At 40.5% G+C, this 70,332-nt stretch overlaps 7 protein-coding genes across 7 annotated transcripts; 2 read left to right on the forward strand and 5 right to left on the reverse strand.

The window, feature by feature from the left end:
• Positions 1-2,218: 2,218 nt before the first annotated feature.
• Positions 2,219-2,676, forward strand: LOC134438642 (retinal cone rhodopsin-sensitive cGMP 3',5'-cyclic phosphodiesterase subunit gamma-like). The gene is made up of 3 exons (XM_063188254.1): positions 2,219-2,313; positions 2,423-2,460; positions 2,600-2,676. The coding sequence occupies exons 1-3, from the start codon at positions 2,219-2,221 to the stop codon at positions 2,674-2,676; spliced, it is 210 nt and encodes a 69-aa protein (XP_063044324.1).
• A 1,815-nt stretch (positions 2,677-4,491) lies between these two features.
• On the forward strand, positions 4,492-20,600 carry LOC134438426 (pre-mRNA 3'-end-processing factor FIP1-like). The gene is made up of 27 exons (XM_063188001.1): positions 4,492-4,733; positions 4,872-4,926; positions 5,066-5,126; positions 5,465-5,484; positions 5,589-5,653; positions 7,944-8,057; positions 8,740-8,864; positions 9,474-9,586; positions 10,359-10,410; positions 10,885-11,062; positions 11,272-11,329; positions 11,429-11,486; positions 11,668-11,768; positions 11,885-11,943; positions 12,556-12,598; positions 12,706-12,763; positions 13,245-13,330; positions 13,420-13,484; positions 13,737-13,859; positions 16,626-16,756; positions 16,973-17,076; positions 17,932-17,988; positions 18,284-18,342; positions 18,615-18,807; positions 19,523-19,581; positions 19,775-19,913; positions 20,381-20,600. Exons 1-27 carry the CDS (start codon positions 4,685-4,687, stop codon positions 20,460-20,462), a joined length of 2,307 nt encoding a protein of 768 aa, XP_063044071.1. The 5' UTR covers positions 4,492-4,684; the 3' UTR covers positions 20,463-20,600.
• Positions 20,601-23,043: 2,443 nt separating this feature from the next.
• LOC134438443 (guanylyl cyclase-activating protein 2-like) lies at positions 23,044-26,590 on the reverse strand. Its single transcript, XM_063188018.1, has 4 exons — positions 26,393-26,590; positions 26,085-26,234; positions 24,850-24,946; positions 23,044-23,236 (listed from the first exon to the last, which is right to left on the reverse strand). Exons 1-4 carry the CDS (start codon positions 26,588-26,590, stop codon positions 23,109-23,111), a joined length of 573 nt encoding a protein of 190 aa, XP_063044088.1. The 3' UTR covers positions 23,044-23,108.
• Positions 26,591-29,729: 3,139 nt separating this feature from the next.
• On the reverse strand, positions 29,730-38,623 carry LOC134438643 (retinal cone rhodopsin-sensitive cGMP 3',5'-cyclic phosphodiesterase subunit gamma-like). Its single transcript, XM_063188255.1, has 4 exons — positions 38,588-38,623; positions 30,421-30,575; positions 30,194-30,231; positions 29,730-30,064 (listed from the first exon to the last, which is right to left on the reverse strand). The coding sequence occupies exons 1-4, from the start codon at positions 38,621-38,623 to the stop codon at positions 29,988-29,990; spliced, it is 306 nt and encodes a 101-aa protein (XP_063044325.1). The 3' UTR covers positions 29,730-29,987.
• A 948-nt stretch (positions 38,624-39,571) lies between these two features.
• Positions 39,572-40,011, reverse strand: LOC134438644 (retinal cone rhodopsin-sensitive cGMP 3',5'-cyclic phosphodiesterase subunit gamma-like). The gene is made up of 3 exons (XM_063188256.1): positions 39,917-40,011; positions 39,778-39,815; positions 39,572-39,648 (listed from the first exon to the last, which is right to left on the reverse strand). The coding sequence occupies exons 1-3, from the start codon at positions 40,009-40,011 to the stop codon at positions 39,572-39,574; spliced, it is 210 nt and encodes a 69-aa protein (XP_063044326.1).
• Positions 40,012-53,632: 13,621 nt separating this feature from the next.
• LOC134439233 (guanylyl cyclase-activating protein 2-like) lies at positions 53,633-54,695 on the reverse strand. The gene is made up of 4 exons (XM_063189130.1): positions 54,483-54,695; positions 54,186-54,335; positions 53,982-54,090; positions 53,633-53,826 (listed from the first exon to the last, which is right to left on the reverse strand). The coding sequence occupies exons 1-4, from the start codon at positions 54,684-54,686 to the stop codon at positions 53,663-53,665; spliced, it is 627 nt and encodes a 208-aa protein (XP_063045200.1). The 5' UTR covers positions 54,687-54,695; the 3' UTR covers positions 53,633-53,662.
• Positions 54,696-59,090: 4,395 nt separating this feature from the next.
• On the reverse strand, positions 59,091-60,871 carry LOC134439231 (guanylyl cyclase-activating protein 2-like). Its single transcript, XM_063189129.1, has 4 exons — positions 60,509-60,871; positions 59,990-60,139; positions 59,725-59,830; positions 59,091-59,218 (listed from the first exon to the last, which is right to left on the reverse strand). Exons 1-4 carry the CDS (start codon positions 60,704-60,706, stop codon positions 59,091-59,093), a joined length of 582 nt encoding a protein of 193 aa, XP_063045199.1. The 5' UTR covers positions 60,707-60,871.
• Between the last annotated feature and the right edge of the window lie 9,461 nt (positions 60,872-70,332).

Consider the following 70,332-nt stretch of genomic DNA (forward strand, 5'->3'; position numbering starts at 1 on the left):
TTTTTCATTTTTCAATTTTACAATATTTTGGTCAGCACCCTTAAAAGGAAGAGAAAAGCTGTTGGGTGACGCCTGCTCCAACCCTTATGATCATATCACATCCGAATATCTCCCTGGACAAAGCTTTTTGCAGATATACATGCATACATTGATGAACTTTGGTTATATGTGTCACAAACTCATGGAAGAGGTTTCCTACCTTTGATTGATAAATACTTATACCAAATGCAAGAGAAAACCGGAGGCACAAACCTGATGGCAAAGTCAAATCAAGTCAAGTCAAGTTTACTTACAGTAGCACACTTCTCACAAGTGCAATTCAATGTGCTTCACATAAAAAAGAATAAAAGTAAGAAAGAATTTAAAAAAACTTAAAACATCAAGGTAAAAACATTAAATAATTCGAATAAAAAGATCAAAACATACCATCAATGGCATACCATTGATGAGACATGACCTGTTGTGAGCTGAGTTTGGAAGCTGTCAACATGTCAAACGTGTAAACAACCATAAAAAGAACTGCGTCTATAATGGGAGTGTTTAGTTCACCAGTTACCAGTCTAGTCTGGCCTACATGTCCTGAAACAGACCCTCTCACAGACACGTACAGCACAAAGAGCACAGGTGACCTTACCTTACCCTCGAGTAATCTCAACCCACTGAGCTAAGTACCAGACAAGCCCACTAACACAAAAATACATACGGTACTGCACAGCCAATCAGTGAAGACTGGTCTCATCAACGTCTTGTTATACTGAAATCTCACCCCACGGTCACCCATCTCTAAGCAGTTATCTTATGACTGTGAGCTTATAGTCTTAGGGTATATAAGGAGGCAACGGAAGCACAACAAGACACCTGCGACTAAACAGACCACCTTTGCTTCAAGAGCAGCCCAACCTTTGAGCAGCAGGTAAGAAACTATTTTGTCTTTTGGGACAGTGCAGTAGGTAAGACAGAATCACTAAGAGAGACATTTCTTTCTCATATTGAGTGACTTTACATATAGTAGGCCTATAGAATGATTTTAGGGAATTTATACTGTACAGTTACATAGGCTATGTTAACAATTTGCAAAACAGCAGAACAATTGAACAACTATCTTGGAGGACATGCTCAAATTAGACATGAGGTAGAACACTTTGAGTGTAGAACACAATGGTGTTATTTATTATTAATGGCACTATTTTGTTTTTACATGAAAATTATGATCAATCATTCTGGATCATTTGTAAAGAATTGATCAATCTATCAACCAATCAATCAAGTGTATAACCCAAAGTTTATGCAGTAAAAAGGTGTTCATTAATGTTTTCATCAAAGCTGCTGAAAGTGTGGTTACTGTTGGTATCGCACTTCTAGAAACAGAGCGATAACAAGATGTATCAGATTTGACTGGTCCGGGTGGCTATAATGATTACTGGAGATATGACCAGAAGGAGTTTTGTAACAACTAAGATCAGAGATTTTAAGGCTAAAACTGACTTCAGTTGGATTAAAATGATTGGATGATCTCCACACCTAAATCCTGGGTTATTACAATAAAGCACAGATTATGACCTGGGATTATGTTAGTCACCCTTATGCAACTAGGCTACCTACCATATGAGCAATGCCTATGGCTGACGCTGAGGTGTTTCTCTTGCTTCCTATATAGTCAATGTATGGCGAGTAGGCACGTGCAGTGGGCTGAACCTCTCGGTAAGCAGAACCAACCTAAATTGCCCTTCAGTAGAGTTAATATCTGAAGCAAGAATTATGTTACAGTTACATAAATTGTTTCAGATCGACCATATTCTCAGAATATTACCAGTATTAATTTCTCCTCTTGGCATTTAATTAATATTTTATATTATTAATTTGTTTTCCCATCAATTAATTGCTCTGCTCATCCTGATTTCTTTAACCTACTGCACGTGCCTGGTAGGGAATGATGAGGGAAACCAGGAGTAAAATATATATTTTATATATATATATATATATATATATATATATATATACAGTATATTGCATTGACATTAGCTGTTTGATAGTGGCATGCCTTTAAACAGAACACTTAGCTTTCCTGAAAGACCCTCATCCTTCCTTCCTAATGGCACTGTGCTCCAGAAGGCTTTAGTATTACATTCACTTCATTCCTAACCACTTATTGTTAACAAGTGTCACTGTCCAATCGAAGTGAAACTTAATGTATTCTTCTTTTTCAATTCTGACAGAAATGAATGCAGACGGCGGCAAGGCTGCTCCCCCCAAATTCAAGCAGAAGGAGGGCAGGGCGTTCAAGAGCAAGGCCCCCAAGCCTGGCCAGAAGGGGTGAGACAGACACTCTCTACAGAACTGACACCCAAACAGTAATATGTGCATTTCTACACTACCTAATGTACACTGTTATACAATATACTAAACTCTTTCGTTTTGACAGATTTGACAATGATGTGCCCGGAATGGAAGGTCTTGGAGGTCAGCTTGAATTTTGAATTTCTTTGAATGTTTCAGTTTCACTGAGTGGAAATGTCACCAAATACCACATTTAGGTTCAGCATTTAGAATGTGCTCATCCCTGTCTGTTCTCTTCTGTCTCTCTCCCTTTCCTTCTCAGACTCAGCCCTTGTCTGTCCGTGGGAGGCGTTTGGAGACGCGGACCTGAGTGAACTGGCGCAGTTTGGACTTGTTTAGATGGCAGCTTGACGTCTCTTCATCGTTGCTTTTCATGCGGTGTTCCGAGTCAATTACTGATATCTCAACTCACTTCCATGTAATATACAGCATTCATTGCATTGCACATGAATTATTAATAAGGAAAACCACATGAAAAGCAACTCGCCTGAAAAAAGATGTTTGATTTCTGTATATCTGACTTCTTACCTCTCTACAGTAGCCCCAATTTGTGTAAAAATGTTGCCCATTGTACCATTTTGTGGGTTGCTCTCAGACTATATATGGCTTGGATGTCAAAAAAGATGTTTTATTTTTGTATGTCTGACAACTTACCTCTCTACAGTAGCCCCAATTTGTGCAAAAATGTTGCCCATTGTACCATTTTGTGGGTTGCTCTCAGACTGTATATGGCTTGGATGCCAAAAAAGATGTTTATTTCTGTATGTCTGACTTCTTACCTATGTACAGTAGCCCCAAATTCTGTAAAAATGTTGCACATTGTACCAATTTGTGGGTTACTCCCAGACTATATGTGGTTTGAATGTCAAAAAAGATGTTTATTTCTGTATGTCTGACTTCTTACCTATGTACAGTAGCCCCAATTTCTGTAAAAATGTTGCACATTGTACCAATTTGTGGGTTACTCCCAGACTATATGTGGTTTGAATGTCAAAAACCTACCTCATTTTTCTGTCAGTAACAGCTGGATTGAGATGAATTTATGAGTGAGTGTTGACTTGAGTGAAATGTAGGCCTATGCTCAGTGAACTTCACTTTCTTCAAAGGCAAAACCACAAAATATGTATGAATGTTTGTGATGAAAGCATGAAGAGACAACATATTTAGCACTGTGAGAGAAAAAAAAACATTAGAGGGAAAATAACAAGAGGAGGTTAGCAAATTGTCATGGACCATAACTTTCAGAGCTGTGGAAATGTTTATTTATTTCTCAAGAGGTTTTATTTTTCTATGTTAATCGCCACTAAACTGGTTTCAGAATAAACACCATATGTCATCTGCTTGTGGGATTGATTTTCTTACTTATGAAGGCCTACAGTGTACAGTGAAGGATTGATCAACATATGATTTGTTTTTAGTCCTTGGCTCGATGGCGAGCATCATGAAGCAGCATCATGCAAACCTGAAATATTATTGGGAGTAAGATTTGCATTAAATAAGTAAAATATTCAAGGAAAAACAAAACAAACAAACAAACAACAGTACAATCATTCATTCTGATACTTAGAAGTTATTATTTATTATTTTGAATGTGCTGTGGTTGAAAAACGCAGTTAGCAGCCATTACATTTCTATATTTGTATTTATATTGAATTATATCATAGGCTAAATAGGGGGTGTTTATATTTAGACTACATGATATATCATTGTTATATTTATAACATTATCAGCCTGTTTTTAATATTTATATTTATGCAGACCTGCAGTAGCCTATGTGTCTGTATTTATATAGAATATGTTCCTAAGCCACAATATTCCTTTCACCATCAGCTGAATAGCTGACAGAAGGTGATGTAGGCCTACTGCCATCTGCTGGAAAGTGACAACAACAGCGGACCAACTTTACTATTCTCAAGGTTGTCGAGGTGCGTGTGTCAACAGTTTACTTTTAGGCTACATATCTTTTCAGGCTAGTCTGAATAATAATGGACTAGTGAGGAAAAAACATTTTATTTGTAGGCTCTACATAAATATTGGTGAATGCTCCTCCTTCTGGTGACCTTGCAAATCGAAAGCGTGTCTCGCGCAGTTATCAATCAGTAGAGGTGACGTAATTTTCCATTAGAGCTACCAATTAAACCAAACAACCCGGAAGTTTTTTTTTTCACTTTAACTTGAGGTGTCCACTCCGTGTAGACCAAAGTGTAGACTAAATAATTCTGTAATGGGACTTACGTGGTAGATTGATAGGCTGTGGGAACATTATTCTACCTTGGCATCGGTGTTATGGAGAGCTGAAAAGGTTGGGACTTGGTAGGTGGTGCAAACTCAGGCGGTGGTTACAGCAATGGCCGAGGCCGTAGGTGACGACAATTTGGAATGGCTGCTTTACGGAGGTTTGTGGTTTTACCCTGGGGACAATCTTGGGGGGCTATCTTCTACTGTTGGGGATATTTCATTCGAGAACATTTGACGACGTTCAAAATGCAAGTGCTAACAAATGATGAACATTTCTTTACTGCTATTGTGATTAGATGAAACTGATAAGCAAGACAGTGAAGAGGAAGTCAAAATGGCAACTGTCTTCAGGTGGGTCAGTTTCAATAAAGCCTACAATGTCTCATTTGTATTGGTTATTTTCATGAGACACATTATTTATTGTAGTGGATGTTTGGGGTGGAAAATATTAGATGTATTTTGAAGCAGGGTTATGCATTTTGTCTCACAGTTGTCCTCCTCTCCCTGCCACTGTGACTGTGGAGACCATTGGAAGTGCAGAGGACAGCCAGGTAGGTTAATCCGGCTTTGATTTTCTACCTGTAATAGTAGTGTTATATTTGTGTAAAATTGTTGTTATTGCTGTTCAGACTGTCGGATGTCTCCATAACAAGTGGTTACCCAGATGTGAAAAACACAGTTGGTCACTTTTTTGGTTCTGACATCTGGGTCACCAGTAGAAAGAAACCAGATATTCTGTGAAACCGGTGTTCTACAACACAATGCAGTATTTAGCTGATAGGCTATGTTTTGACATTGAGGTACTACAGTATGCTGTGGTAACATTTTCATAATCCTGGTTTTAATGTTGATTATCCATTGCCCTCGTTTTACCATCGGTCACATTTAGGCTCCAAGCCCGCAGCACATGTAAGTATTTCATTTTCTTGCCATATGAGCTCATACACCGTTCAGTGTTGTTATCCCTTGCACTGTCATGCTGTACTTTTACATTTAATGTTTTATCTTTGAAGTGCTACTGGATCCTCACCTGTTAACCTCAACATGGATTTTTCAAGTCATAGAAATTATGAGGCGGGTATGTTGTTTCATTTCAGTGCCTTGCAATGCCTGTAGGCCTATAGACCTATTGGTGCCTTCTCTAGAACAAGACATACAGTCCCAGGAAAAAGTTTGTACACCCTTTGAAATTTCTTACATTTTTGTCAAAATTGATCATAAAACATGGTCGGATCTTCCCGGAAATCTCAAGAGGGAACAATCAGAGTCTGCTTTAATTAATTCCACCCAAACATTTACATGTTATCATATTTTTATTGGTCATAAGGCCATAATATTCACAGGAGAGCAGGGCATAAGTAAGTACACCCTTGCATTAAGTAGGTTTTAACCCTCAGTTAGTTGCAATATCATCAACCAGACTTGTCCTGTAGTTGCAGATCAGATTAACAAAACAATTTGTTTGTATCTTGTCTCCCTCTTCTTTAGATAACTGCCTCTCGTCAGCAAGGTTTGTGGGATGTCTGGAGTGCATAGCTTTCTTGACTTCATGCCATTTAATCTCAATTGTTTTTTGTCAGGGCTTTGACTGGGCTATTTCAGAATGTGTATTTCATTATTATGAAGCCATTCATAATGATTTGCTTCTAAAGTATGGGTTGTTGTCACATTGCAGGACCCATACTCTTGTGTGCTTCAACTGTGTGACAGACTACCTCACGTTTTTTCTGTAAAATATCACAATAAACTTGAGTTCATTGTTCCACTGATAATAGCAAACTGTCAAGAGCCTGAGGCAGCAAGGTAGCCGCATATAATGATGCTCCCGCCACCATACTCAGAAGAGGAGATGTAACCAAGAATAGCTAAAAATGGGATTCATTCTGCCAATCTAAAATTAATGGAGTTTCTGTCCAAAAAAATATTGCTGCACCTTTGAGGTTTGCAAAAAAGCATTTATATGCTTCATAGAATTACTGCAAAATATTCTGTAGACCAACGCTGAAACCAAAGTTGAATTGTTCAGGGGAACACACAATGTCATGTTTGGAGGAGAACTGGAGAACCACACCTTCCCCAAAACATCATCTCCGCCTTTGAGTATGGTGGCGGGAGCATCATTATATGCGGCTACCTTGCTGCCTCAGGCCCTTTTGAGTTTGCTATCATCAGTGGAACAATGAACTCAGAAGTTTATCGAGATATTTTACAGAAAAAAGTGAGGTAGTTTGTCACACAGTTGAAACACACAAGAGGATGGGTGCTGAAATGTGACAACAACCCATACTTTAGAAGCCAATCGACTTTAGAATGGCTTCATAATAATGAAATACACATTCTGGAATAGCCCAGTCAAAGGCCTGACAAAAACAATTGAGATTACATGGCATGAAGTCAAGAAAGCTATGCACTCCAGACATCCCACAAACCTTGCTGACGAGAGGCAGTTTTCTAAAGAAGAAGGAGACCAGATATATCCAGATTGTTTTGTTAATCTGATCTGCAACTACAGGAAACATCTGGTTGAGGTTATTGTGACTAACTTAGGGTTAAAACCTATTGAATGCAAGGGTGTACTTACTTATGCCTTGCTGTCCTGTGAATGTTTACATCTTATGGCCAATGAAAATATGAAAACTTGTAAATGTTTGGGTTGAATTAGCTAAAGCAGACTCTTGTTGTTTCTTCTTGTGATTTCCGGGAAGATCAGACCATGTTTTATGACCAATTTTGACAGACGGGTAAGAAATTTCAAAGGGTGTACAAACTTTTTCCTGGGACTGTAGATCACCGTCACTTTCAGTATTTTCAGTTTAGATCAATTCACCGTTCATGTAGCAGTATATCCTCCATGGTCCTGTATCTCACTATCTGGTGTAGGGCTGTAATGATACACTCAACTAACGATTTGGTTCGTATCACGATTTTTGACCTACGGTTCGATACACCCCACGATTTCTGAAATGTATCTCCACTGAAGTTGGGAAACACTATCACATCAAATCACAAGGTTGTTTTCTGGACTAATGGGTAATAAAACTTTGAAAGGGCTTATCACGATACTGCCTCCTTGTATCACGATACAGTATTGTGACTCTGTGTATCACGATTTCTCGGTTCGATACAATATCGTTACAGCCCTAATCTGGTGTGTCAATGGCAAGGACTTAATTTGAAGTAATGAAGGAGGATAACCGGAGCAGCTCAGATGTGCATGTTGACATTTTGTTCTGTTCAGTCTTAAGAATAATTTTCTTATAAAATCAGTCACCAATTATCCGAAAACATTATGCAGTTGCATTAGCTGATTCATGAGCAATAATGTCCAAAGCTGGACTGTGTGTGTGTGATAACTCTCTGGTCCACAGTTACCCAGGCCAAGATGAGGCGTGTGGACTTGAATGCCCTCGGCAGTATTAACGGTGTGTCAGTGCTGGAGGTCGACATGGAGTCCTTTGAGCAGAAGCCCTGGAGAAACCCAGGTCAGAGAGAGAGAGTTTAAATACATGCATGGATAATACAACTGTTTCATTAGCATGCGTGTAGAGCTACTGGGTAAAGAAGCATGCAGTGAAATTGGTCAGCCTGGCCCTGGACAAATGGGACTGGAGTGTGAGACATTGCATACACATTGCTGCTATCTTTACTTGGTCCAGTGGATGGTTTGGGCCTGGTAGGCCTATTGCAATGATTCTGTCTGTCTTTCCATATGTCTATATGTCTGTATGTCTTGGGTTGGCTGGGGGTGGGGCCAAACACGCATCATACACATGTAGTATTGGGCAGGGGGCCAGGGGTGCATTTCTCGAAACCATAGCAGCTAACTATGTCAGCTACTTTTGCTTTTTGCAATGCAATTTCCCATTGGCAACTACCCAAGTTGCTAAGTGGCTAACAACTACGCTTTCGAGAAATGCACCCCTGGTTTGCATTTTTTTGATGGCTCTTCTTCATACCTTTATTATCCTGAATTCAGGACCAAGTGTTATTTACCCAATGTTTACTGTTGCTGATGAAGTTTTTCAATGTTGCTTGTTGTCTGCTGATGCTGTGGCGCTCAAGCTTTGGGTGCTGTGATATCTTGCAGTGACTGAAATAGGCAGGAAATGGAATAGAAGAGGTTGTGTGTTTGTTTTAAGTATTTGATTTCTGACCCACATCTAGGCACTGACCTGTCGGACTTCTTCAACTTTGGCCTCAATGAGGCCACTTGGAAGCTCTATTGTGCTGAGCAACAGAGGCGTCCAATGGGGATGACCAACGCCTCATCCAATATCAGCAGACTTATGGTAAGTCTTGAAGCAAGGGGCCAGAGAGGACATCCCATAATTAAATAAATGATGTTGGCACACTGCCGATGGCTGTAATGCACAGAGAGGAGTCAAAACGACCTTGATGAAGCCGAAAGCCAAAATGATGGTGAAATAAAACATTGCTTAGAGTGTGGGACATCGTTTTTTTCTTTATTACAGTTAAGTGATTCTGCAACTAGAAGCAAAATCTATAGCGGGGGCGATGGCCTCTTAAAAATATATACATTGTTTTGAGTAGCAAGAATGACTGTCTTCTCTTTATGGAGAACAGACTGATTGCAGACATTACACCAAATTGTGGCACTCGTATGATAAATTTAGCTTTGGGTGTGAGTAAACAAAATGTTGAAGAATGGATTGAGGGCTGAAACGTGTTTACTGACATGGAGGTGTACTCGTAAATAATATAAATAATACTTTAAGAATCTAGAGTGCATTTTTTCCTTCCCTATTTATGAGTTGGACACAACTGGGCACAACTGGAACAGTGACGCACTGCACCATTCGTAAAGACCATGAAGAGAGACCGTACCTGATGTGTGAACTGTGAAATGTGTACTACACTAATGCCACTGTTGCTTTCAGCTTAAGCGGAAGGAAAATCCTTTAAAAGATGTCATCAACATTACTCCCCTCAAAGCCAAGACAGAGATCAGTGCCACCACCAACTCTCCCAAACCTGAAATAAATCCAGCCAGGTATGGAACACTGTTTGAACAAAAGACTGTGTAAAACCCATGTGTTAGAGGTGGGAGTTTCGGTTGTTTGGACCCAACCTCAATCAAAGGGGACATGGATACTATTCCAAGAACATGGTTAAGTGATAAACCTGGCTAAGTTAGCCTACAGGAAGTGATGAATAATAGATAGTCTACAGGTGTCATTTTGCTAAGATGATGAGTATTCCAGGCTCTTGTGTTAGGTGATTTACTACCACCTCAAGTTAAATTTAACCTGGTTTACTATTTAGTAGGGCTGTAATGATGCACTCAACTAACGATTCGGTTCGTATCACGATTTTTGACCTACGGTTCGATACACCCCACGATTTCTGAAATGTATCTCCACTGAAGTTGGGAAACACTATCACATCAAATCACAAGGTTGTTTTCTGGACTAATGGGTAATACAACTTTGAAAGGGCTTATCACGATACTGCCTCCTTGTATCACGATACAGTATTGTGACTCTGTGTATCACGATTTCTCGGTTCGATACTAAATAATGTGATTGAAAAAAAAAGCTGTAGTCTCAGATGCTTTCAGCCTGTCTAATTTAGAGATGATATATTTCATGGCCACGCGTTTTTCAAATGGTGTGTTCTAATCTGAATCTAATTGATTAATAAAATGTGTTTCTATGTGTTAGTGTTTTCAGGTCTACAGTTTTTGAATTTAGTTTGAATGTTCAGTGGGATCAAATTTTGAATATTGTATCATTTGTTCTCTTTTTGGCCATTTGACCTCTTAGGAAATCAACCACCATTGATGTAATTGGGCCACAGACTGCAAGTGTCACTCAGGTGTGTTCAAAACAATTACATGCAATCCATCCATTGGTTTACAATTTTCTATGACATGAGTTGCCCATGAAGAGCATGACTTGCCCATGGGCAGTCATGGGTAAGCGGTTAGTTAGGGCTTCAGACTTGTAGCCCAAAGGTTGCCAGTTCGACTGCTGACCTGCCAGGTTGGTGGGGGGAGTAATTAATCATTGCTCTCCCCCACCCTCCTCCATGACTGGAGCACCCTGAGCATGGTACCGTGCCGTGGCACTGCTCTCTTGAGGCACCATTGGAGGCTGCTCCCTTGCACAGGTGAGGCATGAATGCAATTTCATTGTGTGCAGTGTGCACTTGAGTGCTGTGTCACAATGACGATGGGAGTTGAAGTTTCCCCGCCGGACTTTCACTTTTCACTTCACTTGTATGTTGTTTTGACTCTTACCACCATTGCATTGATTTACTGTACTAGAATGACTTCCTGCTCTTCCACAGGTTATCTCTGTGCCCAGGCCACCTGACTCTAAGCCTTCACCTGCCAAGTTGCCAAGAGACCAGGATCTTTACACTCCACCTGCCCCATTGTTGCCATTAGACCGAGGTCCGTACATCCCACCTACCCCATTCTTGCCTCCACTGTGCAGGACTGTCTCCCCACCAAAGGCACCAACATGTAAGCCCGGTCATCTCAAGCTAGCAACTGTAAGGAGCCACCTTGACAAAATGTCTCCAAAATGATTGCATTGGTCCAATAACTCATATTTCTGAATTTGCTTATGGTAATTGTGTAAAATTGGTGAACTGTATTTGTATGATAGCTGATAGTATAATAGTATGATGTGTTGCCTGTACACATAAAATTAATGTTTCTCCTGTGTACAGGTGACGGTGAAACGCAAGACAGTGGAAAGGAAGTAGCCAAGTTGACAGCAGCTGTGAGGTGTTTTAATTGTAGAATTCACTCAGTTTTGTACACATTATTTTACTAAATTATTTGGATGGAACCATTACATTAGCAGTATTGTGTCTTGTCTTTCAGTGCTGTTGCACTGACTCCTGTTATGGAGGAAACCAATGGAAATCGAGCGCACAGTCAGGTAATTGTCTACAAGTTTTTTTCTTTTCATTTACTTGAAATTGCATTTCATGTAACATGTTGAATCAACTTTGTATTTTGTTTCTAATGTGTACTTCCTTAGACTTGCAACTAAGTTGTACTGCATGACTCATCAAGTTACAGTTAATGTACAGTGATTATATCTTTACTGATTGACTCAGGAAACTCTTGCTGATGAGGAGGACAGTGTCAGTGTCAGTGACAGTGACGATGAGCTGCAAGTCACCATTGGTTACATTAAGGCACCATCTTCAGAAAACATGTAAATATCCCATTGCATTGCTCGCAATGGATATATTCTGAAGTTATACTCCATTCAGTGTTGCTAGTCCTCATAGAGCTAATAAAGGTTGTCTCATTATACGCTTTTGCCGGTAGGTCCTGTGCCTCCAGACCAGTTGATGACCAAACAGAGGTTTGCAGGCATCTTGAGGGAGGTATGCATTTTCAATTCACTCAATGCTGAGATCCTTTTGACATGCCTTTTGAAATGTTGTAAAGCGTAAAACCTGATGTTGCTAGAAACCCAGCTTCACACTGTACATGTACGTATGCACCTGTTTACAAGTCAGACATACAAATATACTGTATCTGGTAAGTGCATTTACAATTTGTATCTGGTGACAGTACAGGTTGTTAGAAACCTAGCTTTACACTGTATATGTACACTATAGGCTCTTTTCCACTGTCGGTTTTCTGGTAGGCCTACAGCTCGACACAGCGTGACTCGGCCGCCACTTCTGCTTTTCTATTGGGCATGACGGCTCAATCGTAAAGCGGCGCCCGAGTCGCCCTGTGTTGAGCTGTAGCCCTACCAGAAAACTGGCAGTGGAAAAGAGCCTTTTTTGCCTGTTTTACAACTCTGACATGTATGTATCTGGTAAGTGCATTTACCATTTGTATCTGTTGGTGGCACTACAGTGTGATGGTCATGATGATGAACAATTGTATTGTAAGTATGAGCAGCAGTGTGAATCTCCCGCCTTTGTGCACAAAATGCTCAAAGTAATACAAGTGTTGTATTAATACATGTATTCCGCTCTATGTAGATACTGGGGAAAAGGCAGAAGTCAAACTGGCCGAAGCTGTGAGGTGCGTCCAAGCCTTGTCAATTACGTTATGTTTTTTAATTAATGATTATAGTGAATGTTCTGGATATGATCCATTATATTAAAAAGTTTGTGCATCTCGTCTCTCAGTGCTCTTCCACTTCGCCAGGTCACTGTGGAAACCATTAGAAGTAGAATGGATAGTCAGGTAAGTCTATCTTTAGATCAAGACTCGGGAAGAGTTTTTTTCCTTTTTTGTTGAGGTCTTGTTTATGCCTATATTATTTATTTTGTTACTGCATTGTCTCGTTCCTTTACGGTTATGTTGTTTCTTTTTAACATTGCACATGCTCATGAGGATGTTGTCTGTATATTGAACAAAACTAGCTATATTTGAAGAGTTTTGTTGCAAAATGACTTAAGCAGCATTTTTTTAATCTTTGCAGTCATTTCCAATAATAAAATGCAGACGTCCTATCGTGTGAATTCTGGCCGTTCAAATATTTTGAGAACATACTTTTTAAACCTTTATAAAATACACTTTGAAATACAGTGCAATGCCCCATTCAGAAATGTCAATTTCCCAAAATGTTTCAAAATGGATATACGTATTTTCGCGACAAAGCTCTTCATTTGTTGTTGGGCATCAAATGTGTTACAAATGTACATTTTTTAATGTATCTCGACAGGACATGCTGTCTGATGAGAGTGACAGTGATGACGATAACTTGCACATTACCATTGGTAACATCAAGAGCCCAGCTGAACTGGAAATGTAAGTGCCCCATTTGTTATACAAGATAAGTCAATTAAATATGACTTGACTTTGCATATTGGTGTCTAAGTATAACATGCTAATCCTAGGACTGGTGGAGCCACCTCAGCTGGATCCAACGTAAAATCGGTCTCTCAAAGAGTTCGTGGGAGAGGTATCTATCCACCTTGAGTAAATTCTTGACATCTTGAAGGCAATGCACTGATTGAGTTGTAACTTGCCATACAGTGATTGTTGCGTCCATTGTCTGGTAAAAGGTACATGACTACAATATTTTTTATTCATACGTAATGCGTATCATTACACACCTCATTCTTCAATCCATTGCCTGAAAAATGACATCTACTGTAATTATATAATATTCAATATAATGTATTGATGTACAACACATATCAAATGTATCTAGTTTCTTGCAATGTGACGTCTCCGGAGTTTGATGGGTCTCTCAGAGTGCATGGCATTCAGGAACATGAAGTCAACAACAGGAGGTCCCCAGAGGAGAATAAAGATGTACCCTGGAGAAATCCGGGTGAGTCTTTTACTGGTGTTTCTTAACTTTACAGTACAATACATTAGGCTGACACTTGTCGATGGTCTGCATTTCTGTAATACTTATTTACACTATCTGAGCACACAAGTAAGGGATAACTGCTGAATGAATGAATGAATGAATGAATGAATGAATGAATGAATGAATGAATGAATGAATGAATGAATGAATGGTGAGGTGGCAGTTTTGAACTTTGGCGACGCGCGTAGCGCGTTTGACAACCAAATGCGATAGAATTAACGACTGACTCTTGACCTGATAAACAAATGCGATAGAACTAACTGGCTTTTGGCCATAGCAACCTGCAGTTTAGAATTAGTAACGGCAGTTCGCCTAACTTAGTTGCACGTTTGACGCCTGACAGGTTATAGGGAATTAGTTGCAACCCCATCAGCCAATCAGAAAAGAGGATTCAGTTGCGTAGGCAGATAAAACACATTTCAGTGTATTCCCCATATTCACTCATTCACACATCGGTGCTGGCGGCTGCCACTCAAGGTGCCAACCTGCTCATTGGGAGCAGTTAATGATCCAGCGTCTTACTCAGGGACACTTTGATGGGACCAGGCAGAGCAGGGCTTGAGCCTACAACCGTCCGGCTGCCCAATATGGACCTCTGCCTCCTTAGCCACCATCACTTAGCAAACACATTTATGGAAAGTGACTTTCCAAAGAACACATAAACCACCACCATATATATCTTTAGAAATCCAGTTGTGTGTGCCTGAGTGGAGGCTCTTATTCACAGGGCCGGTGCTAGGTATAGGCTGACAAGGTGGTCGCCCAGGGTACCAAATGTCCTGGGGGCGACAGGAATACCAAAAACTCCCACAAAATCGAACCTCAAGCGAAATAAAGCATTAAACTTAAAATTAACAACTAATGTTCATGGTCACTCAGTATATTTGTACAGTTGAGGACGATATTATTAGCCCCCCTCCTGAAATTAGACATATCTCTTCACTGATAATTGAGAATGATCATTATTAATAAATGTATGTTATTCTGGAAACGAATACACCATGGAGATAGTATCCAATAAGTTAAATTTGGACTTTTCCATTTTCACAATGAGTTTAAACAAAAAAGTGTAAAAATGGCAAGGACAAAATTATTAGCCCCCTTATCATTAATAGTCAATACAGTGCCATTTATGAACAAAAATTGACACCAGGCACTTTGCTTAGTTGTTAACTATGTTGGCACATGTTCTACCAGGGATTTTGGCCCATTTTTTTCATTGCAAATAGTTAAGCTGGTCCAAATTGCATGGATGTTGAGGATGGACATTCATTTTCAGCACTCTTCAAATATTATCTAAAGGATTGAGGTCGGAACCACTCCATGGCCATGGTTTTAGTATCCTTGAAGAACATTTGAACTATTTTGAATACAAGTTTTGGGTTATTATCTTATTGAAAGGTCCAGTGAAGATCTTAGCTCCCTCTATGAGCATATTCTTGCAAGGTCACTTTCCACATTCTATCATAATTTTCAGTTTTTATGGTGCCGTACACCCAAACAAGGTTTCCTGTGGCTGAGGCTGCCACAGAATGATGAATCCACCACCATGTTTAATTGTGGAAACCATCTTATAACGATTCAAGGCCTATCCCTTTCTTCACCTGACACAAGCAGAATTCATGCATCAAAGCAGGTGCAATTGAATATCATCAGATGAAAGCAGAGACGTTCAAAACTCATTTTTGACTTTCAAATGTTCACAGGCAAAGCTCAATAACACTCTGATATGCACTGCCTTTAGTAAAGGGGTTGTTCTGTGATGATGGCCCCAAAGCCCAATATGATGACAAGTCCTAACAACTGTCTTTCTTGGGGGGGGAAAAACCTCCTGGTGAGGCCAGGTCAATAACAATCATCTAGGCAGGTGTCCAATGCTTCTTTGGTCTAATGAGGCTAAGCAGTTTCCACAGTTACACATAGTGGAAGGGCATCAAGTTTAGTCTGTTATTCAGCCTCAGACACAGGGACTCTGGGTCTGAATCTGGATTGCTGGGTCTTCCAACAACATTGTAACCCAAAGCATACATTTAGATTAGTTCAGAGGTTCTTCAAGGACACTAAAACCATGATATTGGAATCACCCACTCATAGTCCAGTCCTCAATCCCACTGAGAGTCTGTGGTTAATGTCTATGCTCAGCATCCATGTGATTTGAACCAGCTAGAACACTTTACAGTGAAAAAATGGGCCAAAATCCCTAGTGGGGCATGTGCCAACCTAGGTAGCAACTTATCAGAGCCTGTTGTCAGTTTTGGTTCATAAATGGCGCCATATTGACTATTAATGATCAAGGGGCTAATAATTTTGTCCTTGTCATTTTTGCCCTTTTTTGTTTAAACTCATCGTAACAATAGAAAAATCCAAATTCAACTCATTGAACATTATCTCCATCAGTGTATTTGTTTCCAGAATAACAGAAACGGTTAATAATGGTCATTCTTACTGAGAAATCAAGAGGAATGTCTAATTTCAGGAGGGGGGCTAATAATATCGTCCTCAACTGTAGGTACTAGATCAGATGTACAGTGTTATGTTTAGAGATGCCAATTTCTAAATACATGGAAAAAGGATAGAGGGGAAAGGAAGTGCTCGCCTAGGGCACCAAATTGACTTGAACCATCCCTGCTTATTCATATAGATCAACCATGAATGGTTCATAGCATGAAGGGTGAAATATATTTAAGTTCCAATCAGCCATGACTACTGTTAACTCCTTCCTAGGTGCTGACCTCTCGGACCACTTCAACTACGGCTTTAATGAGGAGACCTGGAAAGCCTACAATGAGAAACAGCTTCGACTCCGCAGACAGTTTTTGAAGATTCCAATAAACGTCATTGCCAGAGAAGTTGTGGTAGGTTTGACCCCAGTTCTATTAGCAATACAGTTTACAATGGTTGATCTACTGTAAACGTATCTTCATGCTCCCATCTATATTTTTTAATCCTATTAAAAATATTGCATTGCTAAAAGATACATTGTTCATTTATATCATTTAATGAATCAGCTCATTAATGCATTGTTTTCCAAAGAAAAGAGATGTTCCTGTTTCTGTACATGTTTTCCTTAGCAATGGAAAGAAAATACTGAAAAAGACGTGAGCGTTTCTGTCCACACAGCCAAGTCAAGATTAAGTAACTCAACAAACATTCTCAAATCAGGACTGAACACAAGGTATGATGCACACTTTGAAAGAGAGACTGGCTGAACTTCATGTATAGAAATGCCATTTGTAACCTTTTTTCCATTGATTAGCAAATAACTAGTTGAAGCAACACCTATTTTTAGTGGTGTAAGGAGTAGTCGTCTCAACCTCATTTGTAGATCCAATATTTAATTGAATCCATTTTCAATTTCCTTGTATGACCTTTGCATATGAAGAAACTGACAATAAATCCGAATTGACTAAACATGACTTGACCTTACTTTCAGAAATATTGACAGTACTACAGTATGGCAGCACAAAAATACAGATGCCTGCTGAAATGTGTTGGTGCTGAATGAGATATGCACAACGTTAGTGCCACTTCTGACAGAAATTATCTACAGAATAACGGTCAGCAAGGCCATTTTCTTATTCTGTGACTGGTGCAGGTAGCCTTACTTTCATGTATTTCTGCTCAGCTTTGTGAGCTCACACAAGGCTTTGGAGGACCCCAAACCAAATGCATTGGAACCAATCAGGTTTGCAGGATTTGTGACTGTGTCAAAATTTAAACAGTGTGGAGAAGGGAAAAATAAGTGAACCACGACTGTGGACTGCTCTCATGGACTCACTATTCTGCATTGATTCTGTAATTTCAACTGCATTTTCAAATCTTTGAGTAGTTAAAGTAGCACCTCATTAAAAATATCAGACAAGTGTTTACCCAATCATATGTAAGGATTTTTTCTTTACAAAACCACGCCTTTGCAGACCTAAGCCTATGGCATAGCTCAGGTTAAATGTTCATGGAGCAAGGCTGATCTGGCGAGAGTGAGGTTATGGTGCTGGTGCTTCTTGTAAATCCTCTGATCTTGTGCTCATAGGGTGTCACCTCCTCAATGGACAGGCCCAGCCAACCATGACATGCCCTACTACTACACGTAAGTTAAAAGTTATAAGCGACTTCTTTTATACTCCTGAAGATTTCTTACTTGACTTAAGCCCTTTGCTCCTCTTGAGTACATAGGCCATTTGACAAACGAACTCCATTTCACTCTACTGGTTACTTTCTGTTTAAGCTCTTTCATAGGGAATTGTGCACAATGAAGACTTAAGCTTATTTCCAAAAATGGGACGGTATCACTTTATTTTACACCTTCCCTTGAGTTAAATAATAGGGATAGGGAAATAAATGGGACAGTATCACTTTAAAGCAAGACTCATTGTTTCTTACAGAAGTGGATATCCTGCAGGTTATGCTGCTCGATCGGTGTCATCATACTCTTTCCCTGCAGGTAAGTACCACTAGCCTGGCTATCGCGATTTCAAGTCTCTGCAAGAGATGATCTGGCCTAGCCAGAAAGGCCTCGTGAATTAGTTTTTCCATTGCAATAACAAAAGATTTTTAAAAAATAGGCACTGTAACAAAGAAATAGAGCCACGCGCTTGTCAATATCCACTGGACTTTGCACAGTCACAGATCCTTCTCCTTTTCCATGTCTGTCACGGCAGTTAGTGGCCAAAACAATTGAACTAGGTGCTAACAACATTGTGTGGATCCTGTAAGGTGGCTATCCGTTCCAAACACCTGGAGCGGCTGTTTCCTGGACCAACATGGTGGACCACACCACGGCGTGCGAGTGCTACCCTCCTGCCAAGAAGAACCAGGAGAAGGAAAGAGAACGCAGCCGGCCTGCGCTCCAAGAGAGGAACCGACAACAGGAGCTAGAAGACAGCCTGGCAGCCATTTCTCTTGCCAGGTATTGTGACCATACTGTCAGTCGTGTAAAATCTACGGCCTTGGTCTTGGCTCAAAGGGCTTAGAAAAAGTACTGTTACATCAGGGACCCGGGTTTGATTGCAGCTGGAGGGGATTTCTCAATCCTCCCCCATTTCTCTCATTTGATAATTTACTGTCCTCTCTCTACTATCCAATCAAATAACAAAGGCACTATAGACAGTATATACTACTGTATACTGTATCAAGTGAGAGAAGGGATGAGAAACCAGTAGGAGGACAGTTTTGCTGCTGACAGTAAAATGGACGTGTGCGTTGGATGGTTTATTGTGTCTTTAAATGGCTGCAGCATGTTCAGAGCACAGTGATTGCCAAGCGCATGGGTACGAGCGATACCATGAGCAGTCTTGCAAAGTGAAAGAGAGGAGGTACAGAGACAAAGAGGAAAAAGCCATCAAGTCCCCAAGAAGGTACTGCACTCTTACACCGATGTCCTCACAGTACTGGTTAACAGTACTATCGGCAGACTGTAGGCGCTTGGCCATGCAGAGTGAAAACAGACAAAGTTGATTTGAAACCATCTGGTTTCTTAAGGAAGGTTAAAGATGGAAATAGGTTAGGAGTGTCTAGATTTATTCCATAGTTCTATATGACTTCCTAAAACTACAATCTACTCAACTGTTTAAAAGTTTGGATGTGAAGATATTTTTGGTTGAGACAAGACCTCCGTCTTACAGCAGTGGATATCCAGGAGGTTTCAGTGTTCCATCAATCCTACCACATGCATTCCCTGAAGGTGCGTATTAGTAGATTACTGGTTTTACTCATGTTTGTGAAAGACATTTATTCCAATTGTCAACCAATCAATTATTGTTTTCTACATACGTTTTTCAGTTAATAATAATAGAAAATTAAATTCTGAGATGTGCAGATTCATACAATGTATGCTTGATCGCCTCATTGATGGTTTTGTGCATCTTTTTATGTAGTTTTAATTCCCGGTATGGCTCACCAACCATGGTCTGAGAAGGAAGTGGAAAAAGGAGGTGAACTGCTAAAAGAGCAGGATACTAAGGAAGAGGGAGAACTTGATCCAGAGTATAGCCTTTCTGCCAAGGCTCATACCAGGTAATCTGACATAGGCTTCAGTTGCTATGTTTACAAAGTGCTCAGAGACAGTTTTACCAATAAGCAGACTAGACACTTTCCTAGGACCTCATTACATTTTACCTAGGGACTTCAAATGGGTAGAATTGCTGCTTAAAGTACTGGTGACAACTTTTTGAGCTTGTGTGGTGTACTGTCTAGTAAGACATGGGATGAGCAGACAATTGAAGGTGGAGAGAAGTGCCGCACACTCTCGAGTTAAATAAACAAGTTTTAATATGACGTTTCGGCCTGTCGACCTTCCTCAGGTCACGTGATTTCACTTGTTTATTTAACTCGAGAGTGTGCGGCACTTCTGTCCACCTTCAAGTACTTTACTGGTTGCCAGCACCTCTGTATCTGGTGTGCGTTCTGCACCTCCACTCATGAGCAGACAATTGGTAATTTTGTGATGTCCTTTGTTGTTTCTTGTTTGATTTGTTTGGCAGCACTAAGTACAATGATGACCAGCACCAGAAGAAACACGTCATAGAGGGGGAGGATCAGTCAGTGGACCAGGATATCCAATGAACATGCACGTCTGGTCTGCTCCTTTTGAATGCTCGCTCTGTCTCTTCGTTCTACTCCACCTGTTTTCTCAGAACCGCTTAATCGAGAATTGTGAGTATATGAAATTGGTGTAAAAAATAAAACGAATAAGCAATGCAATTTCTTGTTGTGGTCCTGAGATAAGCCAACCGCAGTCACAACTTCAGCTTTACAGATGAGATGATTGATTACTCATTGAGTCCCCAGAGTATACCCACATGTCTTTGGCCATTTACTTCAGAGCACTTTAGAATAGGTGTAGCCACTTAAAACATAGATGGTTGGGCCTATCCACTGTAAAGTAAGCAAAAACGCACAACTTATAAAACGTTTGGCTTTATTCATAGTTTACACTCCATGAATCATGCAACACAAAACTTAAATAGCTGGACAGGGTATTCACCCCTGAAACGCACAACTTTTATATGGTCACATTATTGTTCAGAGATGACAACTTTGGGTAGTATCATATGATGAATAGTAATTGACAACAGTCATAGCTTGACATAGACCCTTTTTATATAAAGTTATTTATATGTATAGATAAAGGATGGCATCAAATACAGATGGTACCGTAGAATAAATAAGTATTCGTCCAAGATTGTCTGTTTCTGGTTTAACAGCTCCCCATGTATTAAACATTTTTTTTTTAGTTGCAGATTTGTAAGACCTCCTTGGCACAGAGAAAGAGAGTATGATTGTGATGTGATGCAATGTAAGAGTTCAAACCGCATTGATACTTTTAACATTTTTGAGAATTTTGTTCCAAACGGCATTGACCAAGTCAATATACTCACCGGACGCTTTTTTTGGGTACACCTTGCTAGTATCAGGTTGGACCCCCTTTGCCTTCAGAACTGGCTTAACTGCTTGCAATAATACTCATGTAGGATGAGGCTTTGCAAAAATACTGAATTGGTAATAACAAAATGTCCCAAGAAAATATCCCCTACACCATCTGCCTGAACTTATGATGCAAGACATGGTCGATCCATATTTTCACTGTATTTGCACCGTATTCTGTCTACCATCCAAGTGTCACTGCAGAAATCGATATGATTTGCTGTTGAGAAATAGATCAATAGAGAAAATTTAAATTGCCTCAATAAGCAGCTGGACAGTTGTGCCTAATGAAGTGGCCGGTGAGTGTAAACTTGTGAAATAATCTCCAGTGCAACCATTTAGAATAATAAAACAAACTTAGAATAATACAAAAGTGGTTTTCACCTTGGGAAATGTGGGTTAAAGACTGAAAATATTTTAGAAACCTAATCCAAGAACTTTTTATTTTCAGTTGCCTCTGCAGGTTGAAAGTGTGTGTCTGACCGAGAAGATTTACTTTTGAACTTGCTGTTTTCAGGCTGGCTGAAACAGCACTGGTGCTTGTTCCCACTGCAGTTATGTTGAGAACCAAAGTGCTAACTTGCGAACCACCCGTGTTCATACCAGGTTTTGTACTCCACCGTATGTGACCAATGTGTTACCCAGATGAACCAGCTGATGTCCATAATGTTCTTTCGGTTCACAGAGAAAAGCCTTTTTTTTCGGTTAGCTTTGCAAACTCAAACACTGATTTTCACCATTGATATGCTTTGAGATGTGGGAACGAGCACCAGCACAGTTCCCTGCCGGCCTGAACACGCTGAATGCAGAGTTGCTGCTCCACAGTTTACTATTTTCTGGAGCACTGCAATAGTTCTTGAAACATATATTTCAGTTTGGGTTGGCTTTAGTTATGACTTCGTCTTTGTACTATCTACTTGTATTTGGTTACATTCTATTTATGGAATACGTTTTTTTTCATTGCTGTTCCATAAATATACTATTTTGGCCCCAAAATGTTTGTGTGACATCTCCACAATTCCCTTACAAAGACATTAACCAACATTAACCAACCGCTCCCACATTCCCACTGTGAAACAGGGTTATATCTGGAACGTCAAAACAGGTTGCCAAATCCTGACGTTAAGCACTGGTAAGCAACTGGTAAGCCTGGTTCTCCCCTTTCTTGTTGGCCCTGCTACTTATAGGTTATGTGATTAGCATAGGGTTAGTGATAATGCAAAGGTTTTAAACGTGATAAATATAGGGTCATGCACTACAAAGTGTTGTAAATCACCCCTCTGGCCCCTCCAGAAGCAAAACACAGACTTGTTTGTTTTATAGACATTATCTGCTGATTTCTCTGATTGCCAGATGAATACACTGTTGTCCTAAACTGTGTGGAAGCCTCATTCACAGTGCTCTGATGACTTTAACCGTAATGTCATTCACACATAGAAAACACAAGTCCCATCTTTTAAGCGCACAATATGTGCAAAGCTGACAGACATCATTAGATGCTGCCAGTCATTCAGACTCTGCAAAGAGTTGCCTGTTGTCCAAACTCAAAATCTCCAGGTTCTCCAGGTTGTCTAGGATGTTATTTTTCATCTTTCTTTGATTCCAGTCAGCCAGATCCACAGAAAAAAGCCAGTCCCATGTAACACATGCAACATTGCTCTGTGAAGCCTTTCTTGTATTCCGAAGCACACTGATAAACCACAACCTGGGTATTCAACGTCCTCCTGATGGATGAAATTCCTGTCGTTGGAAGGCTTTCAAGCTCCCAAATCTTGGAATATTGTCCTATGATGGAGATTTGGTGACCCAGTTCTGATTGACCCATCCAACTGCATTGAAGTCCAGTTTAAGCATATCCATCAGCCATGGATCCTTCTGTGCTCCGTCCATGAACTCTTGCAGTGTTAATTGATCTGAGAGAAAGTCACACAGTGATTAGCATAGATTGGGGGGAAAGAATCATGATCATTACGCATTTGTACACTTGCAAAGCTGTCATTGCATTGATTTGCATGCCAAGGCCATCATTATATTACAAGTAATATTTTGTGCAATTAAATTCTCAATGTGGCATTTTACATGGAAAGGACATTACTATATCACAAACAAAGAATATCAGAGAAATGGCTATATTATATCCTCAGGTTCCTGCCATGCTTTTAACACTTACAGTAGATGTGGTTGTAAAAGTATAAAAGTAGATATCTTTGTAATGCATCATATTTTTCCTAATCTAAAATGCCAGTTAATTAAGATGTTCTAAAAGACCCAGTGTTCATTTTACACCACAGTTGTCCTTTATTTGGTGAATGATGATGTTATAATTGACCAGTAGTGTTGCCACAGAGCTTGCATACTGTAGCTGTCTGATCGAGGGCTTAAAGGTGCATGTTGTAATATTTTTCTTGTAGTTTATTTCCAGAATTCATGCTGCCCATTTACAAATGTTGCCTTTCTCGTAAATACTTACCACCACCATCAAATTCTAAGTATTCATCGTGACTGGGAAAATTGCAGTTTTGGATATCGTCTCCATTGACTGCCATTTTGAATAAAATAGACATTTTTAGCTGCAAAACATTCTGTACTTTGGTCATACTGGTAAATAAGCATAGTTGCAATACATACTACTCTGACCACCATCCTACACTTTACAAAGTTGACACTGTTATGCAGAAGCTTTTATTTAAAGGGGCACTGTGCAGGAAATGGTCAAAAAAGGTACTGCAACTATGCTGCTCATTGAAATTGGGCTGCCTATTGCCAAATTTGATCTTTACATGAAAGTTTACTAAGTATGAAACAAATATTTTCTAGTATGGTCCAAGTAGGCCTACAGTCATTTTTGCAGCTAAAAATGGCTAGTTTTTGAAATTCAAAATGGCGGACCAAGGAGAAGATCCCCCTTTTCATGTATGAAAAGTGCAATTTTTCCAGTCATAATGAATACTTAGAATTTGATGCTGGTGGTAAGTATTCATGAAAAAGGTAACATTAGTGAATGGGCAGCATGAATTCTGGAAATAAACAACTAAAAATCTCACACAGTGTCCCTTTAAAGTCATTATGTCTAATTATTTACCAGTCATTTTAATGCTAACTTACTTAAGAATCTTGATCCTTTTCATTGTCATTTATATCCTTGCGTTAAAAACACTGTACACTGTGTAATATGGTGGCCAGAGTAGGTATTGCAACTATGCTGCTCTTTGAAACTGTGCTGTCTATTGCCAAATTCTGTCATTTCATTAGTATTTATTAAATAATGAACTAATATAGTATGATCAAAGTTTTGCAGCTAAAATGCCTATATCTGGAAATTCAACATGGCGGTCAATGGAGACCATAGCCATTTTCATGCAAGAAAAACTGCAATATTCCCAGTATTTATGAAAAAGGTAATGTTTCTGAATGGGTAGCATGAATTCTGGACATAAACTGTTAAAACTATTACACAGTGCACCTTTTATAGACATTCTGGACAATCTGTAGTAGGTTTTTGTAGAATTTTTAGTTGTACACATACCATCATGATTTTGGTCAGCGAGTTCAAATATTCGGTCACACATTTCAGCGGGAGTCATCTCCATATCTGTGCCTTTGGTCTTCATTTTGTAAATTAGCTGTTGGAACAAAAATGAAAGGACAAGATAAAAGTTGGAAGTGGTGTCTTTCCTGCGTCTGTGCTTGTACTGTAGTTGCCTGTGACTATAGTTGATTGTTGGCAACTTTTGAGGGACAGTGACTCGGGGTGAGAAATGTTAATGCTGTGCACAGCATCGTTCGCTTTGTTTTTATAACCATTTTTAGAATGGTGTTCACAGGTGGAAGGATGAGACGTGGAGACAGAGATTTGTCAAAATATTCGAAGTTAACTGAGGATACTCCGGTGAATTTATATAGTTGGAGAAAGCGCTTCTGAACCCCCAGGTGCTCTGTAAGATATGGAACGTGTCCCCTCAATCCTGATTGGCCTTTCTGGCTCCCCTAGTCTGCACACTGGTCTTGCACATTTTCTCTTAGTGGTAGTTTGCTGATATTTAGTTGATTTGCTGTGCCAGGATGTGCCTGGTTATTGTTGCTTCCCTACCCCTATATGTCTTGTATGGCCTTGCATCATGCTTGACTTACTTACATGGTGTCTCCACGGTAGTCTGCTGTGATCTATTGCTTGTAACCATTTTGTTAACCGTCATGTAAAATCTTTTGACCTTTTTTGTATTAGTGCTCCCTATGCTAAAGCTTTATGCCTGGTGTTAGTCACACATTTGGTCTCACACATTTCTATATTCCTACACTATCACCATTGACATTTCACTTAAGTGACTCCATGTGCTCAACAGGGGAGTGCAGCTATTTGTGGTGTCTCACTGTTAACTCCCGACAAGTAGGCCTAAGCTGCACATATTTAGAACGTGTCCTAACTAGTCCAGCTTTATGCAACAGATCAGAGGGAGCAGGACCGACCTAACGCAAACCTACTGTAGAATTTCATTCCCACAATTACCATGACTGTTTACATATTTTTCATACAATGTCGTTGTACACAAATGCACTGCATTTTAATTACATTTGCATTAGTTCTGCATTAAACTTTTTATTAACACCGGCTGCATTATGGAGCCCAACTGTGGTCATTCTTGTAAATATATTTAGACCTCACTTTTGCATTTCTTTGCAACAGTTATGCATGCCCTTGCAGTAGTTATGTGTTCAACATAAAGCCAGCCTTATTAAGCAGACAGTTATTTTTGCTCTTACCCTAAGAAGGCGCCTGACTTCTCGACGGTCAAGCCGGCCATTTCCATCCGTGTCGTACATTTTAAATGACCACTTGAGTCTGTCTTCCAGTTTCCCTCGAAGTACAAGGTGCAAAGCTGACACATATTCCATGAAATCTAGTTTGTTGTCCTGTGAGGAAAAAAGACAGAAAATGTGTCCACCGTCAGGATCGACTAGACCGCAACAGTCTAGATTACAGTAAATACAGTCATCATTGTTGTATTTGAGTGTCACATGTGTTGAGTTTGCCACATAGGCATACTGACAAATTGTTGAAATTGTCTTACCCTGTTTGTGTCGAAAGAATGGAATATCGTCTCTATGTAGATACTCTCCTCTTCAGATGTGCTCTGTACTCCAAATATCCGCTTGAACTCGTGCAAGTATAACGCTCCACTTGGGCATTCCCTCATGAACGTCGTGCACAACTCCTGAATGAGCGCGAGGCTCACCTCCTCGTTTTCAGCACTCTCCCCTTGTCCCATTTTTGTTTTGTTTTGTGTTAAATTGGCCAATCAATTAATGTCAAATGAAATTCTAAAAGAGTCATAGAGACCTAATAGTCTTCATCCCCTCGCCAGCTGGAGAACTGCACTGTACACACTGCAACACACTAGCCAACTGGCTGACAGCGGGACAGATTAGTGGTATTAGAAACTGGGAGGTAACTGAAATGTCAACGCAAGGTGCCAAATCCTGTCCTTAAGTGGCCAGTTGGCCTGGAATTCCCCCACTGCCTTGTTGCCTTCATAACAGGTTATGGTATTAGTAGTATTAGAACAGTGTTAGTGATAATGCAAATGGTTTAAAGGTGCTAAATGCCAATTCTGGTTCTGTAGTTAAATGCCAAGTGCTGTAAAACTCTCTTCCCCCCTGTTCCCCCTCTTGAGGCAAAATACAAAATCATTAGACCTAGTCATTGTATGTGGGGATGTAGGATTTTGAATATCAGTCAGTGAAGGCAGAACCTTAGTAAACTACACTAAGGGAGTTATATTTGTGTGGCTCCTGCTGGTATTTTACCAACATAGCACACTGAAAATTAGATTTAGGTGGTGATTCAGATTGCGGTGGTAAAGGTGTGCACTCTCTCTTGTGTTTTTTTGTAATCTGACAGTCTTGCACATTTAGCTGTCATGTATGTCGGCCTACTTTACAGTATGTAAGGGGAGGAGAATTGCCCTGTCCTGCTTTGAACCCGGGCCTCAAGGGTAGCCACCGTGTGCTCTTGATAGGACACAACTACAACGCCAGTGATGGTTCCAGCACACCATTACACTGTCTACTAAGATGACCTTTTAAGCTTCAGTGTATGTCTACTAAGATGACCTTTTAAGCTTCACACACTCACATAACTACAGTATACTTCTCCCATCCAGGATCAGGTCTGCCAAACCCAAGGTGGGCCAAACGGGTCATTAGTGGCAGAGCATATAATTGGGTCCCCATTCAATTGTTAGTATTGTTTGGGGGTGCTTTTTGCCCAGCCAAGGATGCCCCACATTCTAGTTTTCACCCAGTACAAAGTGTGTGCGCTTCCAGTGACTTTACAGCAAACCTTCCCACTACTGATAATATTTTTAGTGGAAGGGAGGAGAGGTGGCTCACCCAACTTTTTAACCTTGGCCTTTTGAGGTACTGAACTGACTGTTACAGTAACGAGCCAGGCTTGTTGGTGTGACTGCCAGACCATACCCACAGCCCTAGTTATTGTCACTCTATCCCAGGGGTGGGGAACCTTTTTCATTCGAAGGACCACTTCAAATTCATCCGAGGGCCATACTATGAACACAAACCAGGATTTTCCCCTTCACTTTATGCCTATATTGAAGGCAGCCTCCTTTCAAACAAACACCACCACCTCTAGGTTCCCTGAATATAACTTAATTGTATTGCAAATGCATTTTCTAAGATTCCTTTTCATGTGAAGCAGAATAATAAAAATAATAAAATTATCTCGGGGGCTGGATAAAACAGCCTCAAGGGCCACAAACAGCCCTTGAGACATAGGTTCCCCACTCAGGATCTATCCCCTAGGAATACATATTCATAGCCTTAGGTAATAGTTAATATATAACAATGTACACATCACATCTTAGATGATGGCACTACTGGCACTAGATGCTTGAAGTGAAACCCAATATTCTCAGAAGTGTCATGGGTAAGCGGTTAGGGCGTCGGACTTGTAGCCCAAATGTTGCCAGTTTGAATCCTGACCCTCCAGGTTGTTGGGGGGGAGTAATGAACCAGTGCTCTCCCCCATCCTCCTCCATGACTGAGGTACCCTGAGCATGATGCCGTCCCGCCGCACTGCTCCCTTGGGGTGCCATAAGGGGCTGCCCCCTTTAACGGGTGAGGCATCAATGCAATTTCGTTGTGTGCAGTGTTCACTTGTGTGCTGTGGAATGCTGTGTCTCAATGACAACGGGAGTTGGAGTTTCTCAGTTGGGCTTCAAAAGATAGTCTTTCGAAATTGCATTGGAAAGGTATGGGATTGTTTTTGACCCCTCTTGGATTGTGATGCACATGTATACAAAGGCTATGCAATAGGTTTTCTGTAATATTTTTTTTTTGTTCAGATATCTGGGAAGATGGATGATGGCTGTATGAAATAATGTTTTTTTTAATTATTTAAAACAAAGGCAAAAATGACACTTGTACCGCCACATGCATCTAAGAGTTACATTACTACAATCTTCTGGCATGATATAGTCACATAAGAATGAATACCATAGTCACTGGGCACACTTTAAAAATGCAATTTCTTGGCCAAGTACACTTGACTCTGTAAGGTGCAAGCTGTATGTACGGACATATTAATCATATGATGTTTCATAAACAACCATCAAAGTTAATTTTGTTTCAACACAATTAGCTTCGCTTATTTTAACTCAGGTGTTTGCACCATAGAGGTAGAACATCACACTAGAGTGGACACAACAATTCGAGACAGCACTGAGAAATGGCACGACACGCACAAAAAATTGGACTACAACTGTGTAAATATGAAGTAAAGCAATCAAAGACCAGATTTGAATTGTCAGGCTAAATATGTACTTGAATCATAGTCGACAAAATACATTTAAAAATCAAATTACATTAATTATGTAGATATTTAGCAACACACTTTAACCATTGTCCTTGCATAGTGTGTTGATGCAGATCATCACATGATTAAGCCATTTTTGACAGAGATGAGCCTTCATTTCCATTTCTCAGGTCTACCTCCAAAAAATGGCTGCCACGGATTGCCATGGAAAGGGGGGCGGGGTCCACTCTAGTGTTATGTTCTACCTCTATGGTTTGCACTCTGGGCTGAAAAGTGGAATATTGTTGGTTTTCCAGTTTACATTAAGTCTTCTCTATGGGGAGCTAATGCATTTGTGTAGCCTGGTTAAATGGTAATGCAGCCCTTTTCGTCGCTCAAACACTTGGGGCATTGACTGTTAAGCCGAGGACCCGGGTTCGACTCTGGTCCAAGGTTATTTGCCAATCAGCACACTACTCTTGTCAAATAAAGACATAAAAAGCTCCTTGTTTTTTTTAAGTATGGTTACATGCAGTGAGAAAGAGGGACAGAAGGCAGAAATGATGCTTGATCATTTTTTTTATTTTAGCACTACACAGTAACACAAAGATTGGGGATAGACGAGCACAAGTGTAAGTGATGTGATTTGTTTTCTTCAGATATCAGTAATTTTAAATATTAGAATTAGTTTACATCAATTTTGAGATCACATTTAAATCAAATCTGTCCTCTGCAGAGGTTTTATGAGGATTTTCTTAGAACAATAGTCGAATAATCTGAATAGGTTATAGGTCATGTTTCTTTTAAATACATATCTGAGGGTGGGGAAGACATCAAGACTAAATCACGCTTGTCTAAACGAGTCCAAACTGCGCCAGTTCATTCAGGTCCGCGTCTCCAAAAGCCTCCCAAGGGCAGACAAGGGCTGAGTCTGAGGGATAAAGGAGATGTGTAGTGAGAGTGAGCAACTTGTGTGAATGATGTAATTTATAGCCACACTTTATTTAAATTGAACTGAGTTATAAGATTTCAAATAAGCAACTTCGCTATTGCCATTTACCTCCAAGACCCTCCATTCCAGGAACGTCATTGTCGAACCTTAAAAAAGTCACCATAAGAGTTTTGTTAAGTGTTGGCATGATTTTTTTTTTTCTTATTTTTGTGATCGAAGGTGGAGTGGTTGTAATGTGTAACTGTTATTATGTGGCAATTTTACTAGCATATGGGACTTAAAATGGCATGGATTTAGTGTGTCCTGTGTGCAGTTGTGTATGTGGTCTTTCTCACCCCTTCTGGCCAGGCTTGGGGGCCTTGCTCTTGAACGCCCTGCCCTCCTTCTGCTTGAATTTGGGAGGAGCAGCCTTGCCACCGTCAGCATTCATGTCTGTCAGGAACAGAGATAAAGGTTTTAAGAAAACCAATATTAAGTATGGCAAGCCAAGCTTGTACAAATGTGTATCAGGAACCTGGCGTAATCATGCCGGCCTAACTGACTTCTTTAATGGCTTCTCTACTCTGTTATAAATCGTTCTGTTCTCTTAGGAACCTAAAAGTTATTCAAAGAACCTCAAGGTTCCCCACAAAACTCTTATGAGTCTTACACTTTAGCTGTTGTTAAGGGTTTTTCATTTTTTGAGGAACCCCTATAGGTTCTCTGAGGAACCTTTTAGAAAACCTTGGGGTTCTTCCATGCACCTAGAGTCCATAAAGTTCATCAGATAATCTTTAGGGGTTCTCCCACAATGGCATCAGTGAGCCCTGTGAGGAGCCTAATCATTTTTACCTAAATTAAGTGTGTGGACTAGAACTTTGGCAAAACAGTGCAGACCACCACTTAAAAATTGCCATCTTGTAAGTGTAACCATACACATGCGCAATCCCTGACGTCAATTTGTATAGTAACCATGCTTAGCTGTGGCTATACTTTGCGGTTTTAACCCACTCTTCAGTTTGTAATGCCATAATCCATATCTCATGTGAGACTTCTTGCATAACTAGACTTAAAAGCTTATGCTCAGGTGTTTTGATGGTATAGTGACTGGTGTTAGCTGTGTGCTCGGTGGCTCATGTCACCACGTTTGTATTATATTTGCTTAAGTATTCTAAGTGTGAGCTGAACACTAGCAATTAAGTGGAATATTTTCAATCCATACATATTAACCCTTGTTAGGTGTTTGGGTCATTTTGACTCGTTTAATTTTTTTCGCTGGAGAAAAATAGTATCTGTTGTTATTATTTCATACTGGCTTTGGCTAATTGTCTGTGAAGAACATGAATTTGAAATGAAATAAGTGACTCCCCTTGCTAACGCCCCCTGCACATTTCTTTGACATAGGAAGTGTTCCTGGGTCTTTTTGACCCGTATCATTTTGGGGGGCTTATACGTACATCATTATTTTCTCAACTCTTTGATAATGATCAATACGATACTGATCACATGTTGTGCAGACAAGGCAGAGGGTGAATTATGTGGATAAAGGAGTGCAGATATTGTGCGGTCCTCCAGTTGTGCATCAATATTGTAACCTTGCGCAAGAGGAGCACTATTGGCTCAATCCAAGAGCTTGGATTGAGTGTACTCACTTTCTTCATTGTCTCCTTATCTTTCTCTCTCTGTATCTCTCACTCTCAAAAACATAAAATCACAAGCAGGCTGAAGGGAACATGAGGTTGAATATGAGTTCTGCCCCCCCCCCTTAAAAAAAAAAAAAAATCTATATGCTGGGTCAAAATTCAAAATGACCCGAACACTTTCTATGTAACAAAAACACAAACACCTTAAAAGGGCTAAGTGAAATATTTGATCTCTCAAGTCAAGATTAGGCTCTCTGAACTATAATTTTGTTTCATTGTTGTGAAGGAATTTATCCTTGATCTTAATAATTGCTACCTCAATTAGCTGTTAGCTGTTAGGCCTACAAATAGCTGTCAAATGTTTGTAATTCACCCTTATGTATGACCATATTTTTTTGATTGAGTGTGCTCTGGCAAACCTCTGACAGACATGAAATCAACAGGGATGTATACACAAACATCTTTCAAATAAGCCCATATATGAGGATAGGGATCTACAATCAGCCATACCACTGCTTCCAATTGCTATACTATATAATCCAGAACACAGGAAGAGCTGACAGTAGGCAAATTGACCAGAATGACTTGAAGGCTCAATATAGCTCAAAACTTTATGTAACACCACAGGCCTTATTGGCATATATGGTTGTGGGTGGGCTATGTGTACAGTGTCAACATCATCAGGGGCCATGCGACTGACCGCAAACTATACTGTGACCAATCAGCCTGCACAACTGTGCAAATATTTCACATTTGTAGGCCTATTTAAAATACAATTGTTACAAATTTGCTTGATATCTGTGTCATTTATGTTATTCATCCTGAATAGAATCTTTGCTAAACATCACGTACACTCAACAATGGCTGAGGCACACCTAATCAACAGAATACAATGTGGTTTTAAAATGCTACTTACTGTAGGCCTGGTGTAGTTTGGAAGAGGAAAAGAAGAGAAGCAAAACAAAGATGCAGGTAGTCCTGTCTTTCTTTTTGCGTTCTCCCTAGTGTCCACTTTCCATTGCCTTTGGCAGGTGTATATATACCTTCGCAAGCTTACTGTATAATCCTTGTCTAAACATGTGCAAGATGTGCAAAGCATATAAGCCTGTTCATAAGTCAACTGATGAGAAGCCATGTTCACACAGCACACGTCCGCCTCAACAGTTTAACCAACTATATTGAGCACATGGGGATTAGTATACAACTCCTGCTCTGTACGCAAAATGTAATCATGCAGCTCTTTATGACATTACTTGAATTCCCGATGATCATAACTATGATATTCAAAAATATGGATATGGAGGTGCTGGGAATGAATGCTGATTGTGCACGCCTTTGAATGTGTGTGTGGATTTCAACAGGGAGACGAAGTGGTGCTAAAGCACCTGCCCCTTTGCCCCACTGCACAAAAACTGGCCTTTTTGGAAGTTTTTTTTGTCACAATGTACTTTGGAACATGTTGATGCCTAAGTCAGCCATAAGTTTCATATGCCCTCCATCCCCCCTCGAGCACCTGCCCCCCAAAATGTCTGTGCACGCCATTGCATACTGTGTCAGCAGTAGGGCTGGGTAAAATAATCGATTTAATCGATAATCGATCGATATCATTTAAAATTCACATTCACAGGGCAGAAATCGTTTTTTTTCGGTTCTTGTTCTTTTTGCTCTTTTTGTTCAATTTAGGTCTATGGAAAATATCCAGTAGGTATTAGTCAATTAGGCCTAGGCCTACTTATTACAAATTTGCAATCTGTTAACACTGTCAAGCTACAGCCCTTTGACATTTTTATATAAAAATAGGCAACAGCATCTTTTGGGGGAAATCCTGGCACCAAGAAGGGAACAGATTGAATCGATTCGGAATGAATCGAATCGAATCGAATTGAATCGTGATTAATCGATTCAAAGCCCTAGAGCCCCTACAAGAACATGGCTGCAATACCCAGCCTTACCCAGCAGTCAACACCAAAATCTTTCAGCTGACTTAAAGCGAATTATTTGGTGTTACGTCATTGCACTACATTATACGTGGCTGATGCTTTTACCGTTATGCTCATGCCAGATATGCAGAGTGTCTTGTTCAAGAATACTTCAGTCATGGATGGAGGTGAAGGGAGAGGTAGGGATGGGATTCGAACCGGCATCCTGATATTAAGACCACATCCTTAACCATTAGGCACATGGCCCTGGGGGGAAAAAATGTAAAAAATAAAATAAAAGATAAAATAAAAAATAGAGAAAAAATAAAAAGGCAATGTGCAAAAACATATTCTGATTAAACAAATGTGCACAAAACGTACTCTGAGAGTTGAGGTAGACAAGATAAAAAATGACCAGAAATGAGTGTTGACTGATACATCTATGATATAATGCTAATTTTGTATTACTATTATTGTATCATGTATGATATAGCATTGTGATGTAGAAGTAAGAGAAAAAAGACGTAGTCCTATTCAATCAAGGCAGAACATATGTAATAAGTAGAAGTATAATACTAATGGTATTAATCGGTGGCTTATCATTTTTGGTGCATCTATTAAAACCGGTATTAAAACAGGATAAGTATTTGGTTAAGTCTTTTCTAACATTACATTAACTGGATGGATTAGATGTTACACCCAGAGGCATGGAGCTACGCTCCTGAGACAATGTGGGGTTAGAAGTCTTGCTCAAGCGCACTTAAACCATGGATTAAAGTGCCAGAGAGCATTGTTTACAGTGCGTAACCTCACCCACAATCCTCCTTCTAGTTTATCAATTGACTTTGAGACCTTCCAATGCCAAGACCAACTGCCTAACAATTAGGCCACAGATGCCCCTGTACTTTATAGCAGACTTGTCAGAGATTTTATAAAATGCATTGATCAAAAACAAACACTTCGCACATTGAATATTGTCCATTAAGGTATAAAGCAGTGGAGTACCATATAATCAGCACAAGTCCATAATTAAACCATGACTTTGCCAATCATTACAGACTACTTCAATACTGTTACTCATTGTTATTCTATTGTAGGCCTATGCATATGTATTGGCATCATCTTTACAATCCTAACTGTCAGATACTGATGACCATTATATGAATATAAAAATATAACCATTTTGCTACTGTTGGAATTGATGTTTTTTGTAGGCTGAACCATCATTGAGTTGCAGATGAGTATTTGTCCCACACAGCACTGCATGGCCCTGTATGACCTATGTGGAGTATACAGCTCATTAAGTTAATTCCATCAGCTCATTCATTGATTGCTGATGTTAAGCATCATTCAGATGTCAATATTTTGGGTTTTAAAGGGCATCTAGGTAAGCTTCCCTTGGCAACATCACCATCCTCACCCCTCTCACCACCTTCACCCTTGTTCGAGCGGTAGCGCTATAGCCCTAGCATAGCCCAGCGTTTGCCCGTCGTTTATCTACTACATAATGTGATTATCCTCTCCCGTCAGGCCTAAGCCAATTCAGTCATTAGTCACTAGTGACGGGAGTCTCACCCCACAGATGGCCAAAAGGCAAGCAAGGCTACTGCGATGGTTGTTCTCCTGAGAAGCAGCGAGGTGAATATGTTTATCTGTAGTCTAAATTAAATTGAATAGTATATTTATAATCAAGAGAACTATATTAATTACATGATATTTGTATTTTGCTGTGATGTTTCATGCTCATCCAGGTCATTTTATCCAAGTGAAGTAAACAACTTGACTTATTCTTCAGTGTTCTGTACTTCAACAGAAAAAAGTGAACTTTTATCTCTATTTTTAAGATTGAGATGGGCGGCAGGTCTTCTGTCTTTAGGGCCTGCACTGTCTGTTTGTGTGTCTGTGTCTTTGAGTCAACAATGCGGGCGCAGGCGGTGACTACGTAACTTCTTAACGGGTCAATAGAATCTGTCACATCCCTTCTGCCCTCTTTTGGATACCTTTTGCACTAACTATTTTGTCTGGACTCAGTCTTACTATTACAGAAGGGTAAGCTACAGAGGATGATGCTTTGAAAATATACCAAACAGATGGCCTATCCATGCGTGCAGTAAATTACAGGAATTAACTTTTTCACTGCCTTTCTGTCAGTACACAGTGTATGGGCAATAATGGTCTAGATCAGTGGTTATCAACCTCTTTTGAACAAAAGCCCTCTGGACCTCATCCTAAGTCTCCCAACGCCCCCTTGGCTTCATCATGAGCCTGCCAACACCCCCCTTAGTATTAAATGTATATAAAATGTAATAGACTAATGCCCCCAATGACAACTAAGCACCGCCTCCTCTCAACTGTATCCTTCTCAACGCCCCCCTGAGGTTCCCCAATGTCCGTTGGGGGACTGTACCACCCTTGTTGAGGAACACCAGTCTAGATGGATCTCAACTGTTTTATAACAAATGCCCAGCCAACCACATCATACGCCTGAACACAGCATAGCCTAATTCCAACAATACTCTTCATGTATGTTTGTGTATCTTTATGTGGTTCTTAACCCTTTTTTCTTAAAGGGACACTGTGCAGGAAATGGTCAAAAAAGGTACTGCAACTATGCTGCTCATTGAAATTGGGCTGCCTATTGCCAAATTTGATCTTTATATGAAAGTTTGCTAAGTATTAAACATATATTTTCTAGTATGGTGCAAGTACAGTCATTTTTGCAGCTAAAAATGGCTATTTTTGGAAATTCAAAATGGCGGACCATGGAGAAGATCCCCCTTTTCATGTATGAATGCTTACAATTTGATGCTGGTGGTAAGTATTCATGAAAAAGGTAACATTAGTGAATGGGCAGCATGAATTCTGGAAATAAACAACTAAAAAATCTTGCACAGTGTCCCTTTTAACGCACCCCCTTACCTATGCCCAAGACAAGCTTACCCAAACTTCTAAACGTGTATACGCACTACAAAATTATTTAAGTGATTTCAGTATTACAATGATTCCTGCTTGAGACATTCATCAATACTTAAAACTTAACATGGGGACCAAAACGTGTTTTCATTTGGGCCTAATTATAATGTTCGCTAGCAGAACTTTGGTCACAACCTCAACACAAACAAAATTCTGTGCACCCCAGGTTAAGAACCACTGGTCTAGAACAGTGTTTCCCAACCTTTTCTGTCTCGCGTACCCCCTAAGCCTCTTAGTTGTGCCACGAGTACCCCCTAATTCATGTTCTATATGGTTTTCTCTGTCCTGATGTGACTGTTCCATACATTTGTTATAATAATATATTTTTTTCCAAGTACCCCCTGCAGTGTGCTCGCGTACCCCTAGTGGTACACGTACCCCTGGTTGGGAAACACTGGTCTAGAAGATGAGGTCTGTACCCACAGTACAATTAGTGTTCATCTCTTGTCTGCACCATTCTACTGCACCAGCAGATGGCAGTAGATACAAATCACTCAGCTGTTCGGCTGAAGAAAGGACTGTCCTAACGTGCGTGTGTGTATTTGTTACACACTCCATTATGCTTCACTGTAAAGGGATACATTTGGTTTTGTATTTCAGAAAAAAATGGATACTCGCTTTATTTTTTACTTCTTTATTACTGACCCATGTAGCTATTAGCCACCAAGGTTTTAGGACTCTGTAGCTGACGGCACTTTGTTTACTAGTAGTAGGGGATGTGGTGATACTATGGTGGCTTGGCACTTGACAGTAATCGCAAAGGGTCACTTGTGACTTCATTATGTCGAACTCGGCACTCTTCTCCTGACCAGCAGACCTATGCTTCCGCCGGTATCATGTATTTTATACAACACTGCACCTCTACAACATACATAATTCAATGCATTTGGATGAATAGTGTAGGCCTATTGTAAGTGGACACAGTTGGACTGTATATTGCCCTTCTATATTTTTGAGCAGGAGTAAAATATTTGCAGACAGAAATAGACGGCTTTAAAAGTATTTTAGTCCTGGGCCATGTAACCATTACAGTTTTTCTCGATTGCTTCCACACAATTTCTGGTACTTCACACACAATTCTGGAAACATCTCACCCATTTCCCAACTCCCATAACCAATGTCACTGAACAATAAACACAATTCCTTCTTAACACTCATATTTCAGTTTTTAAAAACACTCTTTTCAAAACACTGCACACAATTCTCTGGATTAGACACAATTTTCATGAAGAAAATTCCTGGTTGTCGCATGGAACACACTGTCCTTCAAAATACTAAAATCGACTGCCATGCTATGTTCACTTCCTCATCACATGGGCAAACTCTCTTCATATTTGTTTACAATCTGAAATCATCACCCCATTAGGACACACATTGCACGTGATGTTGATGAAAACATGAGTGGATACAGTGAGAACAAACATTTGTTTAGTTTTTGATGCCCAAAATATGTAATACAAGAGATCACCCTTATGTGGTTACCCAATATTTTACAGCAAATCAGTGCAATTTTTTTCGATGTCAGAAAAATATGTAAAATATATATTTTTTCCACACATCTGTGTACTCTGAGCCTGAAAACAATATTTCAGTGTTTTACAGAAAGATACCCTCTTCAGTAAGTGGAACACTGAACAAAATAAGTTTCTACTGTGTGTCAAACTGAGTATAATGTTTTACCATATGACCATTAGTGTTCAATGGCTCATATTAGTGTGGATTAAAATGACTGCTTGTGTGTGTCATTTGAGAACAAAATTGCCTTTTTAGAAGAGAGTACATTGTTTTCAGACAAGACGTGCATTTTTCAGGGGTAGTGAGGAGTTTTGCACGTTGTGTGTGAGTTTGGGTCATTTGTGTGTAGAGTTTTGAGAATTCGAGACCTGATTCCGAAAATGGTGTGTAAGCAATCGAGAACAACTGTAAAGACAAATCATATGAGGTTTCTGGACTCAGGAACTAGGAAAACATTTTTTTGAAAGACTTACCAGCAGCTCGGTAGAACTGAGAGAATTGTAGTTCATGTTCTCTTCTCCGCAGCATCATTGATATTGATATAGCATGGATGGCTTCTGCCAGTTACATTTCAGTTTCTTTGGTAATCCTTTTGCTTGTCTTGTCATGACTTTTCTAAATTTTCAAATTTGGCGTTTTGTATAATGGTCTTTCAATCGCAGCATATGAATGCAAACTATTTGGATACTATTGTACAGTAGTAAGTCAGCTAATATTTTGCCTAAAAAAAAGGACCGCACATGCAAATACAGTAGTATGTGTTGTTTATTTTTTTACCTCAATTACTGTTGTTTATGTTAAAAAAATAAAATCCCAAGTTAATGATTTCCAAATAAGAAAATAAAACTCAAACTGAAAACAAGAGCTGCACATGTTGCCATTTTTCCTTCATATCAAATTGCTCTTTCACCCCATAGTGCTACAAGAATTAGATTATCATCCCAGTCACCACTCACAAACATGCAGGTGTTGTATGTTTTGCTTTGAAGAAAGTGACATTAATGGTACATACATTCATACTTCAGTGGTCATGCATTCATATTCAGCATCATACAGTATAAGAAGGATTAGGTAGGTTTTTGAAATATCAGTCATTATCCAAATTTTGAGCCATATAGTTACAGTCATAGCAACCCACAAATTGGTGCAATGTGTAACATTCTTACAGAATTTGGGGCTACATAGTAGCAACCTACAAATTTGTACAATGTGCCACATTTTTACACATATTGGAGCTACTGTTGCATGGTAAGGTGCCAGACAAACATATATAAACAAATTATCTCATGCTCTGAACGGTTGCTTTTCATATGGTTTTCCTTTTTGGTAATTGGTGTCGTGCAATGTGAGCAGTCTTGTATGTTGGTTGGTATGTTGTGTGTAGGTGTGTCGTCATGTGATAGTCATGCACTTGGAAAACCACATGAAAAGCAACAATGAAGACGTCATGCTGCCATCTAAACAAGTCCAAACTGCGCCAATTCACTCAGGTCCGCATCTCCAAACGCCTCCCACGGGCAGACAAGCGCTGAGTCTGAGAGGGAAAGGGAGAGAGACAGAAGAGAACAGGGGTGAGCACAATTCTACATGCTGAATCTGAATGTGGCATGTGGTGACACTTCCACTCACTGAAACTGAAACTTTCATAGGAATTCAAGCTCACCTCCAAGACCTTCCATCCCGGGCACATCATTGTCAAATCTGTCAAAACAAAAGAGTTTAGTATATTGCATAGAAGTGAACAGGTAGCAATGCACATATTACTGTTTGGGTGTCAGTGCTAAAGAGTGTGTCTGTCTCACCCCTTCTGGCCAGGCTTGGGGGCCTTGCTCTTGAACGCCCTGCCCTCCTTCTGCTTGAATTTGGGGGGAGCAGCCTTGCCGCCGTCTGCATTCATTTCTGTCAGGATTGAAAAAGAATACATTCATTTGTTTTCACTTTGATTGGGCAGTGACACATATCTACAATAAGTGGTCATAAGTGGTCAGGAATTAAGTGAATAATACTGAAGCTTTCTGGAGCACAGCACCTTTGCGAAGGAAGGATGAGGGTCTTCTAGGAAAGCTAGGTGTTTTGTTTGAAGGCGTTGCAATGTGTCACACAGCTAATGGCTATAAAAATAAAAATGTCCCCTTCCCCAATATTACTCCTGGTTCCCCTCATCATTCCCTACCAGGCACGTGCAGTAAGGTAGTCAGGATTAGCAGGGAGATCAGCTAATTGATGGAAAAATATTAATTAAACACAAACGGGGGAATAATGGTATTTGTAATATTCTGAGAGTATCATTTAAGTCTGAAACATCTTGCGTTAGCTGTAACATAATTCTTGCCTCAGATATTAACTCTACTGAAGGGCAATTTAGGTTGGTTCTGCTTACCGAGAGGTTCAGCCCACTGCACGTGCCTACTCGCCATACATTGGCTATATAGGAAGCAAGAGAAACACCTCAGCATCAGCCATAGGCATTGCTCATAGGTAGTTGCATAAGTGTGACAAACATAATCCCAGGTCATAATCTGTGCTTCAGGAATTAGGTGCGGAGATTATCGATTCATTTTAATCTTTCTAATCTGTCTTTGAATTACTTTCTCCTGCAAAGTATCTTAGTTGTTACAAAACTACATCTCAGTTTGTTTAGTCAGCTTTAGAGCCGGCCCGGTCAAATCCAATAACATTGCTGTGATATTAGAGTATGATGTTCTGAATTGGACATACGTAATTCTGTTTTATGTCCAGATAATACAATATACAATATTAATGTAGGTCAGATAAAAGAACATTGATAATAAGCAGCCTCCATTGCTTTACATGTTTGAAATATTTTCAAATTATGTCATTGATTTCAGATAAATTCTGACCTTCAAAGAGACATTTTACATTCCAATGCATTTTGTCTACAAATACTGAATTGTGGTCCTCTGGCCATTTATTTGCCAAAGCTTCATATGAGCATGCCCTCTAATTTGCCTAATGCTTGAGATGTTTTACATTTCATTTCAGCACATTTTACATTTTATAACATTGTATTGTAATATAAAAGACTGACATCAAAGTCACTCAATATGAGAAATACATTTCTCTCTTTCAGGAGTGATTCCATCTCACCTACTGCACAGTGCCAAAAGACAAAGTTTCTTACCTGCTGCTCAAAGGTTGTGCTGCTCTCAAAGCAAAGGTGGTCTGTTTAGTCGCAGGTGGCTTGCTTGTGTCTCCCTTGGCAGTTCCCTCCTTATATACCTAGAGATTATAGTCCTGCAGTCATAAGATAACTACTTAGAGATGTGAGAAACGTGGAGTGGGATTTTTAGCATCACAAGACATGCATGAGTTCTCCCTCACTGATTGGTTATGTGACTATTTTTGTGTTGTGTTAGTGGGCTTGCCTGGTATTTAGCTCAGTGGGTTGAGTTTAACTTAGATATAAGGTAATCTGTGCTCTGCGTACGTGTCAGTGAAAGGGTCTGTTTCAGGATATGTAGGCCAGACTAAAGACTATTTGTGGTGAACCGAACGGTCCAATCATAGAGCTAGTTCTTTTCATGGTTGTTTACCCATTTGACATGCTGGCATCTTCTAACTGCAGGTCTCATCAGTTCATGTTTCATCAATAGCATTGTATCATTTTTGTGTGATTATTAGTTTTGCTCTTGCATTGACTCAATGCTACACAGATATGGCACTCTGAAGTGGGAATCCTTTACCTTGTGTAAGTTAGGCATACCACCAAAACCCAGTCAATATGTGTAATCTGTACGATTAGCTTTGTCCAAACATTGATGCCTGTGTCATGGATCACATGCCGCTGAGAACAGCATGAACTGTGACTTCGCCATCCCAGAATACAGTTACATGACACCCTATGGGTTTCAACAGAGTAAATTAAATAACCAACCGACTCGGGTATGTTACTGATATCAATTATCTGCACTCCTCCTCCACTGCTTTAGAAAAGAGTGGTGAGATGGGCAGGTCTGTCAGTAGGTTAGCAGGTCTGCAATGGCATCTTTTGACATCAGGGAATATTGTGAAACTTCATAGGGCAATCGGACTTGACTCAGGATATTGTATTTATTTATTATATATGGGCTTATATGAATATGAACACCTATTTCTCAGTTTGAGACCACCTGTACAGATCCTGCACATGGCCATTTGTTTTTCATATGGCAGATAAAAATATTTAAATGTCAAACAATTAGTTATCTCTACTAATTATATTATTGTACGTTTAATTCATTGATGATCTACTTTAATATTTCAATAGAATTACAACTGCACATTGCCAGAAACTACAAAAAAGATAGAGAAGCTTTAAGCCAGAGCACTAACATAATTTTGGCATCAAATCTGCATAATGCTCGTCCATGTCTGAAGTGTGTTGGCCATGTTTTACTAGTGTCATTGATGGGACAATGGAGCGACAGCTGTAAAAACAATGTGTTGCTTTATTGAAGCACGTTGTACTGAAACGGTGACTTCCAATATGTTGAAATATGTAAGATCAACATTTACTTTTGCTCCAAATGGTTGACTAATGTGGCACAATGCAACGGATAGCAATTGTGTAATAGTTTATGACTTGGTGTACGTGCACATGAGACGTTATGGCATTTGGTATGGTCATGTGGTCCAGTGTTCTAAGTCCATCAGTGACGTACAGTTAGGGCCATAAATATTTGGACATCTGCACAATTTTCATCTTTTTGGTGCTGTACACCATCCCAATGGATTTGAAATGAAACAAACGAGATGTACATTAACAGCAGACTTTCAGCTTTAATATGGGGGTGATTGCGTCCAAATCGAGTGAACTGTGAAGGAATTATGACATTTTCAATCAGTGCCACCCAATTTTTAAGGGACCAAAAGTAATTGGACAGTCTAATATTTATACAACAAACTTTCCATTTTTAATTATTTGGTTGCAAATACTTTCCAGTCAGTTACAGCCTGTAATTTGCAATCCATAGACATCAATAGATACTGGGTTTTATCCCTGGTGATGCTATAGTGAGCTCTCTATTACAACAGTCTTCAGGTCCTGCTTATTCTTAGGATATTTTCCTTCAGTTTTGCCTCCAGCAAGTGAAATGCTTGCTCAATCGTACTCAGGTGAGGTAATTGACTGGGCCATTGAATAATATTCTACTTTTTTGGGGTAGAAATGGCTTAATGGCTTTCACATGAAGCTTTGGGTCATTGTCCATCTGCACTGTGAAGCATTGTCCAATGAGTTCAGAACCATTAGTTTTAATACGACATGATAATATAGCCCGAAAATCTTCAGAATTCATCCTGTGGCTTTTGTCAGTAGTCCTCATCATCAATAAATACAAGGGGAAAATAGTATTGACAGAAATGCATGCCCACACCATGACACTACCACCACCATGATTCACTGATTGGGTGGTATGCTTTGAATCATGAGCAGTTCCTTTCCTTCTCTTTACTCTTTTCTTCCCATTACCCTTGTACAAGATGATTTTTGTCTCCTCTGTCCATACGATGTAGCTCAAGACCTATACAGTCTTTTTAAGACGTTGTTTGGCAAAGCCAAATCTGGTATTGCTATTTCTGATGCAATCAATAATTTACATCTTTTAGTGAACCCTCTGCATTTCCTATGGTGAAGTGTTCCTGAATGTTTTTGATCTTTTTCTTGATTTTTGCCTTGGACATGTATCCACCGTTCACCTGGACACTGTTCTATATCTGGCCAACTGTTGGGACATGGGTTTTTGTTCACCAGATACAGAATATTGTCTGTCATCCAGAGCATTTGTCTTCCATGTCTGCCAGTTAATTTGGTGTTGCTCTGGCATTTCTTTTTTCCAACATTCTGAACTCTTGAATTAATCACATTCAATGTTTCCCCCTCTCTCAAAAAATTGTTTTGATTTTTTTCAACCTTATGATGACTTGCATCACTGATGGTGACAGGTGGACTTTGGATCTCATGGACATTCCGTAAAAATATATAAAAATGCAAATGAAACACTTCAAATTAACTCTAAGACCTTGTATTGACATCTTGGTGATGGTGTAGTAAGGGAATAACTCACATCTCACTGGAGAATAGCTGAGCAGCCTACTGTCCAATTACTTTTGATCCCTTGAAAAGTGGGCAACACAGACAAAAAACGTTGCTATTTCAATCCTGTTAATGCGGTATGGATGTTAACACCTTCACATTAACGCTAAGAGTCTACAGTTAATGCACAGTTTTTTTATTTTTTTATTTCAAATCCATTTTGGTGGGGTATGGGGTGAAAAAGGATGATCATTGTGTTGCTGTCCAAATATTTCTGGCCCTAACTGTATATTTAACCGACCGATTTATGACTTATAACAACTTCTTAATAACTTGGTCGAATTAGTCATAAATATCTGTTTTATGTAGGCCTATATCTGTTTTTCATATGCTGTACTGTATATTACGTATTAATGTATGGTGTCTATGTATTTATTCATGTGCAGTATTATATAGTGTACATGTTGGACTGTGTGCTCCTGCTATGCTCACTGCTGTAAAGGTGACAATGCTTTTTGAGCAATGTCTCTGCACAACAGTAATACAAGCAGTTATTGGACTGTTTGTCACAACGATTTTTTTCAGAAGAGAACTTGGGTCAGCAGCATATACCCTACTGTAACTTTTTTTGGTAACACTTTCTATGAAGCCCATATCTATAGCGCATTATGAGCGCATTTATAACAATTTATAATGCGCATCATAATTAATCATAGTGCATCATGACAGTTATAATGTATTATAAGCCTGTTCACTGCCTGTAGTTTTTAACCAGTCACGAGCATTCAAAACACCCTAAGATTTATAATGCATTATAAGCTAGATTTTTTGTTATTCGTGACTGTTGATATGCTCCATCATGAAGAGTTATGAGTGTAGTCATAACGCACTATGATTATGATGCGCATTATAAGTTGTTATAAATGCACTCATAATGCGCTATAGATATGGGCTTCATAGAAAGTGTTACCCTTTTTTTTACTGATTCCATCAGAAAATAAGGAGCCAATCATGTTGTTGCTCAGCCAGATTGCCCCACAAATTGCCCTGTGTGTAGGTTGTATTGTATTGTATTGTATTGTATTGTATTGTATTGTATTGTATTGTATTCAGTATTGTAGGTTGTATTGTATTGTATTTTACATGTATGGTATTGCTGTAGGAATAATCACATTTACTGCAGATGCATTTGGTAAAATATATGTCTTTACTGGAGTTTTTACATAAGAACACACACGTACAGTAGCCTATGGACTTTGACATTTCAGAAATTTTGCAACTTTTGAAAGTATTGTCTTTATTTGAAATTACTTTGTTTGAAATTACTCAGAGCCTGATCACTCCTGTTTGGTTTGACTTCAGATTGGTTGTGTTATATTAGACACAAACAACTATGTGATACAACTTCACTAATGCTTACAACTCTGGATCTACAAGACATATTACATAAAAAAATAAAAATAATAAAAACCAAAATGATAAGAGGTAGAGAAATGGACTAATATCGCCTTTGCCGTTTGCTTTGGCGCTGTGTAATAGTGACTGCATAGCAACATGATAAAACAATATGGCAGAAGTGGAGGCGGTCTTGTCAGAGCTAAACAGTACACTGCAGAGACAAACAGCTGCCCAAGTCATGTCACTCGGGACTGCTGTCCAAAAGGATCTTTATCCCTCTGCAGGCTGTCAGACATGGTCTGATTCCCAACAGAATTGCTCTGGAATAGACCCATCTCAAGCCCGAGTCCACGTCCAAAACAATATGGCAGGACTCAAGAGCAGACAAAAAAGCCACCGGATAGCAGCCTCAAATAAAATGCTTAGGAAGCACAAACGATCCTAAACTAGGCCATGTCTTCTATACGAGTCCAAACTGCGCCAGTTCACTCAGGTCCGCATCTCCAAACGCCTCCCACGGGCAGACAAGGGCTGAGTCTAAGAGGGAGGGAGACAGAAGAGAACAGGGGTGAGCACATTTCTACATGCTGAATCTGAATGTGGTATTTGGTGACACTTCCACTCACTGAAACTGAAACTATGAAATTCAAGCTCACCTCCAAGACCTTCCATCCCGGGGACATCGTTGTCAAATCTGTGAAAAAGACACATGGCTTTAGTGTATTACATAACAGGATGTGCGTATAGTGATTGTAGACATATGCAAGGTGTCGGGTGTTGAGGCAGTAGTGAGGTAGGTGTCTGTCTCACCCCTTCTGGCCAGGCTTGGGGGCCTTGCTCTTGAACGCCCTGCCCTCCTTCTGCTTGAATTTGGGGGGAGCAGCCTTGCCGCCGTCAGCATTCATGTCTGTCAGGATTTAAAAAGAAGAATACATTATGTTTTATTTCGATTGGGCAGTGACACCTGTCTACAATAAGTGGTCAGGAATGAAGTGCGGCATCCTCAGCTGTGTTCATTTCTGCAAGGAAGCAACAAACTGTGTTGCAAGACACACTGTGTTACCAGGCTCCTGTGAGGATAGCGTTAGGCTGCTGTGCTGAAATGAACCCGAGACCAGTAATCCTCCTCCTCCATCACTCTCCTCCAACATTCTCCTCAGCTGACTCCAAAACTGACTGCCATTAGGCTTGTCTCTGATTGGCTAATCCTCAGGCAATACAAAGTGTACAAACAGAGGGCTTTAAAAAGCTGTTACACTAATGTCTGTTTCTAAAGATAGCATCCTATGCTAACCTGGGCAGCAGGTAGCACCAGAGGACAACTGCACAGTTTGTCAACAGCCAAAAGTGACTTCTCCATGGCTTGCATTAGTCTCAATGTAGTCCTTAATTAAGTGTGCTGGGTTTTTTTTTTGTCAGTTCGCTCCGGTGGTGTCTAGAATCTTTTCAATTTGATCACAGTTCAAGTATTACAATACAGTAACAGTAAATTCAGTCATCTTCAATCTTTTAGTCTCTCCTGTGGCTTTATGCGTATTGTTGATTATTTCAATTTTTTCACACCAAGCCAAGATTTAAAATCCAAACACATTTATCAAGCAGAAATGTCTTTTGGTTTCCTAATAGATGTGATGGGAACTGAAGGGTAACATTTGAAACTAAAATGAATAAATAATGAAATAATTATTAGTTAACAAATTCCATAAATATTTAGCTGAATCTGTATATTGGGTTTCTCACTCTAGTAATAATACATTGAAAACACAAATTATAATAAAAAATAAACACACAGTGAAAAAGAAACATTTCACTTACTTGTCAGTGTCTGTTGGACTTCACAAAGTCACACAAAAAAGTTCCTTCTTGTTGAAGGAGGAACGAAGAAAGAGATGCAAAACAAAGAGAGGGAACCTACTCTTTCTTTTTGCAGTCTCACTGTTCTGTCGTTATTCTATGTCCAGAACATGCTTATATAGGCTCTGGTAATCCCATGTTCATATCAGCGGCTGCCCAATAGGATGTAGCAGCCTATGGACAGTTTTAGCGGTGAGTTATGACATAGAAACATGCCTACATGCTGCCTGCATGTATGTCAAGCCATGCTTATGTGGTGTTAAGCTTGTTCTATTTATTCTTCACATGTTAAAATGGTCCCATTCTATGTTTTGTGCATGCATTCATCAACATATTAAATATACAGTATACTATAGTGTACTATACTATAGAAGCCAATGACAACCACATTAGTTAAGACTGATTTAATAACCACACTTGGCATATTATGTTTTATAGTTGACCGTTTCCTTGACTTGGTGAAGGCTGTTGCGGTGAATCTAAGTGAGAGCAGTGTGAGACAATTAAATTGAAGCGGTTTTAGTGCTGAATATTTTATTCTCTTTAGGAGTTCTTGGTGTGAGATAAGCAATACCACTCCAGGCACCATCACTGAATTTAGGCCTACTGCAGTACTGTACCTAGCTGAGGCGAGCAGCAACCAGATCACTCCACATGCAGCCAATGTGTGATGATGACGGTCAGTTAATCTGTAGCACTTTCATGCTGATATGGATCGCCAGCAATCCTATTCTCACTGTTCACTGTAAAAGCAGTACTACAGTAGTATGTGGACATTGGACATTGAGTTTGATTGTTTTGATGCAGGGGTCTCACATTAATCACATTTGACCCCAAGTAAGCCTACTTCCATGGAGGATCTTGTGGGGGGCCTTATTATTATTGGTAATAATAATAATAATAATAATAATAATAATAATAATAATGATAATGATAATAATAATAATACGTGCTTCACAGCTATTCAAAATTAATTTCATTGTGGATTGAAGTTGGCACAGACATTGTTTGTCATTTCAGACAACTTCACTCTCCTATATGGTGTGAGGCCATCATTGTGTATATCCCAGACATGTACCTGTACATTCTTGCTATGGCATTGACAAGAGTCTTAGGTAAGAAACAAATTAATACATGTTCATTACCAGTTTGGTGACAATAAGGTTATAACAGAGGTTCTGCATGAAATAAGTGAGAATACGACAAACACATATTTTTTTGTCTGTGTGCTTATTTGGCTTCCATGTGCATCATAATGTGTTGACACCTTTCTTCCAATATGCTGTCATTTTTATCTAATCTCAGTTTGTGTCCGTAATAACGTAATTGCCTCTTTAAACTCTAACTCTCATGTGGTCACTAGTGCTGGACCGAACCACATGTGACTTGGCATGCAATCAATGCATGTTGATGGTCACATTCACTGACTCAGGGAAAGCATTATTTTGTGAGTGAGAGTGAGAGTGAGAGTGAGAGTGAGAGTGAGAGTGTGAGTGTGAGTGTGAGTGTGAGTGTGAGTGTGAGTGTGAGTGAGAGTGAGAGTGAGAGTGAGAGTGAGAGTGAGAGTGAGAGTGAGAGTGAGAGTGAGAGTGGGAGTGGGAGAGGGTGAGGGTGCCTTTAATAAAGTGTATCCAGCTAATCTGTTGACATGAGATTGCTTATGCACTACAATTCAAATGCAGCATACTCATGCTCATACTCTTACTCAGACATACTCATTAACAAGTAACCCACTTTTTTGTTCACTGAGGTTAGTTACCTCTGAAGCAGGGCTGGACTGGGAGCAAACGAAACATTTTCATCTGGGAGTGCTTCAGGCTTTGAGAGAGAAAATGAAGGCTATGCCAGCATTTTTAGTTATCTAATATGAGCTGCAATACCCAACATGCTTGTTTGATATCTGATCGTTTCGGACAAGTGTGCTGTAGCGGCATGAGAACTGGCACATTTGAGGTCAGGCCAAATTCATCAACAGGCCACCGGGCAAATGCCCTGTCTGCCACATGGTTGAAGGTGAAGATTGAAACTACAGTCAGCATTTGTCCTGCACCTTTTCCTGGGATGTGCACAAAGTGAGAGGTCCACACACTTAAAATCCTTTTTGTTTTATTTTATTATTTCATGGCTGGATAACGTTTCGACTTCACAGTCTCCACGATTCTGGTTATCCATCCATGAAATAATAAAAGAAAACAAAAAGGATAAAGTTTCGACTTCACAGTCTTCACGATTCTCGTTATCCAGCCATGAAATAATAAAAGAAAACAAAAAGGATTTTAAGTGTGCGGACCTCTCACTTTGAAACTATTGTATGTCACATGGCCAATCCTGGCATGCTCTGAAGGCCATGTCAGTGGAAACAAAGCCAGACCCTCATCTGTACACTATGCAATGGATTATCAGGAGCAGATTGGTCGACCACTGCCTAAGAGTCTCAGAGCACCCTCTTGTGGCCAAGTTTACAGCTCATCATACGTCCAGGGCTCTCATAACACCTGCTAACCAGCCAAAAGCTGGTGAAAATTCATTTTGGCATGTGGAAAAGAAAGCTTACTAGCCAGTTTGACCCATTAGTGTGTTTGGTTAGTAAGATTAACACACTAGCCATTTTGGTTAGTGATGAAAAAAAGTTAATTTAGAGCCCTGCTCACGTCTGACATAGAACCAGAACAGTAAATGCCTGGCAACATACTACTGTATATGCCAGCTATGGATCAGGATGAATGTCATAGCCTCATAATTGTCACCACTCTGCTAGTGGGACACTATACTAGTCATTGAAATGATGCCATATTACTACACTGCTATGGCATTAGAGTATTAGTGATGTACTGAGAATTGGTAATTGCCCTTTTGGTAATAGCAAATTTGTAACAGTTGCCTTGTCTTACTAACACATTATTAATTAATGAATTAATTAATCCATTGTAAAAGGGAAAATTTAGGTAAATGTGTATTATCAAAAATCATATATACATGGGTGCAATCTACCGGTAAGCACTTCCAGCTCTGACTTCTCACAGGGCAGCATTTGAAATGACTGCATATATACATAGACTGTATCTCATATGCATTTTCCACATATACAAGCCGGCTGTGTGATGACGTGACAAGCCAAGTGGTGCCTGGTTTATTTTCCCATTACACATGGAGTTATATGTTTATCTTGTATAGTTTATCTTTATATCTAAATTGTGAAATAGGCTATAAATAGCTTGAGCAACACCATACAGTGAGGCTGTGCTATTGAGATTATTTGGTGGTGTTGTCTTCTGCTTTGTATTGGTAAATCTTGGTATGAATATGCAGTACATATAAACACATGATTTTTGCAGACCTTCGTGTATGATATTATGCAAGTTTGCTTTTTTGAGAGTTTTTGCATACTCATTAATACCAAAAACAAACATGTCAGTTTAGTAGTATTGTAGTTGTAGTAGTTGTTTTTGGTATTTAATGATGAGTATGTAAAAACTCTCAAAAAAGCAAACTTGCATAATATCCTCATTGAAAGCTCTCGAGGGGATGGTGAGGAAGTGGTTCTATTCAGTCAGACAGCAACAATAGTTTTTAAACCATTTCAATTTTTTATTTGTAGAACAGTCTAAATCAGAAATAGCTTGCAGAAAGTGAAGTCCCAACTCCTCCATTCTTCTATGTTGCTGTCTGTCTGAACGGAACCACTTCCTCACCATCCCTAGATGCCTTTCTGTTTGTGTACAAAACACAGTAATGCCTTGAGCGAGTATTTTCAAAACAAGTTGAATGCAAAGCTTAAGCGTGTTACCGACTGCTGAGGTCACTGAGATGTCAATGCAGATAAGGTCAGGAGACTGAGGGGACCACTCCCAAATGACGCTTTTGGGTTATAAGAAAAGTGTTGTAAATCTTGCCGTATGAGATGAAGCATTATCGTGCATGGAAATAAGGCTGATCTCCAAGGTCTTTTTACTTACTGTAATATTGAACTAAGACATGAAATGTGTCTAAAAATGTCACTTTATTTGCAGAATTTGGCTTCACCCCTTTTTTTCTGAAAAAAAGGGTCCAGCTAAGATGCTGCTTACTAAGCTATTCTCTTCCAGATGTTCATCAGCAACTCCACAAACACCCTGCTGACATATGAAGCAGCAAAGACGGGGTGAAACTGAATCAAGACAATTATATTAAAGTTTTAGAGAAGGATTTTCAGGCAGTGGTTCAACAGGAAATCAAACACCTTGAAGAACAACTTAATTTTCATCTTAGATAATGTTCTACAGTATCTCATTCTGTAAGGTTCAGTATGACCTTCTTACCTACCAAATGCTTCAAGAAGAGGTGATTAGTGGATTGGTAATGTCTCCTGAGTTCTGACCTTATACACACTGAAAACCTCTTGTAGGTGATAAATCTGTCGCTCAATGCAAACAGAAAGCAATACACAAGCAAGGAGGGGCTGGAACTTCTGATTTAGACAGTTCTACAAATGGACATTGAACAAGATTTAAAGATTCAAGACCAGTAAAGGTTTTGGAGTCAATGGAGGGTACATAGATGTAAGCAAGATGGCTATGGGCTCATAAAAAGTAGAAAGCAACAGCACCAATATTTGTACAGTAATCTGCAACATGCATGGTTGTATAATAGCATTAGCCTCTCTGTATTTAGATACTACAATGTTCATTTTTCACTTCCATTTTAATATCAGCTTGTTGAACTTTACACCTCCTTGTCTCATATGCAAGAGTTGCCTGAAGTAGGCCCAATGGCCGCCAATTTTATGAAGAAATTACATTTGTCTATTGACTTAAAGAGCACCAGCATATTGGAGTTCACTGGCTCTTCCTTGGAGGGCACTCAGCATTTCTACCTATTAAGTAATAAAGTGTCATCCGCCATTTTGTTTATGGATTCACCATTGTGAAGGGGAGGTCGTGCACAGCTTTCTGAGTAGCAGGCTCCTACTTGGTAGAAGCTCCAGCTTGGTACAGGCAAAAAGACGAGGGTTGGTTTTCGAGCTGTGTCCTGCTGTACTTAGCTAATCGAAAAACCATAAACGGCGGCTAATTGTGCCCTGTGGAGCTGTAGTAGTGGAAAAGTGACTTATGTTACTATGCCTCTGTGAATTTCTGTCATTTTCTTGTCATGAATCAACACTTCCAATGTTTCAGTTAACACCTCCATTGGTTATGTGCAAAGACAAACCCGTCCTTCTCAATAAGTTTTTTTTGAGTACCCTGTTACCAGAAAGACAGGCATCAGGCAAGGCTGGGCCTTCGCCAGTTGCACAGTGTTTGTTTTCCATTTGGTCCTGTAGTAGTGTATATCTTCTAGTTAATCTTCTGACCTCAGTGTGGCCGTCATACAGTACGTATAGGCCTACTAACGCTATGCTTATAGCTCTGGCACCTTGACATTTGAGGCGACGGCTGATCCCTTAAAGGGCTTAGGTCAGGATCAAAATTTCACCCTGTCAAATGGGGTGAGCTTCAGCACATTAAAGGCACTTGGGCCTACAGTATAGGCCTTTGTAAATATGGTAAAATAATCCATAAAATCCATAAAGTAAAATAATGCAGCACTTGGTCTACTTGATACCAGAGTACTCTTGAGTGTACAATGCACAACCATACAGTGCGTGATGATTTAAAGAAGCAAAAGACCAAAATAAATGTTTAAACGACATTTATTCATATTCATACTTGTCAATTGGTGTATTATTAATTAATTAATTATTAAGGGCAAATCTCAACTTGGGTCTGAACCACTAATTGGACTTCTTTATGGCACAGAGTAGGCACATTACTGTCATAGATTCAACTAGCCAGACAAGCCAAATGATGACATAAAATGTGCAGTCTGGGGTCAGTCCACAGGCAAGCAAAAGCCTGTGGGGCAAAAAAAAAGTCACCATGCAGATAGAGCATTATGACTGGTCTGGTCGACCCCATGCCAGAGCCAGGATTTATTGTGCGTTTCTTGACCAACCTGCTGGACAAAAAAGGCTCTGCCACTTGAGGGTGTCTATTTTTAGGCTTATATTGAATAGCAACAACCAACAACAGTTGGATTTTAAATGCAATGTTCAACAAGAATGCACATGTGGGCATTATACTGTGCCCCAAGAGTCACTTCGGTCCGGGTGAAATCCTTGTGCCAGTAGTAGGTAGGTCCTTAAGGCATGTCCATGTCCTGATGACCTATGCAATGATGAATGAAGTTGTTGTATTACTGTCTCTATATGTAGCTGTATGTCCTTAGGAATCTCATAGCACGTCCATCAGTAATCACGTAATCTTGGATCCTTGGATATAGGCTTTTTATATCCACTGATCTGGTCCTGATGCTGGTTTACCCAGGCACATGGGTTGACGTCCAACTGGAGGCAATTACGTATCCAGGGCTCCTGGGATCCTTCCAAAAACTCGTCCAGTGAGATGTGGCCTGGAACAAAGTGGAATATTCATTACTGCTTCCATCAATGAGAAATCTGTGGCTGCTTTCTTATTAAGACTAAGTGGACGTTGCTGAGTAGATGGAAAACAATAAGAGGTTTTAGGCATTGCATGAAAGTGGATCAGCAAATGGGACTTACTTACCATCGCCGTTTTTATCTATTGTATCAAACAGTCGCTCGCACATTTCATCAACGGTTAGCTGCCTGCCGGCGTCATCATACATTTGTCCATTTTTCAATTTGTATATAATCTGCAAAAGATGGAATTGTCTTAATACCATGTAACAAATGTTAGATCAGTGTGAATGTAAATGATAAGAACGATACAAGGAGGATGATCACCCACTTTGATGATCTGTTTTAACTCGTCTCTGTCTAGACGCCCGTTCTCGTCTTTGTCAAACACTTTAAATGACCATCGGAGTTTGTCCTCTAGTTTCCCACGCAGAACAAGATGGAGTGCCGCGACATATTCAATGAAGTCTAGAACGTCATCCTGGAATTTTAACAGAACTGCTGTTACATAAAATAGCCTAACCCTCACCACAAAACATTGGCTGCATAACCAGCTAATTTAACCCTCACAGTGCCTATTAAACTCTTCAGTTTACCTGAGCTAACTGTGACAACATTGCAAACTTACCCCGTTCATGTCAAATGATCTAAACAAATTATCCATATATAGTGACTCGGGGGTGTCGTCGTTTTTAATCCCAAATATTTTCTTGAACTCGTGCAGATATAACGATCCACTTGGGCACTCCATGATGAAACTTTTGTAGAGAGTTTGTATGGCGCAGACGTCCACTTCCTCATCTTCCTGCGACTGCGAGTCAGTCTGGCCCATGACAGAAATCAACACTTTTCACGTGCTGTTCCGCACGTAAAATACAATGTTGTCCCTCATTCAGGCGTCGAAACTTTTGAACCACATGTCCTCATTTTCAGGCACAGAACAGTGCTTGCTTGTTTGTTCGCCGCGAGAGACCTAACCTCAATGGTCTAAAGAGACGGTGGAGCCTCGGAGGAGGTGATGTTTCTGCCATGTATAGTAAAAAACCCGGATTAAAGTCCACGTTAATCCACTTCATCTACTAACCTGTAGGTATGGCGGCCGCGATACGTCTACTGCTCGGCAGCACCATGGACAGCGCCGAAGAGAGTGCTAGGCTAGGCCTACTCCTCTTTTGGTCAACAGCCAATGAAAACAGGGCTTAGTGAGGATAAGGTAAAGGTCTGACGAAAAAGTCTTTTGGCACCTGAATTCACTTTCAGTGCCCATAGAGAAGGCTTTATATAGCCTAAAATAGATATTAGATGCTGAAATCAGAAATGAAATGTAGACATTGACCACATTTGTAGTGTGCCTGTGCCATTTAATTGAACACATACACATTCCACAATGTAGGCTGCATGGAATATGGACAACATAATGCCCTACCTATATTATTTAGAAATGGGGCACTTTTATAATATGTGCAATGTAAAGATTGTAGCCTGGCCTATATGAATCATTTCGTACATTTTCTATAGATCTTTTCTTATCAATTTACCCAATAAATGTAGATGACTAACAAACTGTTTATTGCATCACCGTATGTGGCTTCGTTATGCGGTTTGCTGCATTTTCAAATCCATTTGCACATGCAATGGCCAATGTGTGATCATCCACTGTAGAGTTTATTCTTAGCCTACTCATGTGTGATCCTTGAGAATAGTGTTCCTACTACATTATTTCAAAGCATGAGCCAGGATAATGTGGGGTACAGTAAAGTTGTGTGTGTTTGTGTATGTGTGCGTGTGCGTGTTCATGTGTGTGTGTGTGTGTGTGTGCATGTGTGTGTCACACAGCAATGTTTTTAGTCATGCTTTTACCCTACTCCTCAAACTATTCCTGCCCTAAAACATATGAGGCATCATTATTTGGGTCATTAAACCATGCTTACTAAAAAGGGTCGTGCCATTTGTTCCATTTGTATCAAGTCCTCTAAATAAAGGTGAAAAGTGGACTGTTTTGTTCTCATGAATTTTAATGAATCCAGACAACTCTGACAACTCTGAGGACCATGGGGCCTACGGTAGCACCAAACATTCGACCCTTTGTACCAGCTCTATAATGGACCCCTTTATATGATACTATTGTCAATAAATATATATTACACAAGCACAGACTTTGACCATGAATTACATGATTGAGGCAATCTTCTTAATCTGGCAGCCCATTACATCTGTCCCTATCATACCTTTAAATCACTTTGCATAAGACAGTCATCTATAATATGTGTGATAGAATGTGGGCCTGAGTCACCAGGGCCCCATGTATGTGAGAAACCCACACAGTCAGATATTTGTGGAAATACTGTATGGGTGGGACGTCATTAGAGCTGGTTGTATGTACTGCATAGGGCCAAATATTTGCAGATACGCCCCTGACTAAACTTTATAGGAATGCATGATTATTACAATTATACTTACTATATTTTGGTACTATTGAATGATTGGGCTTTTGAGTATTAAAACAAAGTTTCACTGAAGATACTTTTTAGACACTGGGATGGGTTAATCCCCAGAACTGAAAAGGCATTACTAGGCTTGTCCTTTCATTTTTCATCCACATAGCATGACATTCAACGCTACCCACCTGTGTAAATACTAGATAGTATTTATGAGCTAAAAATAAACATAATATGGTAGGTATAGTTAGATACGTTTCAGTGGGGGAATCCCCTACCCATAAGTATGTATTAGCCTAGTTTTGCAATGTGGGAATGACCATGCTTCAGTTTAGTACTGTAGTGTAGGTTCAGTTCAACATGCAAGTAAGGAAACCTCCCGTGAACTTGTCTAACCTCCTGTGTACATTCTGGCAAGCCCGGTTTCCCCAAGTAATCGTTTCTGAGTGCAGCTGACCTTAACGGTCTGGTGTTGCTTAAGTAAGTAGTATGTCACACTGGGATACCCCACTCCCGCTGCGTAGGGTTAATCAACAATTAATTAATTATCTTGCTGGTGGCCAGATCAGGCTTGCAGTCTCTGATTAAAAAAGAATCCTCACCTGCCTTAAACCCATGACACTCACCCTGTCCTTCACACTGATAGATTAGCAAATGGGGATACTGTTGTATAAAGGCAGTCTCTCTCTCTCTCTCTCTCTCTCTCTCTCTCTCTCTCTCTCTCTCTCTCTCTCTCTCTCTCTCTCTCTCTCTCTCTCCAATTGAAACACAGTAAGCTTCATTGGCATGATAGTGTGAGTGCAGGATTCAGTGCAGCAAAACCTGCACAGCAAGTGTAATAAAGCACAATACATTACAAACGCAATAATAAAACTTTATTGTTTTGGCAAATTAACGATAAGCATCAGATACGTAGATAATTAGCCTAGATAATTAGTCATAGCTGCAGCAGTAAAAGCATCTCCTCAGGTGTGGGCTCCAGTGTCCTCTGCCCAGGTGCTTGAGTGATGGCAAAGATTCCAGAACACTTCAGAATAATTGGAATCCGTCCCTGTGTCTCATATTATGCACTTGTGTCAGTGCTCACAGTGCACTGAGGTCTTTACTGCATAGTGTCATGGAAAAGTGTGAGCACTATGCACTGTGCCCTCACTTGAAGTGACAGGTGAGCATACAGCATTAACTCGACAAAATATTGGTTGGCTACTGCACAGCATCTTGTGCTTGTGTTTACAAATGGGCAACTATCATGCATAATACTTGGCTTGGCATGAAAAGGTTGGTGTCTTAGCAACACTGTTGCTAATACTCTTCTACTGAGCTGAACGCCACAATTCTTCTGTTTCATTAACAACATGGCGGCCGTTTAGTGCGTGCAGTGTCCATCATTCAAGCACTATGTTTTCGGCCATTGTTAGGAGCATCATCCTGGCATTGTCTGGGCACTGAATATACCGAAACACAGTGCCCGAAATGCACAAGTGCACAATATGAGACACAGGGCATCATTTTAGGCCCCAGAGTTAGCCTGATGTCTCCATCCCCTTGTAATAATCCCAACAGATAATCTGAAACTGAAGTTCTGTCAGGGGGTTGGTCTTATTACCAGACCAGCGAATGGGGGAGGGACGAGGGAGGGAGGCACATATGAACAAATGATCGCGATAGGATAAAATAGGGTGATTTTTTTAGGGAGAGTTCACCCTTCCCTCCATTTAACATTTCCCAGGTCATCAGTTCCAGACCCTCTGTGCAAATTTTATTATGAGGGGATGGTAATATCAGGTTACCCTAGTGAAAAGCAGAGAAACAGTACTGTACCCACATGCGTCATCATACTGTACATGATCCAGATATCATTAGTGTTTATAGTAAACAGACCACAGACCTTACATGTCAACGGGCAATAATCAAATAGACAAAATTACAGATCTTACAGATCTTACTTTGATTACAATCATTAAAAGTGTTAGTGTGTTATTTGTCATGATAACACAAAAGGCAATGGCCAATCAATCAATCAATCAATCAATCAATCAATCAATCAATCAATCAATCAATCAATCAGACCAAAAAGTCTTACTGATCACAAGGCAATTATCATCTTTACATAGGCAACCTGAACAGGGGAATTCAGCAAATGCAGGCCCCCTTTGAAAAGCAATAACATTTTTGGCTCTTTGTTTGATGATATTACCAGTGTCCCAGATGCACCGCATGCTCAAAGCGGGGCCCTACCATCACCCCTACCTTACACCATCTTCTTGCCCCAACCTAATATTTTGAAGGTGATTCTGCTTATTATCGCCCCACCATCACCCCCACCCCTGCTCCAACCCCTTTTTTTGCCAATTCCTCCAACACAAACATCCCAACCTTGCCCCTCCACACGCCCACCCTTAAACCCCCTTCTCATGACACCGTCACTCTATCCTAACTTCACTACCCCAAACGCCTGGTGGTGTCCCAGTGCTTGCCCCCTTCTGCAATCACAAACATTCCCACCCTGTCCCTCAATCCAAGCCCCAACCTGTCTCACCAGTCTTCCCAACCCCCACCCACATACTCACCTACAGACGCCTAACTCTCTCTCTCTCTCTCTCTCTCTCTCTCTCTCTCCCTCTCTCTCCCTCTCTCTCTCTCTCTCTCTCTCTCTCTCTCTCTATCTCTCTCTCGCTCTCTCTCTCAAAAGAAGGCACTCTTCCTCCTCTGTTCTGTAGAGGCAGTCTCTCTCTCTCTCTCTCTCTCTCTCTCTCTCTCTCTCTCTCTCTCTCTCTCTCTCTCTCTCTCTCTCTCTCTCAAAAGAAGGCACTCTTCCTTCTCTGTTCTATTACCCAACGTGAGGGGTTCATGTCCAGCCTTAGCATATTGAGGACCCAAGGATCCTTTAGAGCACCCTCCAAAAACTCCTCCATATTGATCTGACCTGAAAGAAGAGACAAGAAAACAGCTGTTATTGTTATAGAAGCTGATGTTATGTCCAGCATTATTTTGCCTCAAAATGTATTTTGTATTTATGTTCATGCAGCATTTTTCCTCCTACTTAAAAAAAACCTTTTGAATTTAACGGTTTTGTGCATAGCCTACGTTATGACCTTATTGTCACCTCATCACTTACTGTCAAAATTGTAAGGACCAAATATTATTTTCTTACTTAAGGCTCTCAGTAATGTCAAAGCAATGTTGCCATGATGCAGTTTAGATTTTATAGCAATGAGTGAACAGGCTCGCCAGTGCGTCTGTCTGCACAAAGAAGCTATGAATCATTATTCACTATGTCTATTACTACTACTGCTATTGCCAGTTCTGCTAACTACTGTGGTAACAGAAATCAAACTCTGTTTAAAACTACTGTGAGATACATTGCTCATACAGACTGTTATGTAAACAGATTCCTAAGACAAAACTATTTAGCACTATATCAACACCTACCATCTCCGTCAGCATCGATTGCTTGAAATATTCTCTCACACACTTCATCAACCGCCTGGAGACACTCTGTGTCTTTCTTAGATGCCTTCTTTATTCGATATATACTCTGTAAAGAAATGTAGGCATTAGTGAGAGACATCTAACCTCGCCGACAGTAATATGGATATTTTGTTTATTCTGCAGAGATGGCAAATCAGACATGTCAGAGAAGGCCAGAGGAGAAGGTAGCCTGAATAGTAATGCAGCTTGTGCGAGAGCAACTTACATCGATGATTGCTCGAAGTTCTGTCTTGTCGATGAAGCCGTTGCCGTCTTTATCATAAACTTTGAAAGACCACCTCAGTTTGTGCTCCAGGTCACCCCTGAAAACTAGATTCAGGGCGGCCACGAACTCCAGGAAATCTATTGTGTTGTCCTGTAGGGAAAACAGAGAATGCATTTGAAGAGCTTCTTTCCAAAATGAGAGATCCACCATTTTTGACTTTTTTGCATTTTAATATTGGAGTTGACTATTAGCAAGTCTTATCATCTATGTGTGACTTCTTGCCATTCAAATGTTTTGAGAACATACTTTTTTAAACCTTTTTTGCAATGCAATTCAATGGAATGCCCAATACAGAAATGACAATTTCCCAATATATATATATATATCTCATTTTGGAAAGAAGCTCTTCATTTGAAACGGTTGTAGAGCAGCAGCTAGATGAACAAAACAAAGCAGTTGCATGTGTGAAAAGCTCAACAACCACATGCTGTGCTGTGAAAGCATGGATTATTCTCTCACCCCGTTTTTGTCAAAAGCGCGGAACATGTTCTCAGCATAATCGGATGCCTCGCCGGAGGAATCCACGCCGAAAAAACGCTTGAACTCGTGTAGGAACAAGACGCCGCTCGGGCACTCAGTCACAAACTTCTTGTACATGTCCTGCAGGGCAGCCACGTCGATCTCCTCTCCAACCTCAGTAGGCTGCGCCTGGCCCATACTGGCTGCTGTCCTTGGTGCTGAAACAACACCAGTCTCTCCCAATGCACCGGCCGACCCCACTGGCTATTTTGAAAGGGTATGCATGGTCTTAATGGTCAGAACTCCCTTTCAGGTTCATTGTCATTAGTCCAGAGCCAGCAACAGTGACATTGGTGTTGTTTACTAAACTTCCTCCTCTCCACTCCTCTCTCCTCTCCTTTACTCTTCACTCCTCCACTCCACTTCTCTCCCTGGCCCATGCTATTAGATTAGAACATGCTGACCTGAGAATAGGGTGTAATTTAATGGGGGAACCCTTGGTTCATGTCTATTTAATCTCATTACGGAGCCAAATCGCAAAGACTCTGTCCTGCAGTGTTGTCTGTTTCTAATGTGGCTTTGTTAACCCATCATTTGCAACTTGGAGGAGTGAATGAAACCTACACAGACAAGCCAGAGACAATATATTTAGGTCAGTGACTGACTGGGGATATTGTAGTGTCTGTAATCTTGGTGTTTTGTAAATAATGGTGTGAAGTGAAGGATTGAAGAAGGAAAGAGCAGAAGAAAAGAGTAAAGAAAAGAGCAGATATGCCTGAACAATGTCACGTGTATGTAAGGATCGAAAGCTTGCAAGTCTAGTTAAAGGTGTGGTTGCAGGTTGGCCAAAATTCTTAGATAGAATGCGATTATGACATCACGTTGGGGACTCACCCTGGGTTTTTACTAGATTCTGTATTGTCTCTGAATGGGGAAGGTTGCAAATAAATAATTAAATAAACCATATTTATTTAGCCTTTTATATTTATGCTGACCAAAATCATTGTAATTTTTAAGGGGTTAGCTAAGATACAGCCTAGGTAGATCTTTGAAGAGTCTTGCGTTGAGATGACAACCTCAACCCCAACCGTCTCCGATGTAACGATTATAAAGAGAGTATAGACCTTATGAGCGGCGAATGTGAATAACGTGTTGTGTATTGGTAAAAAAAAAAATCTGTATCGCACTTTTTTGTTTTACTGTAGGCTATAGTTTGCAGTCAGATAGGCCAAGTCTACACTCAGATAACTGAATGTTTTGCGTGCGCATCACAGCGCGCACCATGGCTGTGACCAGACATTGTTAGTAGCCTATTCATCAGCCTTTAGTGGGCCTATCACGCCATTTCAGCGTCATGTGCATGTGGGAAAGAATGTAAACATCGACAAATAAAAAATATGCTAAAGAAAACCATTTGGGTGAATCATGCGCTCTGGTTCAATGCCAGCCGTCAAAGCAGTCAGCTTCATTGTAAGAGTGCCAGAGTTTACCTAATTTAAACGACTGCAAAGCAATCTCTCTGAGCGCAACGGCAAGCACATGTGCGGTCCACAGGGCCATCAGCAGAAAACGAAATGAAACTCCCTTGCAATATGTCCGAGAACAACATAGGCTAACACTAACACGCCGTAGGCTATGTCGAATGGCGCATTTGTCTACTTGTAGTTGGAGCACCGTCATTGCCGCGAGTTTCTGGCAAGGCCGGAGATCCATTACAGCGTTACGTTATCGCAGCTCGACGTACTGGATGTCCCAGTGTCGACGCACTGCTACTACAGCTCGCGTGGCCCGGGAGTTATATACAGGAAGTATATCAATCTACATTTCTAGCCGTTTTTATCCATATAGCAAACCAACTGCCCCTAAATTACAGTTCAAAATGCTCTTACCGAACTCGGCACATGTGCTTTTTTCACACACAGCTTGGCCTCGTGTTGTTATGCTTATGGTCGAAATCGAACATAATCATTTGAACCCAGGCATCATAAGCACATGCAACATACATGCTTGTAGTCTATATTTTGTACATCCAAAAGTTCGACAGATGTCAAAAATCTACTTTTACCGAGGGAAATGCACCTTCGTGATGACCACAGGTATCATGGGACATCTTCATGTAATCAACAGTCATTGGGTAACGCAGTCCGTCAGCCGCTGCTAATTTGCATAACTTTCAGGAGAGCTCAACTTTTTGACGTGCCACCGGAGCCACGCTCGCCGTGCCGGAATCCCAACATGCATTGCGAGTCCGGTAACGACGATATGCCGCATTTCATTGAAAATGAATTGAATGCGTTGGTACGGCTTGCGTAAAACTGACTAGTGGATGGGCACCGTAAATAGTTGCACAACGTGGCACTATCATAGACAAAAGCCCGTGAACATAGTGACACACACTTCACAGTGGTGTTGGTGAAAACGAAACGAAGTTGCCTCCCACGGCCCGAACGCAAAATAATGCCGAAAACTGAATGCCCCCTTCAGTTGTCCTGGCTACAGGCAACTGGTGCGTTATCACTGTTTCTTCTTCAATGTACGAGCACTTGCATTGCACTCGCTCTGCACTTGTCTCACAATGCAATCAACTGCGTAATCCGGGCCAAATGGGCAACTGGCGCGTTATATCACGGCTTCTTCTTCAATGTACGAGCACTTGCATTGCACTGGCTTGTCTCACAATCCAATCAGGTGCATAATCCGGGCCAAATAGTCCACCTTGTGAAACACAGGCGGGAATAATTCGAAGAACGCGTTGCAGACGGACGGACGGACAGACCTGCTGCTGGGACGCATCTAAAAATGCGCTTTTGCTCTTCAACAAGTGACTAGCCAGCGATACGGTTGTATTTCCCCAATACACAAAAAGTTATTCACAGACGGCGCCTCCTAGTTACCCTACGGTACAATGGCTTTGTAACCATCACATCGGATGCGCAACCAACACATCAGTCGCGATGGCCAAGGCAGGTCAAGGAAATGTGCCTGAACAGATACATTTCATGCTTGCATGACAAATAAAGTATATTCTATTCTATTCTAACTGTCTTACAGTTGCAGCACTTCCTTGCTGTCTAAAATGTAAATCTTACATCCAGCAGCAGCTCACAACATGAGCTCCAGACGCAGCCCATCCGGAGGCAAGTGGCAACAGCGCGATCGGTTATACACTGCAAATAAATGAAAATCAACGCAGTAAAATGTAAGTTAATATGATTCATAGGCCATGTGTTTAACTCCTCATAGCATACAATTAATACATTTATGTATTTTGAAATATAGGCCTACATGGCTGTTTGCACCAGCAGGTGTGTGTGATTCAATGCGCGAGGCTCAACTCGCTTTAATCCCCACCCAACGGCCCTGGCCGTTTCACGTTACATGTGTGTCGTAACAGAAGTGCTTTGAAACAACAGACCGACTAAAATTTACTGCACATAGTTTTCATTTTAAGTGATAATGGAAACACTTAGGCCTATCTTCTTCGAAGTGTTCTTGTTTCAGTTGCAACTCACCAGATGGGGCGCTCTACCCTGGGACAGGCTACACCACATCTTCGTTGTAGCATTTGATCTACTATCTACCACTTGTTTTTTAGTAGGCTATATCGCCAAGGGTGAGTATTTGTATTCGAGTTAGAAATACAAAGAAGCCTATCACTTGTGTCAGACGAGAAACGACACTGCAGATTGACCTAGGCCTAGGCCTATATATTTTGAATGAAGTAGGGGCAGCATATCGGCAACGGTGAGGTTGAGGTTGTCATCTCAACGCAAGACTCTTCAAATAATAGCCTACCCGACATCTACATAGGCCCTATCTTAGCTACCCCCTTCAAAATTACAATGATTTTGGTCAGCATAAATATAAAAGGCTAAATAAATATAGTTTATTTATTTATTTATTTGCAACCTTCCCCATTCAGAGACAATACAGAATCTAGTAAAACCCAGGGGGAGTCCCCAACGTGATGTCATAATCGCATTCTATCTAAGAATTTTGGCCAACCTGCAACCCCACCTTTAAGTTTCTTTGCACAAAAATAGACCTGAAGTGTATGTATTGTCTCCTTTATATACAGAAATTTCTACTGAATCCTGCTACCTTCTAAACAGATGAGCGGTGGCCTATCACAACTTGAGTTATCACGTGTATGTACTTGAAAGAGAACAGGCATTTCTCAATGCACATTGTGCATATATTTATGTTCAATTATTATGAAAAATATCTGTGATAAATGTTGTCAATACCAGTTTTGTTATCTCGTAATTTTGTCCTGCATTTCACACTTTTGTCCTGCATTTGTTAGAGCTGGAGTTAGAGTGTACTTTATTGTCCCCGGAGGGGAAATTTGTCTTGGGCTTCATCAATCGCTGCATAACATACAGTACTCACTCACATACCCATACAACATAACATAGAGAACACAAAAAACATACAGACATAGAAAACATAAAAGCATAAGAAACATAAAAAAACAGTGCACTCCCTTCACATGGCATGTCTATCTATCATTGAGCATTTTAATCGCATTGGGGATAAAAGAGTTCTTATATTTAATCAGTCTGCAGTTCAGCGTCCTGAAACGTCTACCTGAGGGAAGCAGTGATTTGATGATCATGATGGGGCATGACAGTGATACTCATGCCGCGACAAGGGGGTTTAGGGCCCTGGGGCTGAGGGGCTAGGCAGACCGCGCCCTCCTAGTGACGGAACACCTTGGGTACATCCCAATATGTGACCTTGCCTCCTCCACTTGCCTCCTCCACTTGCTTCTCGTCATGATGACATCACTGACAACGGCATTATATTTCAATATCTTGCAAAAGCTCAATTGTAAAGTCTTTTTCTCATTTGCAATTGGTCAATTGTAAAGTCTTTTTCTCATTTGCAATTGGGATGGTGAATGAAAAACAGTCCCTCAAAAGTTGTTGTGGCGAGGCTGACAGCTGGGAAACTTTATCGTTTTCTCCACGGAGGAGGGGCCAGGAGGCGGGACGAGGAGACAAGCACAAGTGGAGGAGGCAAGGACACATATTGGGATGCACCCCTTCAGTGTGGCTTCTAGTCAGGCCAGGAGCTACACAAATATTGTTTTTGAGCTCCTGAAAAATCGGGAACTGCTCCCACTTTGTTGGGAAGCAAACAACCAGTGACAAACCAAGGGAGGCAGGTCAACCATGCCCTTTGGGAAATGTTAATTGCTATGCTCTTGGTCAGACCAAGTCTCTAAGAGATTTCACAGTCATTGATAGTCAGGCTAGAGGGGGTGGTGGGTGGTGTACCCTAAAAATATACTGTATAATCTGTGCAGGCTGATCTAGATTAGACCTTTAACTGACAACTTCAAGAACCACATAACTCCCCAGGTCCAGAGGCTTAGGGGTCCCAGCTAGCCATAGGGGCTAAGGGGGAGCCAAGGCATAATCCTCTCATGCTTCTCTGGAGTTGACTCTTGACAGACACCAAAGGCAAGACAAAGGGAGGTTTAGGTTTTGTGTATAGCCCAGTGAGTCAAATCTGTTTGAATTGTATAATTTGTGCAAGGACTACTTAATCATTCAGACCATCTTTTGTGCTATATGAGGTGGAGGGTAAGGTAGGGTCTTCTGTGAATGCTATGTCAGTGACATTCCCCTTCTTTAAGTAGCCTGCCTCACAGAGTGTAGATACTTAAATAATCCCTAAGGTAATTAAGTAAATTAAGTTGTTTTCAGACAGATAAACATCATACAGCAAAGATATATCACACCTTTTTACCTCTTTGAGTGTCTTACAGTGCCAGTAACACTGAAGCGGGCCTGAAGTCCTGGAGTCTGCAGCGGATTTAGAGGGGGCTTACACTGGCCGTCTAGTCAAAGGTGTTATGTGATTGGTTGGGTCGGACGGTTGGACGGTGGGTGGGGGTTGCTAGGTCTAGATTGCCAAGTGTCTCTCCCTCTGTTTACTCAAGATGGCGGGTCACTCTCTCACCCTGATGCCACTAAGAGGATTTACAGTGCAGAGATAAACAGCACAGGTTAAAAGGGCTAAGTAAACTAGGTCAGGTAAGTTGGCACAATTTTCTGATCAGTGCAACATAAAACAAAACATAAGTGTGAAACTGAAATACAATATTGTGTGTTCACTGTGTTTATTATGTGTTTACAGACAATCAATTCCTGTAATTAGAAATGGAGGCAGATGAATGTTCTCAGAAATGTATTTCCGCTTTCAACCAGAAGGGTGCAGTAGATCTCCAAGGTAGTGTGTTTAGCAAATGCTGTCCCTGGTTGAGAAAGACAGTCCAACACAAAGTGTGCGACTGTCTGTCTCTCATTTCTTTTTTTCACTTATACAGACAGGTGGACACACACGCACACACACACACACACAAACACAGGGTGGCTGACAGCTTTGAACAGGCATGGGAATAGAAGGGCCCCCCTCTCAATACATAAAATGTAATGGCGACAATTGAACTGCATTTGAATTCTCTGTCTACAGATGGACAAACTATCTACAGTATACTGATTGAACAGTTGAAACCAATTGAACTGTTTAGCCGGTGACTTGGCATTTATTTTGCATAAGGCAAAAGAGAAAACCTCAGGACAAGTTTATGTACATGTCCGAGGCTCCCAAATACAATACCACACGCAGACAGACACAGACACAGACACAGACACACACACACACACACACACACACACACACACACACACACACACACACACACACACACACACACACACACACACACACACACACACACACACACACACACACACACACACACACACACACACACACACACACAGAGACACACACACACACTACTACTACTACTACTAGAGTGTGCTTTTTTACTACTTTGATACGAGACGCATTGATTCTATACTTGTACAGAACTTTTGAGCTTTTTATGCGATAGCTTTACGTAAAGAAATCTGCAATGCAGTCAAACTGTCATAAACTAATAGTTTTGCAGAGAAATATTTGCACTATTCTCGCTGAACAGCATTAGAAACCTCTCCTGTGCTGTTTTGTGCAATCGCCAAGCGCATAAAAATAAATAGCTATTGATCTAATTGCAGTATAAGAAAGCATGTCTCTCAGATCAACCTGATTTCTACAGAGTACTGTACGTGACCTGACTGAGAAAAGTCATGTGTTTTTTTTAATGTCATTATTATTAACCTGTTTACGGTTAACATTGCTGCTGAACGGGCAAATTGCATGATATGACTCGATGAGATTTGATCCCATGTCATTTCATGGATCATATTTCACATCATGCCACCTAAATCATAAATCCCAGTTGAAATGAGATGCAACACCAGCCATACACACCCAATATCTTTTCATGTGATATTGTAGATATGCATTTATTCCATTGACGGAGGAGTGGAGTCACCTGTTCTGGTTTATTAGACTCCATCAGAGAACTGCAGGAGCGTTGGATTGAGGCAGTATGTATCATTACATGCAACGGTGCTCATTTGGTCACATAGTGGGTACCTTTAAAAGCTTGTTCTCTCTCTCTCTCGCTCTCTCTCTCTCTCTCTCTCTCTCTCTCTCTCTCTCTCTCTCTCTCTCTCTCTCTCACGCTCTTTCTTTCTCTGTCTTTCTCTTTCTGTCTCTCTCTCTCTCTCTCACGCTCTTTCTTTCTCTGTCTTTCTCTCTCTGTCTCTCTCTCTCTCTTTCTCTCTCTCTCTCTTTGCCTCATTCTTTACTTCTCTGTCTGTCTGCTTGTCTATCTGCTTCTCTCTCTCTCTCTCTCTCTCTCTCTCTCTCTCTCTCTCTCTCTCTCTCTCTCTCTCTCTCTCTCTCTCTCTCCCTCCCTCTCTGCATACGTCTGATATGGCTGTCTGGCTGGTAACCATAGGCTCCATAACCATCTGCTGCCCAGATGGCAGCTGCCGCTTTGTCTGCGTGCCTTTGAATACATTCATTTATTTGTATTTTTGTTTGGTTTTTGATATGTGTATGTTTGTGTGCGTGCCTGTGTGTATGTGCTTACACATGCATGCACATTTGTGTGTGTGTGTGTGTGTGTGTGTGTGTCTGTCTGTGTCTGTGTCTGTGTCTGTGTGTGTGTGTGTGTGTGTGTGTGTGTCTGTCTGTGTCTGTGTCTGTGTCTGTGTAAGAGTGTGCATACTGTACGTGTATGTGTGAAGTTTCAGCGTGTGGGCTTCTATCACTGCTTCATTTCCGTCCCAGTGCCATATGAATTATTACAGTTATATATCATCTCTCTCACTAAGGGATTGTGAGGTTATACCATAAACACCACCCAGCAATAACCACACTAATACTTCCAAGCCTTCCTCCTCATTCTGGTAAATGTATCATCCAGGGATGCTAAAGCCAGTGTGTGTGTGTGTGTGTGTGTGTGTGTGTGTGTGTGTGTGTGTGTGTGTGTGTGTGTGTGTGTGTGTGTGTGTGTGTGTGTGTGTGTGTGTGTGTGTGTGTGTGTGTGTGTGTGCGTCTGCGTCTGCGTCTGCGTGTGTGTGTCTGCATCCTTTTGTGTGTGTGTGTCTGCATGTGTGTGTGAGCATGTGCTCACCACCTAGACCCTGGCTTTATTGTGGAAATTGTAAAACTGATGAAAAGACTAGTCTTGGTCATATGGGAATTCCTACCACAATGAGCCCCAATGAGCACCATGCCTGCTTTTACAACATACCTTCATCTGGAACCTTCGTCTGTGGTGTGGGACGAATCAGGATGCACAGAGCATGTGGAGGCCACCAGCCAATGGCGGTCTGATGGAAAAAAGTTAGACGACTTAAGTAATAAATTGGCTCATTAGAAAGTGTGGAGGCTGTTAAAGAAGATATGCTCCACCCCCACCACCCTCTCTTCTCCTCTCCGCTCCTCTCCTCTCCTCTGCTCTATGTGTTCTTCCTCCCTCACGTTCGTCCGATTTCACGCCTGTTCTCTCCTCTCCTCTCCTCTCCTCTCCTCTCCTCTCCTCTCCTCTCCTCTCCTCTCATCTCCTCTCCTCTCCTCTCCTCTCCTCTCCTCTCCTCTCCTTTCCTCCACTCTCCTCTCCTCTCCTCTCATCTCCTCTCCTCTCCTCTCCTCTCCTCTGCTCTGTTCTTATACTCACATCTCTAAATACCAAAGACTCACATCCTTGCTCTACATAAATGATTTCACTGAGCTCCTTGGCTGCTTAATACTTGATGCGAGGGAAAAGGACACTGTGTTTTCCGTGCTGTCAGAGACAGGCTGGGGAACTGAGGGAGTGCGGAGGGTTGGAGGAAAAACATGTGAAGGATGAGAGGGTTTGTAGGATTGTGGTGCGGGTGAGATCCTGAATCATTTATTAGGATTGATTCTACTGCTCCAGCCCAGTGATTAGAAACCTTGAGCTCTCTCTCTCTCTCTCTCTCTCTCTCTCTCTCTCTCTCTCTCTCTCTCTCTCTCTCTCTCTCTCTCTCTCTCTCTCTCTCTCTCTCTCTCTCTCTCTCTCTCTCTCTCTCTCTCTCATTCTTTACTTCTTTTTCCGTCTGTCTGTCTGTCTTCTCTCCCTGTCTTCATAGTCTCACTCTTTTTCTCTCTTTAGCTGTCTTTGTGTACGTATGTGTGTGTGTGTGGGTGTTTGCAAAAAAACTTTTTTTTGTGTGAGAGTGAGATGCAAAAAAAAAGGACAAAGGGATAGAGTGAGTCAGAGAGAGGTTGCTTAATGTAACTCAATAAAAGTACTGAAGTAGGCATGTAATTTCATGCAATGTTTGGATAAATTGGATAAAATGTAACTCTTATGGCCATTTTCTTAATAAATCCATTAGCCTACGTTACGAAACAAAGTAGCCTACAACACAGTACAACACAGTACA

This window comes from Engraulis encrasicolus, chromosome 22 (assembly GCF_034702125.1).
Source record: "Engraulis encrasicolus isolate BLACKSEA-1 chromosome 22, IST_EnEncr_1.0, whole genome shotgun sequence".
NCBI lineage: Eukaryota > Metazoa > Chordata > Actinopteri > Clupeiformes > Engraulidae > Engraulis > Engraulis encrasicolus.

Bases quoted from the DNA above. Each gene is read 5' to 3' on its own strand.
- LOC134438642 (XM_063188254.1), top strand. From the start codon at position 2,219: ATGAATGCAGACGGCGGCAAGGCTGCTCCCCCCAAATTCAAGCAGAAG. The intron at 2,314-2,422 runs GTGAGACAGACA...TCGTTTTGACAG, and splicing joins CCCAAGCCTGGCCAGAAGGG to ATTTGACAATGATGTGCCCG. The intron at 2,461-2,599 runs GTCAGCTTGAAT...TTTCCTTCTCAG, and splicing joins CGGAATGGAAGGTCTTGGAG to ACTCAGCCCTTGTCTGTCCG.
- LOC134438643 (XM_063188255.1), bottom strand. From the start codon at position 38,623: ATGAACTACAATTCTCTCAGTTCTACCGAGCTGCTG. The intron at 30,232-30,420 runs GTGAGAAAGACC...GACTTTTTTAAG, and splicing joins CCCAAGCCTGGCCAGAAGGG to GTTCGACAATGACGTTCCTG. The intron at 30,065-30,193 runs GTAAATGGCAAT...TTTATCCCTCAG, and splicing joins TGGAATGGAGGGTCTTGGAG to ACTCAGCCCTTGTCTGCCCT.
- LOC134439231 (XM_063189129.1), bottom strand. From the start codon at position 60,706: ATGGGCCAGGCGCAGCCTACTGAGGTTGGAGAGGAGATCGACGTGGCT. The intron at 60,140-60,508 runs GTGAGAGAATAA...TTTTCCCTACAG, and splicing joins GCGCTTTTGACAAAAACGGG to GACAACACAATAGATTTCCT. The intron at 59,219-59,724 runs GTAGGTGTTGAT...CTCTTCTTTCAG, and splicing joins AATCGATGCTGACGGAGATG to GTCAGATCAATATGGAGGAG.
- LOC134438426 (XM_063188001.1), top strand. From the start codon at position 4,685: ATGGCCGAGGCCGTAGGTGACGACAATTTGGAATGGCTGCTTTACGGA. The intron at 8,865-9,473 runs GTAAGTCTTGAA...TGTTGCTTTCAG, and splicing joins CCAATATCAGCAGACTTATG to CTTAAGCGGAAGGAAAATCC. The intron at 13,860-16,625 runs GTGAGTCTTTTA...ACTCCTTCCTAG, and splicing joins TGTACCCTGGAGAAATCCGG to GTGCTGACCTCTCGGACCAC.
- LOC134438443 (XM_063188018.1), bottom strand. From the start codon at position 26,590: ATGGGACAAGGGGAGAGTGCTGAAAACGAGGAGGTGAGCCTCGCGCTC. The intron at 26,235-26,392 runs GTAAGACAATTT...TTTTCCTCACAG, and splicing joins ATTCTTTCGACACAAACAGG to GACAACAAACTAGATTTCAT. The intron at 24,947-26,084 runs GTAAGAGCAAAA...TTGTTCCAACAG, and splicing joins AAGTCAGGCGCCTTCTTAGG to CTAATTTACAAAATGAAGAC.
- LOC134439233 (XM_063189130.1), bottom strand. From the start codon at position 54,686: ATGGGCCAGACTGACTCGCAGTCGCAGGAAGATGAGGAAGTGGACGTC. The intron at 54,336-54,482 runs GTAAGTTTGCAA...TTAAAATTCCAG, and splicing joins GATCATTTGACATGAACGGG to GATGACGTTCTAGACTTCAT. The intron at 53,827-53,981 runs GTAAGTAAGTCC...ACTTTGTTCCAG, and splicing joins AATAGATAAAAACGGCGATG to GCCACATCTCACTGGACGAG.
- LOC134438644 (XM_063188256.1), bottom strand. From the start codon at position 40,011: ATGAATGCAGACGGCGGCAAGGCTGCTCCCCCCAAATTCAAGCAGAAG. The intron at 39,816-39,916 runs GTGAGACAGACA...TTGTTTTGACAG, and splicing joins CCCAAGCCTGGCCAGAAGGG to ATTTGACAATGATGTGCCCG. The intron at 39,649-39,777 runs GTGAGCTTGAAT...TTTCCCTCTCAG, and splicing joins CGGGATGGAAGGTCTTGGAG to ACTCAGCGCTTGTCTGCCCG.